The sequence below is a fragment of the Mobula birostris genome, chromosome 2, assembly GCF_030028105.1.
Source record: "Mobula birostris isolate sMobBir1 chromosome 2, sMobBir1.hap1, whole genome shotgun sequence".
Classification (NCBI taxonomy): Eukaryota; Metazoa; Chordata; class Chondrichthyes; order Myliobatiformes; family Myliobatidae; genus Mobula; species Mobula birostris.
This window is the reverse complement of record NC_092371.1, coordinates 137492672-137564760: the sequence shown is the minus strand read 5'-3', so window position 1 is coordinate 137564760 and position 72089 is coordinate 137492672. Positions and strand designations below refer to the sequence as shown.

General features: G+C 42.2%; 1 protein-coding gene across 1 annotated transcript; it reads right to left on the bottom strand.

Annotated features, from left to right (window-relative positions):
• Positions 1-34297: 34297 nt before the first annotated feature.
• Positions 34298-66108, bottom strand: LOC140191664 (interleukin-20 receptor subunit alpha-like). The gene is made up of 7 exons (XM_072249278.1): positions 65879-66108; positions 57144-57279; positions 51815-51993; positions 48629-48795; positions 48033-48177; positions 40459-40598; positions 34298-36538 (listed from the first exon to the last, which is right to left on the bottom strand). Exons 1-7 carry the CDS (start codon positions 65931-65933, stop codon positions 35465-35467), a joined length of 1896 nt encoding a protein of 631 aa, XP_072105379.1. The 5' UTR covers positions 65934-66108; the 3' UTR covers positions 34298-35464.
• Between the last annotated feature and the right edge of the window lie 5981 nt (positions 66109-72089).

The window sequence follows — 72089 nt, the reverse complement described above, 5'->3', positions numbered from 1 at the left end:
CAAACCCTTCATTAGGTCTGTTTTTCTCCACAGATGCTGCCTGACCTGCTTAGTTCCTTGGGATCTAGGATCTGTAATCTCCCGTGTCCACCAACCTCAGATCGTGTGTTACCTTCCAGCCATTGTTACTGATTTTACTCATCAAGGTATTGTTTCGACAGTAATCAATTGGTTGAGCACAACATCAAAAGATATCTGGCACATCAAACAAACCCAGTAGCACATCTGTAAGAATGAATACCAGAGTTTATCAAGTCATGGATGAACAGTAGCAATGCGTTTAGGTATAGTGACCATCTTTCTGAAATTATTGATGATGGCAGAGAATCTCCTGTTGTTGCAACTGTTGAGACTGTGAACAGAGTCACTGAAGCTAGTGATATAGAGGTCTTTATTCAGCACACATACTGGACACACTCTTAGAAGAGGCTCCCAGAGCCAATATTACCTGACATTGTTATATGCTAAAGATCAAAGGGTACAGCAGGACAATTCTATGGTTATCTAGAATGCTTCCTTTGAATTACACATAATCTTCAAACACGTCCATCTTCTCACCAACACTCCAGGCACCCAGAATGAATGTTAATCCCCAATGACTCCGGACTGCGTTCATGCAAGCATCTCAGATCAAGGGGGTGTTCCTTTGTTTGCAATCGACCCCTGTCTGCAGTTCGAAGAACAGTATTGTTCTGGGCTGCATTTTGAACTCAACCTACAAACCACATTCAGGTCTGAAGACTGGTTGCTGTTGAAATTAATATTTGCTATATACCATAACTCCAGAATACGTCCTAACAGCACCAGTTAGTGCTACTTTCCTGAAAGGCAGCATTCCAAAGCATAATTGCCTCTTTGAACATAGAACATAGAATAGTACAGCACAGTATAGGCCCTTCAGCCCACAATGTTGTGCCAACCCTCAAACCCTACCTCCCATATAAGCCCCCACCTTAAATTCCATATACCTGTCTAGTAGTCTCTTAAACTTCCCTAGTATATCTGCCTCCACCACTGACTCAGGCAGTGCATTCCACGCACCAACCACTCTCTGAGTAAAAAACCTTCCTCTAATATCCCCCTTGAACTTCCCACCCCTTACCTTAAAGCCATGTCCTCTTGTATTGAGCAGTGGTGCCCTGGGGAAGAGGCGCTGGCTATCCACTCTATCTATTCCTCTTATTATCTTGTACACCTCTATCATGTCTCCTCTCATCCTCCTTCTCTCCAAAGAGTAAAGCCCTCACTCCCTTAATCTCTGATCATAATGCATACTTTCTAAACCAGGCAGCATCCTGGTAAATCTCCTCTGTACCCTTTCCAATGCTTCCACATCCTTCCTATAGTGAGGTGACCGGAACTGGACACAGTACTCCAAGCGTGGCCTAACCAGAGTTTTATAGAGCTGCATCATTACATCGCGACTCTTAAACTCTATCCCTCAACTTATGAAAGCTAACACCCCATAAGCTTTCTTAATTACCCTATCCACCTGTGAGGCAACTTTCAGGGATCTGTGGACATGTACCCCAAGATCCCTCTGCTCCTCCACAATACCAGGTATCCTGCCATTTACTTTGTACTCTGCCTTGGAGTTTGCCCTTCCAAAGTGTACCACCTCACACTTCTCCGGGTTGAACTCCATCTGCCACTTCTCAGCCCACTTCTGCATCCTATCAATGTCCCTCTCCAATCTTTGACAATCCTCTACACTATCTACAACACCACCAACCTTTGTGTCGTCTGCAAACATGCCAGCCCACCCTTCTACCCCCACATCCAGGTCATTAATAAAAATCACGAAAAGTAGAGGTCCCAGAACAGATCACACCACTAGTCACAACCCTCTAATCTGAATGTACTCCCTCCACCACCACCCTCTGCCTTCTGCAGGCAAGCCAATTCTGAATCCACCTGGCCAAACTTCCCTGGATCCCATGCCTTCTAACTTTCTGAATAAGTCTACCATGTGGAACCTAAAAGGAATTGCATTGTTTGTTGACTAAAGATAGTGATAATGTATATCACAATGTAGTTCAACAAAGACAACTTCAGAAATATTCGCATATTGCAAGATTATAGTATTGGGCCCCAAGTCAATTGTGAAATGTTGAGCTTCATGTGAGCACCAAAGACGTCTATGCATGCTGACTGTCACAAAGGTAAATCATGAATGCAAGGACTTTATATGTTTATGCAGAACTGCAGAGAACATTGAATGAGGAGTTGGAAAAAGGAGCATTTGTGAAAAAATACCATTGATGAAACAGAAAAGGAATCCCAAGGAGCTGATAACCCTAGCTCTTCACAAACTATACTAATGATCAGAATGAGGGAATTAAATCTAATACAGTATGTTCAAGTTTGTTGATGATGAGAAGATGGGTTCTAGGTCTGATATGAAGAGGCATAGAAAGACTTCAAGGGAATATTGTCAGTTGAGAAAATGGGCAGTGAAAAGGTATAATATGGAAAAAGTGTGAGGTCATTAACCTTGGTAGAAAGAAAAGAGAAAACCAGAGTATGTTTCGCAAGAGTGAGACATTGAAGGGTGCTTTATTTCAACAAACCTGGGAATCACTGAATGTTAGCATGTAGGAACAGCAAAAAATTAGGAAATCAAATGGTATTTTGGCCCTTATTGCAAGAAAATTTATGTATAGGAGTTCATTTGCATTGCTTCGATATGGAACCGTGATGAAACAGCATCTGGAATATTGAGTAAAGGTCTGGTCACCCTGACTAAGTTAAGTACAATCACAAAAGATAATTTGCAGACTTGGTTCATCAGGTTGAATCCTGGGATGGTTGGTTTGTTGTATTCTGAGAGATTAGGCATACAGGATCGTAAAGCCTTCCCCACCACCAAGCACATCTACATGTTGTAGGAAAGTAGCATCTATTGTCAATGACCCCCATTATCCAGGCATGCTCTCTTCTCACTGCTGCCATCAGGAAAAAGCTACAGGAACCTCAGGACCTCATTTAGATGGGGAGAGAATTCAAAATGCAGAGATGCAAAGGGACTTGGGAGTCCGTGTGCCAGGATACCTTAAAGGTTAACCTCCAGGTTGAGTCAGTGGTAAAGAAGGTGAATGTAATGTTGGCATTAATTTATAGAGGTCTAGAATTATAAGAGCAGGGATGTGACCACACTTGGTGTATAAGGCACTCGTGAGACACACTTGGGAGTATTGTGTGCAGTTTTGGGCTCCTTATTTTAGAAAGGATATACTGACATTGGAGAGGGTTTAGAGAAGATTCACGAGAATGTTTCCAGGAATGAAGGGGTTATAGTATGAGGAACGTCTGGCAGCTCTTGGGCTGTATTCCCTGGAGTTCAGGAGAAAGAGGGGGGATCTCCTAGAAACATTCTGAATGTTAAAAGGCCTGAACAGATTAGGTATGACAAAGTTATAGCATGGTAGGGGATTCTAGAACAAAGGGGCACGACTTCAGGATTGAAGGACGTCCATTTAGAACAGAGTTGTGGAGAAATTACTTTAGTCAGAGGGTGGTAAATCTGTGGAATTTGTTGCCACGAGCAGCTGTGGAGGCCAAGTCATTGGGAGTATTTAAGGCAGAGATAGATAGGCTCTTGATTAGCCAGGGCATCAAAGGGTATGGGGAGAAAGCAGGGGAGTAGGGATGACTGGAAGAATTGGAGCAGCCCATGATTGAATGGCGGAGCAGACTCGATACTTCTGCTCCTATATCTTATGGTCTTATGGACCCACAACCCAGGTTCAGAAACAGTTATTACCCTTCAGTCATCAGGCTCTTGAACCAGAGAGGATAACTTCACTCAGCTTCACTTGCACCATCACTGAACTGTTCCAACAATCTATGGACTCACTTTCAAGGATTTTCATCTGATGTTCTCATTATTTATTTGTTTGTTTGTTTGCACATTTTGTTGTCTTTTGCATGTTGGTTGTTTGACTAATCTGTTGGGTGTGGTCTTTTATTCTTTCTGTTGTGTTTCTTTGATTACTGAGTATGCCCAAAAGAAAATGAATCTCGGCAGTATATGGTGACATGTATGTACTTTGATAATAAACTTACTTTTAACTTTTTTCTCTTGAGTTAGTAATTGGTTTATTAATATCACATATACAGTGAAAATCTTTTGTCTGCATCCCATCCAGGCAAATTATTCCAAACTCTGGTACATCAAGTTAGTACAAAAAGAAAGCAAAATCAGCCTATAGTGTTACTGTTAGGGAGAGTGTAGTGTGAGTAGACAAATTAAATGCAAGGACCATGATAATGTAGCTTCGTCTTTAGAGTTTAAGAGGTCCATTCCAGAATCAAGATGTCCTTGACCATGGCGATGTGTGTTCTCGAGCTTATGTGCCTCCTGCCCGATGCAGTGAGGGAGGGGTTGGGTGCCGGTGGGAAGAGGGAGTGACTGGTACATAGTGAGATATGATCTTATCGAAACATACAACAATTTCATAGGAGTTAACAGGCTGGGGGAAGGAGTTGCTGTTTCCCCAAGCTAGATTATCTACAATCAAGGATCACATCATGAAATAAGGGGTCAAACATTCAACAGAGCTGAAAAGAATTTTCTTATCCATTGAGCTTTGGAATCTTTGCCCAAGAGTGCTGTAGAATTTGTTAGATGTTGACTATGTTTAAGACAGAGACTAGTTGATTTTTGGATGTTAAGGGAATGAAGGGACATGAGGTTAGTGCAGCAAGATGGCACCGAGATGAAAGATCAGCCAAAGGATAAAATGACCTACTCCTGCTTCTCTTTCTTCAGTTCTTAATGCACCTGCACAATGAGCAAGTTACAAGACATATACCATTTTTACAGAATAGATGCAAGAACAAGCCAGTGGATGCCATTCAGCGTAGATTGTCAGTATTCAGGACAGAGATAAGAAGAAAGATCTTCACCACCCAAAGTGTGGTAAAACTTTTGCATCTGCAGTAAAGAGAGCTTTGGAAGCTTCGTCAACAAGTGAATTCAAGACAGTGATTGATTCCGTGCAACACCATATTCTGCATTCTGTTTCTCTTTTTACTACCTCAGTCTACTTATGTATAGCTTGATCTGACCAGATGACACACAAACAAAACCTCTTCATTGTATATCAGTGCATGCCACAGTAATAAACCAATACTCATACCAGTATTCATCAAAGTTGCTGGTGAACGCAGCAGGCCAGGCAGCATCTCTAGCAAGAGGTACAGTCGATGTTTCAGGCCGAGACCCTTCGTCAGGACTAATTGAAGGAAGAGTTAGTAAGAGATTTGAAAGTGGGAGGGGGAGGGGGAGATCCAAAATGATAGGAGGAGGGGGAGGGATGGAGCCAAGAGCTGGACAGGTGATGGCAAAAGGGATATGAGAGAATCATGTGACAGGAGGCCCAGGGAGAAGGAAAAGGGGGAGGGGGGGAACCCAGATGATGGGCAAGAGGTATAGTCAGAGGGACAGAGGGAGAAAAAGGAGAGTGAGAGAAAGAATGTGTGTTTAAAAATAAATAACGGATGGGGTACGAGGGGGAGGTGGGGCATTAGCGGAAGTTAGAGAAGTCGATGTTCATGCCATCAGGTTGGAGGCTACCCAGACGGAATATAAGGTGTTGTTCCTCTAACCTGAGTGTGGCCTCATCTTTACAGTAGAGGAGGCCGTGGATAGACACATCAGAATGGGAATGGGATGTGGAATTAAAATGTGTGGCCACTGGGAGATTCTGCTTTCTCTGGCGGACAGCGTAGGTGTTCAGCAAAGCGGTCTCCCAGTCTGCGTCGGGTCTCACCAATATATAGAAGGCCACATCGGGAGCACCGGACGCAGTATATCACCCCAGCCGACTCACAGGTGAAGTATCACCTCACCTGGAAGGACTGTCTGGGGCCCTGCATGGTAGTAAGGGAGGAAGTGTAAGGGCATGTGTAGCACTTGTTCCGCTTACAAGGATAAGTGCCAGGAGGGAGATCAGTGGGGAGGGATGGGGGGGAGGAATGGACAAGGGAGTCGCGTAGGGAGCGATCCCTGCGGAAAGCAGAAGGGGGGGGAGGGAAAGATGTGCTTAGTGGTGGGAACCCGTTGGAGGTGGCGGAAGTTACGGAGAATAATATGTTGGACTCGGAGGCTGGTGGGGTGGTAGGTGAGGACCGAGGAACCCTATTCCTAGTGGGGTGGCGGGAGGATGGAGTGAGAGCAGACGTGCGTGAAATGGGGGAGATGCGTTTGAGAGCAGAGTTGATAGTGGAGGAAGGGAAGCCCCTTTCTTTAAAAAAGGAGGACATTTCCCTCGTCCTGGAGTGAAAAGCCTCATCCTGAGAGTTCCCCTCTACCACCGCTCTGCTCCATCTAGCGGAATTAGTCCTTACTCTTAATAATTTCTCCTTTGGCTCCTCCCACTTCCTCCAAACTAAAGGTGTAGCTATGGGCACCCGTATGGGTCCTAGCTATGCCTACCTTTTTGTTGGCTTTGTGAAACAATCTATGTTCTGTGCCTATTCTGGTATCTGTCCCCCACTTTTCCTTCGCTACATCGACGACTGCATTGGCGCTGCTTCCTGCACGCATGCTGAGCTCGTTGACTTTATTAACTTTGCCTCCAACTTTCACCCTGCCCTCAAGTTTATCTGGTCCGTTTCCGACACCTCCCTCCCCTTTCTAGATCTTTCTGTCTCTGTCTCTGGAGTCAGCTTATCCACTGATGTCTACTATAAGCCAACTGACTCTCACAGCTATCTGGACTATTCCTCTTCTCACCCTGTCTCTTGCAAAAATGCCATCCCCTTCTCGCAATTCCTCCGTCTCCGCCGCATCTGCTCTCAGGATGAGGCTTTTCATTCCAGGACAAGGGAGATGTCCTCCTTTTTTAAAGAAAGGGGCTTCCCTTCCTCCACTATCAACTCTGCTCTTAAACGCATCTCCCCCATTTCACGTACATCTGCTCTCACTCCATCCTCCCGCCACCCCACTAGGAATAGGGTTCCCCTGGTCCTCACCTACCACCCCACCAGCCTCCGGGTCCAACATATTATTCTCCGTAACTTCTGCCACCTCCAACGGGATCCCACCACTAAGCAAATCTTTCCCTCCCCCCCCCTCTGCTTTCCGCAGGGATCGCTCCCTACGCGACTCCCTTGTCCATTCCTCCCCCCCATCCCTCCCCACTGATCTCCCTCCTGGCACTTATCCTTGTAAGCGGAACAAGTGCTACACATGTCCTTACACTTCTTCCCTTACCACCATTCAGGGCCCCAGACAGACTTCCAGCTGAGGCGGCACTTCACCTGTGAGTCGGCTGGGGTGATATACTGCGTCCGGTGCTCCTGATGTGGCCTTTTATATATTGGCGAGACCAGACGCAGACTGGGAGACCGCTTTGCTGAACACCTACGCTCTGTCCGCCAGAGAGAGCAGGATCTCCCAGTGGCCACACATTTTAATTCCACATCCCATTCCCATTCTGACATGTCTATCCACGGCCTCCTCTACTGTAAAGATGAAGCCACACTCAGGTTGGAGGAACAACACCTTATATTCCGTCTGGGTAGCCTCCAACCTGATGGCATGAACATCGACTTCTCTCACTTCCGCTAATGCCCCACCTCCCCCTCGTACCCCATCCGTTATTTATTTTTATACACACATTCTTTCTCTCACTCTCCTTTTTCTCCCTCTGTACATCTGACTATACCCCTTGCCATCCTCTGGTTCCCCCCCTTGTCTTTCTCCCCGGACCTCCTGTCCCATGATCCTCTCATATCCCTTTTGCCAATCACCTGTCCAGCACTTGGCTCCATCCCTCCCCCTCCTGTCTTCTCCTATTATTTTGGATCTCCCCCTCCCCCTCCCACTTTCAAATCTCTTACTAACTCTTCCTTCAATTAGTCCTGATGAAGGGTCTCGGCCTGAAACGTCTACTGTACCTCTTCCTATAGATGCTGCCTGGCCTGCTGCGTTCACCAGCAACTTTGATGTGTGTTGCTTGAATTTCCAGCATCTGCAGAATTCCTGTTGTTTGCGGTCATACCAGTATTACAACAATTAAAGGTTATGAGATTATTGCTGTCTAGAAAATTGCTCTAAGAGATCAGTCATAATTTTATGAAATGGTATAGCAGATGTCAGGTGCTGAATGGCCTACCTCTGTTGACATTTCTTACGTTCTCATTAGTACGCCCATTATCTTGTAAGTTGTACTGAATAAAATTACCATGTTCTTCCTGTAGCAGTAAGTTTATCGAATGATCTCAAATGGCTCCCTCAATATGATGCTTGTGTCACGAATGGACTTTTTAAATCGGATCTTTTAAAAATTCTGCCTGCTGATTCACACAACAATTTATTTTCCTTCTTTCACTGAAATTGAAGGTTCTTCAAATAAAAATATTAAGCATGAGTATGTTCATGTTCGCTGTGTCACTAATTATGTTTTCAGAAAACTTCAGGCAATTGCAGTCAAGAAGTCAGTAAGATTGATGAGGGGTAATGGTCACCAATGTTTTTGTCATTAATTGGTCAGATCAACGCTGTTAAGATGATTATTTTACCTAAGTTTCTATATTTATTTCAAGCTTTGCTGATTTTTATTCCGAAATCCTTTTTTGATAAGGTTGATTCAAAAATATGGCAGAATAAAAATCCTAGATTAGGTAAAAGACACTTACAGAAGCCCAAAACGGAGAGTGGCTTAGCATTGCCAAACTTTAGATTCTACTATTGGGCGATTAATATTCATCATTTAACATTTTGGACATGGAATTGGGATACAGTTTCAAGTCCACAATGGGTTAATCTTGAATGTAATTCTGTCTCAGGATTTTCGTTGGGTTCTATGTTAGGGACCCCACTTCCTTTTGACTTTTTCTAAACTGGACAAACAAATGGATAACCCAATAGTTAAATATACTCTTCGAATATGGTTTCAGTTTCGAAAATTTGTTGGACTGAATCAATTTATTCTAACTAGCCCTTATTATATCCAACTTTCTTTTTCAACCTTCTTTTTTAGATCAAGCATATTTGGTCTGGAAAACAAAGGGTATAATACGTTTTTCTGATTTATTTTCAGATAATTGTTTTATATCTTTTGAACAATTATCTAATAAATATAATTTACCTAGATCACATTTTTTAGATATTTACAGATTAGAAACTTTTAAAATACTGTTCTTACTACCTTTCCGATTTCATATTCCACTGATGTATTGGGAAAAATTTTGGATTTAAACCTTTTTTCAGAAAGGTTCAATAGCAATTATTTATAATATGATAAGGAAAATAAATTCAGATGTTTCCAATACAATTAAGAATGACTGGGAAAGGGCAAAAAAATTTTTCAATTAGTTAATTCTTCTTCTATTTGTGCTAAACATGCGTTGAAACAGTTTAAAGTTGTACACAGGGCTTATATGTCTAAGGATAAACTAGCTCGTTATTACTCTCATATAAACCCTATATGTGATAGATGTCATTCTGATATAGCTTCATTAACTCATATGTTTTTGTCTTGCCCTTTATTGAAGAAATATTGGGACGATATTTTTGGTATTATTTCCATTGTCTTGAATATTGATTTACAACCTCATCCTATTACTGCCATTTTTGGTTTACCAATGATAGAAAAACGTTATTTGACCTCTTCAGTTTGTCCGATGATTGCTTTTGTTACTTTAATGGCTAGAAGATCTATACTATTGAATTGGAAAGAGATTAATCCTCCTACTACATTTCATTGGTTTTCTCAAACTATGTCTTGTTTAAATCTTGAAAAAAATTAGAAGTGTCATTTTTGATCCATCTATTAAATTTGATGAGACTTGGAGACCATTTATTCAATACTTCCACATGAAGTAATTTGACCCTTGCCAAATCTATTTTGTGATTTCATTATATGGGGAGAGGAGCGGAAGTGGCAACACTATTGGTTCTATCTGAGATATCAAAATAGCCCTTTCTTCTGTTTTTCTTTAGTTTTCTTTAGTTTGGGTAGATTAGTTTTTTTTAGGAGATATTTTCTTTTTCTTTTTTACGATATTTTTATATTTTATGTATACTCCTTACATATTTTGTTACTAATCTGTGTGATTTTGGGATGTTTCTAACCATGTGTTACCTGACTGTAAATTCCAATAATTATTATCAATTAATATAATCCCAATTATCATGTACCTACTTTTTGTAATCTGTTTGATATTGAAACTAATAAAAAGATTGGAAAAGAAAGAAAGATTGATGAGAGGTAAGACAAGTGAGACACTGAAACCTCACAGTCATTTGGAAATAATTAGATTTGATGTGAATTTTAACGAGAATGTGGGATTCTTGAACAGTAACACTGAGCTATAATTGATGAAGAGCATCCTGATGTATACATCTTTGCTGTCTAGATGTTCCAGGGTTGTGTGAAGAGCCAACGAGACAGCATCTGCTGTAGACCTGTTGCTTCGTTAGGTGAAGTGGAGTGGATCCAAGTCTCCACTCAGACAGGAGCTGGTATGCTTCATCACCAGTCTCTCAAAACACTTCCTCACTGTGGATGTAAGTGTCACCGGGAAATAGTCATTTAGACAGGTTACCGTGCTCTTCTTGAACACCTGTATGATGGAAGCCTGCTTGAAGCAGGTCAGTACAACACACTGCCAGAGCGAGAGGTTGAAGATATCTGTGAATACACCAGCCAGCTGGTCAGCACAGGTCTGCAGTACTCAGCCAGGGACTCCGTCCAGACAGAATTCTTTCCTTGGATTCACTCTTCTGAAGGCAGACCACATGTCGTCTTCAGGTACTGAGACCAAAGAACCATTGGGAGATATGAGGGTGTGTGATGGTTCCTCCCTGTTCTGGCGGTCAAAGTGAGCATAGAAGATATTGAGCTCACCTGGAAGTGAATCTCTGCTATTCCCTACATTGCAAGATATAGCTTTGTAGGAGGTTATGGCACTCATACGCTGCCACAGCTGTCAAGCACCCCTCATTGATTCCAGCCTAGTCCAGAATCTCCATCGCCCAAGAGATGGCTTTTCGGAAATCATACCTGCAACTCTGGTAGCATTCTTAATCCCCAGACTTGAAGGCCTCTGATCTGACTCTCAGCAGATTCTGGATTTCATCGTTCATCCAGGGCTTCTGATTGGGGAAAACCCTCAACGATGTGTAGGGAACACAATGATCCACAGCTGTTTTAATGAAGTCTGTAATGATCCTGGTGGAGTCATTCAAGTCCTCAGATGAGTTCTTGAAAATGGCCCAGTCCACGGACTCAAGGCAATCCTGCAACTGTTCCCAAGCCCTTGGGGATTACACTTCACTCCGGTTGAGCTTCTAACCAGATACCTGCGCTATTATTAATACCACCTATTTCCACCTCTTGGACGTTACCTAATTGCCCCATATCTCAACGTTCTTGAAGTTTATTCAGTTGTCAGATTTTTTTTGCCCCATGTGCCTCCAAGGCCTCTCACCTGTCAACTTTTGTAACCTACTCCCACCCCAATTTACCATTGCTTCACTAATTCTGCCTAAGAATTTAAAACGTTTTTTAATCGGTCCTTAAAATTGAGGATGTTAACCAAGATTTTGTTCATGCAAATGACAGCTGGAATGTTTCACTCTGTGAGGGGCTTGGCAAATTGCAGGTTGTCACTGGTAACAGAAACCTTAAAGGACTTTCAACAATATTAATGAAAAATATCCAACACAGTAATGACAATTAATGTCATTAAGGCTATATAATATGAAGATGGGTAAACTATAATTCCAAATCATGGGGATCAGCATGCCATAACATGGGCTAGTTGGAGTGGGTGTCTAGAACCTGCTGAAGCCTGTAGTTACAAGCATGTGAAGGAAGGTGACAGTAGCTGTATGTGCATCTTCTTTCATCAGTTTTGCAAGATACAAGAAAGTTCCAGATCACTTTCCTGACAAGGTGTAATTGTGTTTGGGCAGTCCCTCACCTTCAGAAGGATCTGAGCCAGTGTCCAATCTGGCAGTGACTGCCCAGGTTCCCTGCCTACTTGCACTCCGTGGTTTGGATCCGGAGAGCAGTTAGTACGGCCATTGGTTTGGGATTGGTTTATTAATATCATACATTAAGAGCTACAGTGAAGAATTTAGTTTTGCAAGCCATCTGTACAGATCAGTTCAAAAACATAACTACTTTGAAATAGTATGTAGGGAAAAATAGTAACAGAATATAGATGATTGTGTTAAAGTCACAGAAAATTGCAATGCAGATAGACAATATGGTGCAAGGGCATGATGAGTTAAATTGCGAGGTGAAGAGTTTATCATCAACATACAAGCAACGTTCAGTAGTCTTGTTACAGCAGGATAGAAGATGTCCTAAAGCCTGGTAGCATGAGTTTTCAAGATTTGTGTCTTCTGCCGAATGGAAGGGAAACAAGAGAGAACGTCCAAAGGTGGGAGGGGTCTTTGGCGTTGAGTCCCAAGTCAATAGCTTGGAGATGCGTTTGTTTGGAATTATGCTATTGAAGGTGGATCTGTAGTCAGAAAGTAGGATTCTGATGTGGACGTCTTTGTTATCCAGATGCTTTAGAGAGAAGTGCAGAGCCAAGCTAACTGCTGTAGACCTGTTTCTGTAGTTGGCAAATTGCAGAGAGTCAAAGTTGTCTGGAGATGACTAGCCTCTCGAACCACTCCATGATAGTAGATGTCAGAGAAACTGTATGATAATCATTGAGGCACGTTACCTTTGTTTTATTTGGCATCAAGATGACTGTGGTCTTCTTAAAGCAGGTGGGAACCTCAGATTGCTGAAGGGAGAGGTTAAAAATCTGCAAATACACCTGCCAGCTGATCCATGCAGATTCTGAGATGCAGCCAGAAACACCATCTGGGATGAAGGCTTTCCACAGCTTCACTCACCAGAAAGCTGATCTGACGTCCCCAGTGGTGACTGAGGTTACAGTGCATTCAGGATGCTGTCAGGGATGTTGGTGTCATTTCATTCCCCTTCTGTTCAAAGCCTGCATAGCATGCATTGAGCTCATAGGGGAGGGATGCACTGTTGTCAATGATGCTTCATTTTGTAGCCTGTTATAGAGAGCAGGCCCTGTTACAACTGACTTCTTGTCAGGGACTCACTTTTGGACTGGTATCTTTGCATCCCAGGTGGGTTAATGAAAGTCATGCCTTGACCTCCTGTACAGGTAAGGGTCATTTGATTAGAATGCCACTGATATGGATTTCAGTAGGGAGTGGATCTCTCAAGTTACCCATGGTTTCCAGTTGGGAAATACTCTGATTGAACTCTTTGGTACACAGTCCTCTAACTCTTGCTGATGAAGTCTGTGATGTTGGTAACACGCTCATTCATGCTGTCCGTTGAGTTCCTGAATGTGGGCCAGTGCATTGACTCAAAGCAATTATGTAGACGCTCTTCTGTTTCCTCGGACCAGCACTGTAGGACTTTCTGTACCAGATCTTCCATTTCAGTTTCTGTTCCTACTCAGGGTAAAGGAGCACAGACTGGTGGACTGACTTACAAAGTGCAGGTGGGGGTAGATCAGAATCAGGTTTACTATCACTGACAAACATCATGAAATTTGCTGTTCTGTGGCAGCAGTACAGTCCAATACATAAAGGAAAGGAAAGTTACATCACATCCAGAGTGTCTCAGGTTAGTGGGCATTTTCTCTCCACACCTCTCTGACGTAGTAGGGAACGGTGTACGAGGCTAATTACAGCAGTGGTTTGCACTTGCCTTCTGCCGGGAGAGTTTCCAAAGACATCACCAGCTCGTAACCCTGCATGGACGGAAAGCGTCAGGGGAGCTGGCTGGATTCGAACTCGGGACTGTCATGGTATGGTCCATGAAGGCCGCGTTCCGGTTTACGGTCCGGTCCATGGACTCCGGACTCTGGGTCTTCTGGCTTGTTTCAGTTGGGCTTAATCATAGGCACCTGATGCTCATCTTGGGACTGGGAATATAAGTGGCCCTGGGTTCGTGTGTGGTTGCCGGTTTGTCTTGTCAGTATCTTGTCTTTGCTTCTGTGGGATAAGTCAGGTCGTCTTTGCTGTTACCCTGTGGTTGGATCTGTTCCTTCCTGTCCTTGCCTCTGTTGGGTAAGCCAGGCTGTCTTTGCTGTTACCCTGAGACTGGACTGTTCCCTTCCCTTCCCCTTTCTCCTGAAGCCTTGCCTGCAACCTTGTCAAGTTCAACCACCAGAGCGAGACTGGAGCCTTGCTGTGTATTGTTGTTTTGAACTGTCTCTGTGTCCACGCCTTTGCTAGGTAGGTCCAGCTATTTGCCGCTACCTTGTGTTGGGAACCGTCTCTGTGTCTGCACCTTCACTAGGTAGGTCCAGCCGTTTGCTGCTACCTAGTGTTAGGAACCATCTCTGTGTCCACGCCTTTGCTAGGTAGGTCCAGCTGTTTGCCACTACCTAATGCCGGGAACTGTCTCATTGTGTTCAGCATTCTGTGTAGCGCTTCGGCCCCAAGTCCTGTTCCCAAGGAGGGGTCCTGGCTCTGTGTTCCGTGTATGAGTCCTAGCCCTAAATCCTGTTCCCAAGGAGGGATCCTGGCTCTGTGCTCCATGTCCCTATGTTCCTGTCTCTCAAGTCCAAGGCTCAGTGTTCCCATGCTCTACATCAAGGCTCTGTGTTCCTGTCCTGTCTCCCAAGACCACGTCATGTCTTTGCCTAGTTCTGGAGTCCAAGCCCGAGTCAAGACCCAGGTTCTTGGTCCTTGTCCAGTCTCTGGCTCGGAGTCCAAGCCCAAGCTCCCAGTTCCCAGTTCCCAGTTCCTTGTCCTGGTCCCACTTGCCTAGCCAATGTCCTAGCCCATGTCTGTGTTCTTGTTCCAGCTCCTAGTCTGCATCCAGTCACATCCCTAACCCAGCTCTCTCAACAATTCCTGTTCCTGGTACTTCAGTGTCTGTGTCTTACATTTGGGTCCGCTCCCAGCACCCACTCTATGACAGGGACCTTTTGTCCCGAAGTCCAGCACTGACGCCACATGCCACCAGCCGGGTCGCAATACATAAAAGTTACTATTAATTACAATAAGAAAAATATAAAAAATAAATCAAGAGTGTAAAAAGAGCAAAATGGTGAGGCAGCGTTCATGGCTTCACGGTCATTTAGAAATCTGATGGCAGAGGGGAAGAAGATATTCCTAAAATGTTCAGCGTTTGTCCTCGGGCTCCTGTACCTCTCCCCTGATGGTAAATATGATGAGAAGAGGGCATGTCCTGGATGGCGAGAGTCCTTAGTGATGGATGCTGCTTTGTTAAGGCACTGCCTTTGAAGATGTCCTTGATGGTGGGGAGGTTAATGCCCATGATGGGGCTGGCTAAGTTTACAACCTTCTGCAGCTTCTATTAGAAACTCCATACCAGGTAGTGATGCAACCAGTTATAATACTCCCTACTGTACATCTGAATAAATTTACTACAGTATTTGGTGACATAACGAATCTCGTTAGACTCCCGAATGAAGTATCGTAGATGTCTCTGATGGTTGAGGGTTCTCTCTTTGATCTTCCCCATTCTGGAGTACCAAAATGTGGTCTAACCAGAGACTGGACTACAGGTGAAGTGGGGCAAGGTTCGGCCCTGAAGTTCCTCTGACACTCTTCTCCAGATGGACAAACTGGATTAACTTCTGATGCTAGAAATCAAGAACAGAACCAGAAAGTTCAGGAAACACTCAGCCTTGTTTGGTGGAGATAGAAGAGTAAACCAGCAAGTTATAGAGGAACTAGTCTCCCTGAAATATTGAAAAAGGATGGGAGAGCCAGGTGTATCTGGTGGTAGAACGCCCCGTCTCCACATTCGATGGATCATTCTTCAGTTATGGAGGATGCAGAATTGGAGGATGGTCTGTTGAGTGTGGATGCTGGTGGATGGAAGGGAATGACATGGGAAGCTGGTCGGACAGCATAAATTAACATGACCCTTTATCAGAACTCAAAAAGTGGGAAAATCATGCATCTTAAGTTGCAGAGAAGTGATTAAGTGGAGAGAGCAGAGGGGATGCTCATTATAACATGTTGTGATGGAGAAACTTGAAGAATTGAATAGAGACATCACAAGGATCAGGGTGTGAGGAGATGTAGTTGAACAGCTTTGGAAGTCAGTGGAATTATAATGGTTACTAACCTGCCCACTGAAATGGAGATGGAGATGGCACAAAAGGAAATAACCACGTGAATATGAAAATAGTGTAGAAACTTGTAGCAAAATTAATAACATTTTCATATTCTGTGTGAGTGCAAACAACACCAAAAAGTAACTAATGTTGAGAGAGGGATCCTGAAATTGTCTGAAGCAAGGACTGTTCCATGTATCTGATACAGAAACAAATATAGCCTGTGCCAATATATGTTTTTTATAGTTATACCTTTAACTTGGAGAAGTTAGTGGAGTTGAGGGTGAAGTTGTTCAATGTGACAAGGTCAAGGAAAGCAGAATGGTGATAAAAGGGGACTTGATAAACGTATCTGAGGGAGGAGTGTGGGCCCTCAGAGCATTCTGGTGTATATAGAAGGGTGAGATGTTAATGGTGAACATGACCTGGACGGAAGCAGGAAACTGGAAAATTATCCACAGGTTTGATGACTGTATTGGGATTGGTCCCCAGTGAACAAAGTGCCACAAGATCAGAGAGAGGTCGCTTAGAGTGAGTGGGGAAATAGTAAAATAGAGACAATGAATACCATATTGGTAACTGGCAATGAAGAGATCTGGAGAGGCTAAGAAGCTGCAAGAAGGGGTCCTTGCGGATTAAGAATTAATTTCTTGCCTTCCCTTCCCATTGTCTAGGGACTGGTAAAGCAGTGATTCACTTGTTTTTCATCCACATCAGTGCAACGGTTTTAATGTTAATGTTTGACAAACCAAACACAAATTGAGTGACCACACTGGAGAACACATCTGTTCAGTTTGCACAAGGGACTGGAAGTTCCCTGTTTCCTGTGTTTTTAATTTCCCAGCCCACTTCCTATCTGACCGCAGGTTCTTACGCTACTGCATGTGGCCAAAGAATTGCTTTTCCAACAAAGAATCAGTTTTCCTATCAGCACATTTTGGGACAATATTGAATTCAACAATTTTGGCTACAGTACTTGATGTTTAACTTTCATCTCTTGATAGATTTTTTTTCTGATTTCTGTCTCTAACTTTGGACTGTATCCTTTCACAGCCATTCCCTTTGTTTCCTCCACCATTCTCCCTCAGTGCTCCTCAAAACACACGAGATTCCTCACTGTTGCAGTTCTGATGAAGAACCCTTTGCCTGCAGTATCAATGTTTCTCTCCCACAGCAGCTGCTAGAGCTGCTTATTGCTTCCAGATTTTCCAATTTTTACACTGTCTGATCACAGCTCCTTATAAATGGGTGGGCCAATCAAGCAAGAATCTTCCCTTTGCAAAGCCTTCATGAGTGTTGATTAGTGTTGCTGTTGTACAGAAACACTTCAGCATTAACATTGTATTTCAATCCTTTTTATTGCAGTCAAAGGGAGATTAATAAATCTACATTGTCTTCTGTCCAATCATTCTTTTTGAATATATACACCACAATTGTGTTACCAAAGTGCTGATACCACCATAGTTTTTACTAAACCCTCATAATACTTGTAAGTGTCTCATACATCTATTCCCAGCCTCTCTGTAGCTGAAGTGATTGGTGTTTAGCACTGGCATCTGTCCTCACTGTCCAGTGGAAAAGCGTAGGTAAAATTGGACTCAATGAAAAATGAATTTAATTGGCTTTATCTGGTTCACAGAGAGTATCGTGCTTACAGAAACAACTACAGGGTAATGCAATAATCACAGAGGTAGCCAGGCAAACCAAGGAAGATGCAAGAGGAAGAACTGGATGTTAAAAGACCATAAGACATAGGAGTAGGATTAGGCCATTTGGCCCATCAAGTCTGCTCTGCCATTCCATCACAGCTGATTTATTATCCCTTTCAACTCCTTTCTCCTGCCTTCCTGTAGCTTATGATGCCCCAACCAATCAAGAACCTATCAACCTCTGCTTTAAATATACCCAATGATGGCCTCCACTGCTGTCTGTAGCAATGAATCCCACACAGTCGCCACCCTCTGGCTAAAGAAATTCCTCCTCATCTCTGTTCTAAATTGACATTCCTCTATTCTGAGGCTGCCCTCTGGACGTAGACACTCTAACAATAGGAAATGTCTTTTCCACATCCACTCTGTCCAGACCTTTCAATATTCTATAGGTTTCAATGAGTCATCCCTCATTTTTCTAAACTCCAGCGAGTATAGGCCCAGTGTCATGAAAAGCTCCTCATATGTTAACTCTTTCATTTCTGGAATCATTGTCATGAAACTCCTCTGGCCCTCTCCAATGCCAGTACCTCTTTTAGATAAAAAGCCCAAAACTCCTCAGAATATTCCAAGTGCGGTCTGACCAATGCCTTATAAAGTGTCAGCATTACGACCTTGCTTTTATACTCTTGTCCTCTTGAAATAAATACTAACATTGTATTTGCTTTCCTTACCATCGCCCCAACCTGGAAGTTACCATTTAGGGAATCCTGCACAAGAACCACCCCGCACCCCCCGCCCCCCCCAGTCCCTTTGTACATCTGATTTTTGAATTTTCTCCTGGTTTAGAAAATAGTCTATGCCTTTAATTCTTCTACCAAGTGTATACACTTGCCTGAGTTATATTCTGTCTGCCACTTCTTTGTCCATTTGGCCATTAAAAAAATTGGCACAGGAGCATCAGGACCCACAGCGCCAGGTTCACGATGTTATTATCCCTCAGCCATCAGGCTCTTGAACCACGGCACTTTTCACTCAACATCACTCACCCCATCACTGAACTGTTCCCACAATCTACGGACTCACTTTCAAGAACTCGTCGTCTCATGGTCTCGATATTTATTGTTTGTTTGTTTATTTATTTATTTTCTTTTGTATTTGCATAGCTTGTTGTCTTTTGCACATTGGTTGTTCGTCTGTCCTGCTGGGTCTGATCTTTCAATGATACTATTGTGACTCTTGGATTTACCGTGTATGCCCAAAAGAAAATGAATCTCAGGGTTGTGTATGGTGACATATATGTACTTTGATAATAAATTTACTTTGATCTTTTTGACCTAAATAAAGTTATGAGGGGCCATAGATAGTATAGACAATGCAAAATATTTATCGCAGCAGAGGGCAGAGGTTTAAATTAACGGATAGGAGATTCAGAGAGGATTTGAGGAAGAGTGATTGAAAGTACAGCTAGAGTGGGTACTGGAAGCATGTAGTTATAGTTTTTATAGTAAGAAGTACGCAGAAGCGCTCTTGAAAAAAGAAACATTTCATAGAGGCTTCAGGCCCAGTTTTGAGAAATAGGGTTAATTTGGAAAAGTACTTGACGGTCTTCACAGACACATTGGACAAAGGGCTTGCTTCCGTGTTGTATGACTCTGTGATTCTTCGGCCTGTCAGGTTGGCGTGGCTGGAGTGGGACCATGTTGCTCCTGGGAGTGGCCAGTGTCAGACGTCCTTGAGATAATACGGTCCAAGTTACTCTGCAATGCTCCATGTTATAGAGACGTACATGACAGCAGCTGGCACTTTTGTCCCCTGAGTCAGCACTGCCCATCAAGCTTCAATCTACAACAGAATCAGTTTAATACCACTGGCATATGTCATGAAACTTACAGCAGTACAGTACCTTGCCATACATAATAACAGAGAAAACTGTGAGCTACAGTAAGTATATAAAATAGTTACATAGTACCTGTAGTGCAAAAATAGAAAGTAAAAAATGTAGTGAGGTCGTGTTCATGGGTTTAATGTACATTTAGGAATCGGATGGCAGAGGGGAAGAAGCTGTTCCTGAATTGCTGAGTGTGTGCCTTCAGGCTTCTGTATCTCCCTCCTGATGGTAACAGTGAAAACAAGTCATGACCTGAGTGAGGGGGGTCCTTAATGTGGACTCTGCCTTTTTGAGGCATCACTCCTTGAAAATGTCCTGGATTCAACAGAGGCTAGTGCTCATGGTGGAGATGACTACGTTTACAACTCTCTGTGCAGTTCCCCCCCCCCCCATAATAGACAGTGAGTTAGATGCAGCAAGTTAGAAAGATCTCCACAGTACCACTGTAGAAATTTTCAAGTGTTTTTGGTGACAGAGCAAATCTTCTCAAATTTTTGATGAAATATAGCCACTGTAGTGCCAGGTTAGATGCCCAGAGATACTGACACCCAGGAACTTGGAATTGCTCACTCTCTCCACTTCTGATTCCTCTGTGAGGATTGGTTTGTGTTGCCTCATCCTACCCTTCCTGAAGTCCACAATCAGTTCTTTCGTCTTACTGATGTTGAGTGCCAGGTTGCTGCTGCAACATCACTCAACTAGGTGGTATATCTCACTCCCGGATGTCCTCTCATCACCATCTGAAATTCTGCTAACAATAGTCGTGTCATCAGCAAATTTATAAATGGCATTTGAGCTGCACCCAGCCATGCAGTTATGGATGCAGAGAGAGTAGAGCAGTGGGCTAAGCACACACTCCCGAGGTGCATCAGTGATTGTCACCAAGGTGGAGATGTTACTTCCGATCTGCACAGTTTGTAGTCTTCCGGTTAGGAAGTAGAGGATCCGGTTGTAGAGGGAGGTACAGAGGCCCAGGTTCTAGAGCTTTTCAATCAGAACTGTTAGAATGATTGTGTTAAACACTGAGCTGTATTTGATAAACGGCATCCTGACATGGGTATTGTTCAGGTGATCCAATGCCGTGTGAAGAGCCAATGAGATTGTATCTGCCGTAGACCTATTGTGGCGATAGACAAATTACAGTGGATCCAGGACCTTGCTGAGACAGGAATTAATTCTAGCCATAACCAACCTTTCAAAGCACTTCACCACCATAGATGTGAGTGCTACTGAACAATGGTGGTTAAGGCGTCTCACCCTGCTCTTGGGTACTGGTATAAGTGTTGTCCTTTTGAAACAGGTGGGAGCTTCTGACTGTAGCAATGAGGGATTGAAAATGTCTTTGAACGCACCCACCTGTTGGTTGGCACATGTTTTCAGAGACTTACCAGGTACTCCATTGGGGTCTGTCACCTTGTGAGGGTTCACCCTCTTGAAAGACAGTCTGACGTCGGCCTCTGAGACAGAGATCACAGAGTCACCACATGCTGCAGAGATCCTCCTAGCTGTAGTTTTATTCTCCCTTTCAAAGCAGGCATAGGGTGTTGAGCTCGGCTGGTAGTGAAGCATCACTGCCATTCATGCTATTGGGTTTCACTTTGTAGGAAGTAATGGCCTGCAAACCCTACCAAGTGTGGATGTTCATCTGATGTTGCCTCCAACCTCATTCAGATTCATTCCTTAGCTCTTGAAATAACCCTCTGCAAGTCATACCTGGTTTTCTTGTACAGACCTGGGTTGCCAGATTTGAATGCCACAGATCTAGCCCTTAGCAGACTATGGAACTCCTGGTTCATCCACGGCTTTTGGTTTGGGAATGTACAGTACGTTCTCATAGGCACACACTCATCCACACAGGCTTTAATGCAGTCAGTAACAATTGTAGCATACTCATTCAGACTCGAAGATGAATCCCTGAATACAGACCAGTCCACTGCTTAAAAGCAGTTCTGTAAGCACACCCCTTGTCCATACCTCCTTGGTCCTCACTACTGATGCTGCTGTCATCAGCCTCTGTCTATGCTCTAGGAGTAGAAATGCAGCCACGTGATCAGACTTTCCAAAGTGTGGGAGTGAGATAGCCCAGTAAGCGCTCTTGATAGTGGTGTAATAGTGGTCCAGTGTGTAGGTTCCTCTGCTGCTACAAGTGACTTGTTGATAAATAATTGTTCAGAGCATTTAAAAATTTACAATAATGTTACATTTTTTTTCAGAAATCACATCAGGCAGTGTCTAGCTGAACTTCCAGTGTGGTTTGAAATTATCCAAAAATGGTCACTGTGATGTTCTACTCTGGAAAAAGCAAATCAATTTTCAGCAAAAAGACAGAGAATTATGTAATTACATTTCTGAGTAATAATTTATAGACCACAGTCTTAAAATACTTACCAGGTGATTACTTGATGCTTGTTTTTCATAGTGAAAATGACATAGGAATTTCTCTTGACGGCATAGCATGACTCACTTTATGGAGGAATGAGCAGCAGACTGGTTTATCCAGTAATGCCCTCTCCTGCAGCCAGCAATTAATCCTGACACTTAAAACCATGGTTACAAAAATATTAGGGAAAATAACCTGTGTCAATTGAACTGCTTCAGGCAGCAAGGTGTGCCCATGGCTGGCTCTGAAGACAGATGTCCACAAACGTAGGAATGCAATTGTTGGCAAAGAGAAGATGTTGTACCCACAAGTGACATTGTACTGGGAATTTGATGCATTCTGTGCAATTGCACTGCTATGGAGAAGCACAGTGTTAAGGATAAAGTACAGAATGCTGACCAAGGAAAGTAGAAAAGTATTCATACTTGAAATGCAGCCTAGGTAATAGCTAGGTATATGTAAAATATGGCACTTGAATACTAAAGAAGGTTCAAAACTGCTGCAGTGTTCCAGGTCTAACCATCTTCAGCTGCATCATTAATGACCTTCCTCCAGAGAGAGTCCAAAGTAAGGATTCTCACTGACGGCAGAATATTCAGAGCATCACACACAAAATGCCAGACGAACTCAGCAGGTCAGGCAGCATCTACAGTCAACGTTTCAGGCCTAGACTCTTCATTAGGACTGGAAATTAAGGGGGAGGACACCAGAATAAAAAGGTGGGAGGGAGGGGATGGAGGACAAGATAGAAGGTGATAGATGAAGCCAGTTGGGTGGGAAAGGCAAAGGGCTGGAGAAGAAGGAACCTGATAGGAGAGGAGAGTGGACCATGGACGAAAGCAAAAGAGTAGGGGACACAGGAGGAGGTGATAGGCAGGTGAGGAGAAAAGGTAAGAGGCCAAAGTGGGGAAATAGAAGAAGAGGGGGAGGGAAAAAGAGGGAAAAAAATACCAGAAAGAGAAATCGAAGTTTATGTCATCAAAGTTCAAAGTAATTGTATTCTTAGAATACATTTACACCACCATATACAACCCTGAGATTCATTTTCTTGCAGGTATGCTCAATAAATGCATAATAGAATAATAACCATAATAAAATCGATGAAAGACCACACCAACCAGTGCTAACAAAAGACAGCAAACTGTGTAAATACAAGAAGTAAGACAGAATAATAACAATAAATGACTGAGCAATACATATTAAGGACATGAGATGAAAAGTCTTTGAAAGTGAGTCCATAGGTTGCAGGAAATTTCAGTGATGGGGCAAGTGAATTTGAGTGAAGTTATCCCCTCTGGTTCAAGAGCCTGATGGTTGAAGGACAATAACTGTTCCTGAACCTGCTGGTGTGGGTGCTAAGTCTCCCGTACCTTCTTGATGACGGCAGAGAGAAGAGAGCGCGACCTGGCTGGTGGTACACCTGTGCTGATGGAGATTATGGAGTAAATTTTACTGATTGGAGGCTACCTGAGATGTTGCTTCTCCACCCCCAGAGTGGCCTCATCGTGACAGAAGAGGAGGCCATGGACTGACATGTCAGAAAGGGAGAATATTCAGTTCTATTTGAAACTTCTCAGCAAGTGAAACTACCTGTGCCTAGCACAGCAAGACTTGGACAACTTTCGGCAGGAACTCATAAGTATAGGTAACATTCCTACCTCAAGTGTTCTAGCCAATGACCTTCCCCAACAAGAGACTCTATACATAGTCTATACCTCAGTGCACTATTATCAACACTGAGGGGGTGACTGTTGAACAAAAATTGAACTGGGCCTGGCTGACACATAAACACCTAACTCCTAGTGCAGATGAGATGCGACATATGCACATCCCTGACACCCCAAAGTCCTTCTAGCATCTTCGCAGCACAGGTCAGGAGTGTGGTGGAATACTTTCTTCTATGGGTGTAGACACAACTCTTAAGAAACATAGCACAGTCTAGGACAAAGTACCTGCTTGACTGGCATCCCACCATCAATCACTCCATCCACTCTCCAAGAGTCAAAGGCTGCGGTTTGTTCCATCTGCAAAATGATCCACAGTTATTCACCGAGGCTACCCACAACTTCTATAAGCAAGAAGGGCAAGGGAAGCAAGGCCATGGGATCTTCCTGCAGGTGCCCTTCAATTTCTGCCTACCTACACTTACAAATTTATCACTGCTCCTTTAAATCCTCAGGCTCACTACCTCAAAATACTGTGAGAGCATCTTCACCAGGAGTAACTGCAGTGCTCCTCACCACCTTCTCAAGGACAATCAGAGATTGTCAATAAATATTGACCAATTGGCAACAACCAGATTCAGGAACTGATTTTAAGGAATTGCTTCCTTGTTTAGCACTAACATCTAATTTTTCAGGCCAAGACTAACCCTGCAGGCAGAATCCTACCCAAATTCATAGATTTTGATCTGTGATGTACTTCATACAATTTTCATTATTCAAAAAGGTAAATATTTCCAACAGTGTAACCTGGATGTATTTAAGTGATTTTAAAGTGGAAATGGTAGCTCTGAAACTATCTCAAGTGAGAAACTACCATGTGAACAATCCCCTTTCTGGTACATGAAAGCCCGATGAGTCTACCCTTATCGGGCTGGCTGGATGACCCTTACGCAATGGGCACATAATGTCATTATTAACAAATACACTATTAAAAGGACAGGATGTGCACAAAAATGCATCTCAACAGTAAACAGGACAATCTGTAGAACATGCCATCCATTGTGCCTGTTTTGTGCCTTGCTTCTGAGATTTAGAAACACAGAAAACCTGCAGCACAATACAGGCCCTTCGGCCCACAAAACTGTGCCGAACATGTCCCTACCTTAGAACTGTTTAGGCTTTACCCATAGCCCTCTATTTTTCTAATCTCCATGTAGCCATCCAGGAATCTCTTAAAAGACCCTATCGTTTCTGCCTCCACCACCAACGCCAGCAGCCCATTCCACGCATTTACCACTCTCTACTTTTAAAAACTTACCCCTGACATCTCCTCTGTTCCTAATTCCAAGCACCTTAAAACTATGCCCTCTCATGCTGGCTATTTCAGCCCTGGAAAAAAACCTTTGACTATCCACATGATCAGTGCCTCTCATTATCTTTACACTTCTATCAGGTCACCTCTCATCCTCCGTCACTCCAAGGAAAAAAGGCTGAGTTCACTCAACCTATTCTCATAAGGCATGCTTCCCAATCCAGGCAACATCCTTGTAAATCTCCTCTGCACCCTGTCTATGGTTTCCATATCCTTCCTGTAGTGAGGCGACCAGAATTGAGCACAGTACTCCAAGTGAGGTCTGACCAGGGTCTTATGTAGCTGCAGCATTACCTCTCGGCTCTTAAACTTAATCCCACAATTGATGAAGGCCAATGCACCGTATGCCTCCTTAACCACAGAGTCAACCTGTGTAGCAGCTTTGAGTGTCCTATGGATTCGGACCCTAAGATCCCTCTGATAATCCACATAGCCAACAGTCTTACCATTAATGCTATGTTCTGCCATCATATTTGACCTACCAAAAGGAACCACCTCACACTTATCTGGATTGACCTCCATCTGCCACTTCTCAGCCCAGTTTTGCATCCTATCAATGTCCCATTGTAACCTCTGACAGCCCTCCACACGATCCACAACACCCCCAACCTTTGTGTCATCAGCAAGTTTACTAACCCATCCCTCCACTTCCTCATCCAGGTCATTTATGAAAATCACAAAGAGTAGGGGTCCCAGAACAGATCCCTGAGGCATACCACTGGTCACCATCCTCCATGCAGAATATGACCCGTCTACAACCACTCTTTGCCTTCTATGGGCAAGCCAGTTCTGGATCCACAAATCAATATCTCCTTGGATCCCATGCCTCCTTACCTTCTCAATAAGCCTTGCATGGGGTACCTTATCAAATGCCTTGCTAAAATCCATATACACTGCATCTACGGCTCCACCTTCATTAATGTGTTTAGTTACATCCTCAAAAAATTCAATCAGGCTCGTAAGGCACAACCTGACTTTGACAAAGCCATGCTGACTATTCCTAATCATATTATGCCTCTCCAAATGTTCATAAATCCTGCCTCTCAGGATCTTCTCCAACAACTTACCAACTACTGAAGTAAGACTCACTGGTCTATAATTTCCTGGGCTATCCCTACTCCCTTTCTTGAATAAGGAAACATCCGCGACCCTCCAATCCTCCGGAACCTCTCCCATCCCCATTGATGATGCAAAGATCATCGCCAGAGGCTCAGCAATCTCCTCCCTTGCCTCCCATAGTAGCCTGGGGTACATCTTGTCTGGTCCCAGTGACTTATCCAACTTGATGCTTTCCAAAAGCTCCAGCACATCCTCTTCCTTAATATCTACATGTTCAAGCTTTTCAGCCTGCTGCAAGTCATCCCTATAATCGCCAAGATCCTTTTCCATAGTGAATACTGAAGCAAAGTATTCATTAAGTACCTCCGCTATTTCCTCCAGTTCACACACACTTTTCCACTGTCACACTTGATTGGTCCTATTCTCTCATGTCTTATCCTCTTGTTCTTCACATACTTGTAGAATGCCTTGGGGTTTTCCTTAATCCTGTCTGCCAAGGCCTTCTCATGGCCACTTCTGGCTCTCCTAATTTCATTCTTAAGCTCCTTCCTGCTAGCCTTATAATCTTCTAGATTCCCATCATTACCTAGATTTTTGAACCTTTCATAAGCTCTTCTTTTCTTCTTGACTAGATTTACAACAGACTTTGTACACCATGGATCTTGTACCCTACCTTCCTTTCCCTGTCTCATTGGAACGTACCTACTCAGAACCTCACACAAATATCCCCTGAACATTTGCCACATTTCTTCCATACATTTCACTGAAAACATCTGTTTCCAATTTATGCTTCTAAGTTCCTGCCTGATAGCCTCATATTTCCCCTTACTCCAATTTAACGTTTCCCTAACTTGTCTGCTCCTAACCCACTCCGATGCTATGGAAAAGGAGATAGAATTGTGATCACTGTCTCCAAAATGCTCTCCCACTGAGAGACCTGACACCTGACCAGGTTCATTTCCCAATATCAGATCAAGTACAGCCTCTCCTCTTGTAGGCTTATCTACATATTGTGTCAAGAAACCTTCCTGAGCACACCTAACAAAGTCTACCCCATCTAAACTCCTCACTCTAGGGAGATTGCAATCTATATTTGGGAAGTTAAAGACTCCCACCACAAAAACCCTGCTATTATTACTCCTTTCCAGAATTTGTCTCCCTATCTGCTCCTCGATGTCCCTGTTACTATTGGGAGGTCTATAAAAAACACCTAGTAGAGTTATTGACCCCTTCCTATTCCTAATTTCTACCCACAGAAACTCCGTAGACAACCCCTCCATGACTTCTTCCTTTTCTGCAGCCGTGACACTATCTCTGATCAACAGTACCACGCCCCCACCTCTTTTGCCTCCCTCCCTGTCCTTTCTGAAAAGTCTAAAGCCTGGCACTTGAAGTAGCCATTCCTGTCCCTGCACCATCCGAGACTGTAATGGCCATAACATCATAGCTCCAAGTGCTGATCCACGCTCTAAGCTCATCCGCTTTATTCATAATGCTCTTCGCATTAAAATAGACACTTCTCAAACCAATGGTTTGAGCAGGTCCCTTCTCTATCACCTGCCTATCCTCCCTTTCGCACTGTCTCCAAGCTTTCTCTATTTGTGAGCCATCCTCCCTTTCCTCCGTCTCTTCAGTTCGATTCCCACCCCCAGCAATTCTCATTTAAACCCTCCCCAGTAGCCTTAGCCAATCCTCCCACCAGGATATTGGTCCCCCTCAGATTCAAGTGCAACCCGTCTTTTTTGTACAGGTCACACCTGCCCCAGAAGAGGTCTCAATGATCCAGAAATCTGAATCTCTGACCCCTGCTCCAATCCCTCAGCCATACATTTATCCTCCACCTCACTCTATTCCTATATTCACTGTCACGTGGCACAGGCAGTAATCCTGAAATTACTACCTTTGAGGTCCTGCTTCTCAACTTCCTTCCTAGCTCCCTGTAGTCTGTTTTCAGGACCTCTTCCCTTTTCCTACCTACGTCGTTGGTACCAATATGAACTACCTAGAGCAGAATATGGTTGGTGTGCTAACATAGTAGTCAGCACAACACTTTAGAGCCGCAGCGATCAGTGATTGAGCTTTAGTCTCTACCGCTGTGCGGAAGGAGTTTGTACGGGGTTCTCCCCGTGGGGTTCCTCCGGGAGCTCTGGTCTCCTCTCACATTTCAAAGGTGTACAGGTTAGGGTTAGGGTTAGTAAGTTGTGGGAGTACTATGTTAGACCATAAGACCATAAGACAAAGGAGCAGAAGTCAGCCATTCAGCCCATTGAGTCTGCTCCACCATTTTATCATGAGCTGATCCATTCTCCCATTTAGTCCCACTCCCCCGCCTTCTCACCATAACCTTTGATGCCCTGGCTACTCAGATACCTATCAATCTCTGCCTTAAATACACCCAATGACTTGGCCTCCACTGCTGCCCGTGGCAACAAATTCCATAGATTCACCGCCCTCTGGCTAAAAAAAAATTTCTTCGCATTTCTGTTCTGAAAGGGCGCCCCTCAATCCTTAAGTCATGCCCTCTCGTACTAGACTCCCCCATCATGGGAAACAACTTTGCCACACCCACTCTGTCCATGCCTTTCAACATTCGAAATGTTTCTATGAGGTCTCCCCTCATTCTTCTAAACTCCAAGGAATACAGTCCAAGAGCAGACAAACGTTCCTCATATGTTAACCCTCTCATTCCCAGAATCATTCTAGTGAATCTTCTCTGTACCCTCTCCAACGTCAGCACATCCTTTCTTAAATAAGGAGACCAAAACTGCCCACAGTACTCCAAGTGAGGTTTCACCAGCGCCTTATAGAGCCTCAACATCACATCCCTGCTCCTATACTCTATTCCTCTAGAAATGAATGCCAACATTGCATTCGCCTTCTTCACTACCGACTCAACCTGGAGGTTAACCTTAAGTGTATCCTGTACGAGGACTCCCAAGTCCCGTTGCATCTCAGAACTTTGAATTCTCTCCCCATTTAAATAATAGTCTGCCCGTTTATTTCTTCTGCCAAAGTGCATAACCATACACTTTCCAACATTGTATTTCATTTGCCACTTCTTTGCCCATTCTTCCAATCTATCCAAGTCTCTCTGCAGACTGTCTGTTTCCTCAGCGCTACCGGCCCCTCCACCTATCTTCGTATCATCAGCAAACTTAGTCACAAAGCCATCTATTCCATAATCCAAATTGTCGATGTACAATGTAAAAAGAAGCGGCCCCAACACGGACCCCTGTGGAACACCACTGGTAACCGGCAGCCAATCAGAATAGGATCCCTTTATTCCCACTCTCTGTTTCCTGCCAATCAGCCAACGCTCTATCCACGTATGTAACTTACCCGTAATTCATGGGCTCTTATCTTGTTAAGTAGCCTCATGTGTGGCACCTTGTCAAAGGCCTTCTGAAAATCCAAATATACAACATCTACTGCATCTCCCTTGTCTAGTCTACTGGTAGTTTCCTCAAAAAATTGTAATAGGTTTGTCAGGCAGGATTTTCCTTTAAGGAATCCATGCTGAGTTCTGCCTATCTTGTCATATGCCTCCAGGTACTCTGTAACCTCATCCTTGGCAATCGACTCCAACAACTTCCCAACCACGGATGTCAAGCTAACAGGTCTATAATTTCCTTTTTGCTTCCTTGCCCCCTTCTTAAATAGCGGAGTGACATTTGCAATCTTCCAGTCTTCCGGAACAATGCCAGAATCTATCGACTTTTGAAAGATCATCGCTAATGCCTCCACAATCTGCACAGCTATCTCCTTCAGAACACGAGGGTGCATTCCATCTGGTCCAGGAGATTTATTGACCTTTAGCCTATTCAGCTTCCTGAGTACCTTCTCTGTCGTAATTGTGACTGCGCACACTTCTCTTCCCTGCCACCCTTGAGTGTCCGGTATACTGCTGTCTTCCTCAGTGAAGACTGATGCAAAATACTTGTTCAGTTCCTCTGCCATCTCCTTATCTCCCATTACAATTTCTCCAGTATCATTTTCTATCGGTCCTATATCTACTCTCACCTGTCTTTTACTCTTTATATACTTGAAAAAGCTTTTAGTATCCTCTTTGATATTATTTGCTAGCTTTCTTTCATAGTTAATCTTTTCCCTCTTAACGACCTTCTTAGTTTCCGTTTGTAAGCTTTTAAAAACTTCCCAATCCTCTGTCTTCCCACTAATTTTTGTTTCCTTGTATGCCCTTTCATTTGCTTTAACTTTGGCTTTGACTTCTCTTGTCAGCCACGGTTGCATCCTTTTTCCATTCCAAAATTTCTTCCTTTGTTGAATATACCTGTCTTGCACCTTCCTCACTTCTCGCATAAACTCCAGCCACTGCTGCTCTGCTGTCTTTCCCGCCAGTGTCCCTTTCCAGTCAACTTTGGCCAGTTCCTCTCTCATGCCACTATAATTTCCTTTAGTGCTGGATACTTGCGAGCTATCCCCAGTACGTCCTTGGATTATATTGGTTGTTAGCACAAACGATGCATTCCTCTATGTTTGATGTTTTGATAGATGTGTGACAAATAAAGCTCATCTTTCTTTCTACCTATAGCAGGCACTTCGTGGCATGTTTCGAAATACCACCACCATCAGCTGCATTTATTGGCCCATCGCTGGCTTGGTAAGAATCCAAGATCAGCAACTTTTGCCAACACACCCAGCTTCAGACTGTAATTGTATTTCATGAGCTAAACACTTTGATACAGACTCCCTATCCGAATCTCTGTCATAGGACATGGTTATTAGCTGGAGAGAGGAAACAATTCAAGGATTTGTTCAAAGCCTCTTTAACTCCTAGGGATCCCTGATTATTGTCAGCTCGAAGAGGGAAGGAACATTTGAGAAGAAACTGAGAGATGGTGATCCTTGTATAGGAGTAAACAGAAACCCAGAGTAACTGCAGATGAAGCACATTCCCTCAATACTGCCCCACCAAACCCCACCTGCCTGCTGCAGGTCCCATCAGCACCTCAAAGTCCTCAAACCTGGAGCTGAAGCAAGTCATTCTCAAACTCAAGGCACTGCCTAAACAGTAGGGGTCCACTCGGGTTTCATTTGTGATTTTGCTCTCCAAAATATGTTAGTTTCAAAATTTTCCTCACTGGTTTTGATTCTATAACCAATATGTCATTTCTTTCTTTTTCAAAGTGCAGAAAACCTACAGCACAATATAGGCCCTTCGGCCCACAAGTGTCAAATATATCACAAAAATAATTGTGATGTTTGAGACTGACATCACTAACGTCAGAACATTTGTACATAACAATTAACTCGCATTGAATTGCATGCTTCGATATATTATCAAATTTTCATTCTGACTCAAAGGTTTGCTAGAAAGGACACAATACAGTTCATTGTGTCTGCACCTGTCAAGAAAAACACACATTACCAGCCACCTCAAACACTGAACAAATGCTTAAGATATAAAAATGTTTCACGTACTTCTAGCCTTAGGCAAATATAAAGTGGAATACACAAGAATAAAGCAAAATAAAAGCAGTTCACACAAAATTCTGGAGGAACACAGCAGGTCAGGCACATGTATGGGAGGGGAATAAACAGTCAGCAATTCAGGCTGAGACACTTCACCAGGACGTGATGAGGGGTCTCGACCCAAAACATTGACTTTCACTCCCCTCCATCAACGTGCCTGTCCTCCAGCATTTTGTATGTGTTGCTCAAGACTTCCAGCATCTGCTGACTTATGTGTTTATAAAAGCAGTTTTCCTGATCAAAGTTCATTTTTTTTTATCAGTTCCAATGAATTCATCAAAGTGGCTCCAGAGGAATTCAGTTCAGTACAGGTTCTGCTTTAAACATTTTACTCTGTTAATTATTACTAAACATTGCTGTTCTGATGAAGGGCTTTCTCTCTGATTGCCATATCCACTTCAGACATTAAATGATTATCAGATTTTATTTTTAAATTCCAATTTTGCTAAATGTGGTCTATTATGTTAGTAACTTATTTTTTGTTGTTTACCTTTCTGTTAAATGGTATTTCTGCAAATGGATTTGCAGCACTTCCCACAGACTCTGGCTTTCAGTGGGTAACTATTGCTTTCTGTGACATGTTGAATGCAGATCTCATTTAACCAAGGTTCTCCCTTCAGTACAGGACCAAGGGAGTGCTTATTGTTCAAGATGCTGCCTTTCAGATTATTATTTTGGTTTGCCCTTTCTGGTGTACTTTAAATATCCAAAGGCTCAAAACGGAAGAGAGGACTCCGGCATCCTAGCCATATATCACTCCATTACTAGTGTTGTGAAATGCAACAGGCAAATGCTGTTATTAGTGGTTTTAGAAGTTGAATATTTATATTATTTATATGACGTTCCTCCTTTCAGAACTTATTCAAAACAGAATCTATTTAAAATGGAAAGGTTAAGTGCTTCTTTCATATATAATAGTAAATGTCTAACATTCAATGTACTCAACACTTATTTTTAACCTGAAAACAATCTTAGTTGTACCTTGGAATTCCTTGCGCCCAGGAAAAATTCTGGACTGTTGTTTTTCTCTTTTCAGTATTTTTGTTATTAATTTTACATATAAGAATACAGAGTACAAGAAAAAAATATATATCAATACATTATACTAAACCGCATATAAAGACTCCTTACCCTATATTCATATAGATTAATTAATTTGTAATATTTGAATATAGTATTTTTATTATATTAAAAAATCTAACCCACTACCAAGACTGAAGCTGAGTAGTAAAGAAAAAAAGGAATGGGACCCGAAAGAGAAAATCTCAATAAGCCAAAATATTTTCGGAATTGTATCCAAATCCTCACAGTGTGTTTAACTACCAGATTATCAGTTAACTTACTCAGAGACAAAGGAAGTGAGGATCCAAGAAGAGAAATAATAGAAAATTTATTAGCAGAATTAGCTTCTAAAAAAACCCACGTCAGGCAATCCTCATGATTAATGTAATATAACCAAAATGTAAGATTTCTTACATTAACTGCCCAATAATAAATTCTAAAGTTTGGTAAGGCTAATCCTTCATTCTTTTTATCTTTCTGAAGATGAATTTTATTTAATCTAGAATGCTTATTCTTCCATATACAAGAAGATATAATAGAGTCAAGAGAATCAAAGAAAGATTTGAGAATAAAAACAGGCAATGCCTGAAAAAGATATATAAATTTAGGTAATATATTCATTATGATAGAGTTAATTCGGCCAATCAGCGGTAACAAAAGAGGCGACCAATTTGATAGTATCCTTTTTGCGTGATTCGATAGGGTAAGAAAATTTTCTTTAAATTGACGCTTATAGTTTTTAGTAATATTTACACCTAAGTAGGTAAATTGGTTTCTTACAATTTTAAAAGGAACGTTAGAATTTGTTGGTATCAAATTACAAAGGGAAAAGTTCACTTTTATGTAAGTTTAATTTATAACCTGAGAACTGGCTAAAACAGGAGAGTAAAGAAAGCGCATGGGGTAACAAAGTCTCAACATTAGAAATAAATAGCAGCAGATCATCAGCGTACAGTAGGACTTTGCCAATAGTGTCTCCCCTTAAAATACCGGTGATATCATTAGATTCTCAAAAGGCAAAGGCTAAAGGTTCTAAGGCCAGATCAAAAAGCAAAGAGCTCAACGGACAGCCTTGTCTAGTGCCACGTTGAATCTTAAATGGTTTGGAATTATGAGAATTAGTGATAACCCTAGCGGAAGGAGCTAAATAAAGTAATTCAATCCATTGAATGAAAACGGGTCCAAAGTTGAATTTTTCTAAAGTTTTAAATAAATAATTCCATTCAACTCTGTCGAAAGCTTTCTCAGCATCGAGGGATACCATACATTCTGATATCATGTTAGAAGGAGAATAAGTAACATTTAATAACTGACAAATATTAAAGTGAGAATATCGATTTTTGATAAATCCAGTTTGGTTATCAGAAATGACAGATGGTAAAATATTTTCAATCCTATGGGCCAAAACTTTAGATAGGATCTTAGTATCAACATTAAGTAAAGAAATTGGTCTATAAGAAGAGCATTGAGTTGGATCCTTATTCTTTTTAAGGATAAGCGAAATGGAAGGACTGTTGTTTTAAGAGCTGTACCAATGTAGTTTGTGCTGAACATTAAGTGTTTTGCTATGTGTGGTGAACCATTCAATTGTGACACAGAGATTTGTTTAAAATTTAACACACATCATAAGTAGCATCATTTTTTAATAAATGTTTTTACGATTGAATCAATTTCAAGAACAGCTTACAAAATATAAAACCTAAAATATTCTGCACATATAAAAATACTTTTCAATAGCTTTAATGTGATGCATTGTTAATATTGACACTGTCCATTTGTGTGACATATTGGTCTAACTCCGTATTATAACGTATGATTGATTTTCAAGATTGAAAACGAAACATATTCTCTCCTTCATAAAGGCAGTAAGCAAAAACTCCTTGGATGCTGTTTCCCAGTGCAAGTGTACGAAGGTTAAACTCCAGTCCTCTACAGCTTAACCCGACTCCCTTCCAACATCTTATAATTAGAGGTTGTTCAAGTTAAAGGAGGAGGGGCACTAGCATCTAGAGCATCTTACAGTGGCACATTTCCATCAATTTTACTTTTGTCCTGTTTCCCTGTTTTCTTACATTGGAACTACTTTAATGCTTTCTTATTTCTGAAGCCATTTATTCTGCTCTATGGATCATGCCCTATTTAAAATAACTTGACACTGGAAGGAGTGTATTGCCTGATCTCCTTCCATATTCTGCTTCCAGTGAACTTCATGATATTTCTATGCCGAAGTGTTTCCTCCAAGGCTCTCATTTTGGCTTTGCCTGATGTTGGCAGTGCTGCTAATTGACAACTAAACATTTCCATTTTAATGGATTGTGGTTATCTTTCTGTTGCTTTGCATTTATGTTTGGGTAAGATGTTAGTTACTGGTGATGATGGTGATTCAGCTTATGTATTCCAATATCAAAGCTCCCGTCTTGGACAGTGTATCAAGGAGGGAGGTAACGGCTATACACATTTCCATTATGTTTGGGTTAGCATTGACATTAAAAACACCAGGAATGAAATGTAATAGGGAAAAAAAGCTCAAATTCACATACTTCATCTTTGCTTTCCAGCAGTTGTGACAATTTACATTGCATCTTCTTTCCCATGAGCCACCAGGTTCCTGACTTCTGGTGTCTCACGTGTCCCAGGACTCACCTAAGGGGAGAAAGAGGCTAAGGAGAAAACTGCTTGGGTACTCTTTCGGCCAAAGAAGTTAGATAAAGCAGTGAATGACAAACAACGGGACATAGAGGAAGTATAGAGCAATGCCATATGTTGCAGGAAATACACGTGGCTTTTGTGTACACATAACTATACTTGTATGCACAGTCCCCAGTGTTCCTGGAAACTTGATAAACAGGTTTCTTCTTCAGTTATTAAAGACACATCTGGAAAAGCTTCTGCACAGACAGAGGACAGAAGATCACTCTGTTGCTCTATAGTTTCTGACAGGGAACCACTTTCCTCCGAGTCTCTCCTAACACATAATGCAGATAAGGTCAGTTTGCAATTATTGAGGCTCCAGTCCAATGCTGTCAAATCTGACTCCTCCACCTCTTTCTGGTGTTTTTGATTCAGTCTGTTTGTATCTAATACAATGGGACAATGCTCACCAACATCCACTGGAGGCTTTCCAGCTGGCTGTCGTTGAAACTGCGACTGAAAGTCACAGTGTTCTTGATCCAGTGGCATTTTTGACAGACAAATTCTTCCATGCTGAGCTTTGTAAGATCCAACTTTAGCCCAGTCAATGTCATTCCCTGTGGTCCTCATGTTCAGGTGATGGACAAGAGGTTGTGACAGGTAATTCATCTCCTGTGGGCTCTCAGCCTCCCCACTTGGTGAATGGAGGGTTGTTTCATATTTTGGGTTCAGACGTGTATCTATTGTGAGAAACCCATACTCAACATGGTCCTGAGCCTCCTCGTTGATTAGAAGCGGTGATGGCATTTGAGATTTGTACCCTGATTGTAGGGATTCACTTAGCTGATCAATGTTCTGCAGCTGCTGAGAACAACTGATGTTCTCCATTGCAATGTCTCCTTGCGAGATTTTCTTTTCATTTGAGAGACCGCTTTGCTTGGACTGATCAGACATGGGCACAACACTCTCTTTGCCACCTGGATGGTTTTCTGTTGTTGAAGATCCAATAATTTGGGACCTGTAAACATCTTTTTCATCTTCGGTTGCCAAGGGAGTGATTTTCCATTTGTTAGCAGACTCATTGCTAAACTGCTTTGTTAGAGGAATTCTGCAGTCATCAGCATCCCGACAACTGTGCAGCGATGCTCTGTTGCCACCATTTTCCAGAACCATAACATTAATGGTCAATGATTCAGGCAATAAAAACAGGAAAGCCTTTGTCGATGGGCAATCTCGTTGTAGCTGGGGAAAAAAGCATAAAAGCATTAGTGGCTTCAAATGAAGCACTTAGTGTTCAATTATTTATTTTTTGTATCATTAGCAGTCACAATCTATACAAAAATATATTGTGCATTGCTTCATGAACATTGTTCATCATCAATTAAATGAAATTGTGTTGTCAGTTCTCTCAAGTCATCGAGTCATAGTTATACAAGCTCTCTGGGATTTAAAACACCTGCTGGAAGTTCTTCTGAGGAAAAACATCTGCAAGTCCATATTAATAAATAATTCTTAAACAGAAATAGAAGAATAGAACTTTTATGACTGAACAATGGCCACATTTTTTTTCTTTGTGTCCTTCCATACAAGTTTCATTCACCTAGTCAACAGATCAAATATTAATGGGTGTGCAGCCCACAGTGTCCCATAGATGGAGGTATTGATAGAAAAATGTGGGCTATTTCCAAAGTGACCCCAAGCATTTGAATCTTTTAAATCAAGATTGTGAAGAAGAAAATACAAGATTTGCTGCATGAACCAAAATTTTGATAATAGTCATAAAATTTTATAGAGGTCTAAAATATTGTTTCATATTCCTTTGATGGCAAATGTATTCTGATGAAGAAATTTTGATCTGAAACATTCACTCTGATTCACTTTCCACAGTTGCTATCTGATCTGCTCCATTTTCTGCTTTTATTTCAGATTTCCAGCACTTGTGGCCTTTTAGTTTTTTTTCACACTGTGTCAGGTCCAGACTGGCACAGGAATGCTTCCTCATTTACTTAGAAAGAGGAGAATGACCACAGGGAACTACCGTAAGAATAAGTTACTTTTTTTTTTAATTGCAAGAGCATTTCAAGTACTTTATTTTGCAATACATGTTCATTGTTTTTGGAAAAAGAACTTATAGATATGAATAATTAGAAATGCATTTTGACGGTTGTTCAAGTGTTAAGATCCTCCTCCATTTGTTCCTAACTGTTCAAAATAGAACTCCCTTTTCCCCTCACCCATAGTTCGTGCTGTGGTTTCTACCGTTACTTCATAAATTCCTGCCATGACTCTCCTTCACCACAACAATTTATTCCTCATTCACATTTGTTGCAGCTTTAGGCAAGAACTCCCAATTCCATACAACTGCTGAGAGAATTCCCATGCATTAAATCCTAAATTGTATTCAACAAGACTGGGAAGTTTGATGTGGAGTGTGGAGAAATTAAAGTGCATGAGTGCATACATTGACAGGAATTGATTGGTTTCCACTGCTGATAGTGAGAACAAAAGCACTGTGTGCAGACATATATGCTGATATAGCCGTCTTCTGCAGCTCTTCATCTATACCATCTTCCTTGGAAGGAGGATAATATGGTTACACTATCAGGTGGAGATGAAACTGCTCATGTTAGTCTTTGGCTTAACTAACAGGTTAAATTTGACCCATCCAACACCATCATTCCATTCTTTGCCGGAAGGACTGTTTAGGGCCTTGAATGGTAGTGAAGGAGGATGTGCAGGGGTGAGTGTAGCACTTGTTCTGCTTGCAAGGGTAAGTGCCAGGACCGAGATCACTGGGGAGGGACAAATGGGCAAGGGAGTTGCATAGGGAGTGATTCCATCACCATTCCCCATCCCCTTTTCCCTCTCACCTTATGTCTGCCTGCCCATCGCCTCCCTCTGGTCCTCCTCCCCCTTTTTCTTTCTTCCATGGCCTTCTGTCCTCTCCTTTCAGATTCCCCCTTCTCCAGCCCTGTATCTCTTTCACCAATCAACTTCCCAGCTCTTTACTTCACCCCTCCCCCTCCCAGTTTCACCTGTCACCTGGTGTTTCTCTCTCCCCTGCCCCCACCTTTTGAATCTACTCCTCATCCTTTTTTTCTCCAGTCCTGCTGAAAGGTTTTGGGCCAAAATGTCGACTGTGCTCTTTTCCACAGATGCTGCCTGGCCTGCTGTGTGTGCTGCTTGGATTTCTAGCATCTGCAGATTTTCTCTTGTTTGTGAACGGCAATTGTTCACAGAGTTTAATGTAATCCAGAAATGTGAATGAATGATTTAGAGGCAATTTCAAATCCCTACAAGGTAACAGGGGAATTTTAATTAACATCAATAGTACTGACCATGAATCACTAATATCCTCTAGGAATCTGCTAATCTTATCACGTCTGCCTTGACCATAATTCCAAAATCACAGCAGCATGGCTGACTCTTAACTGTTCCCTCAGAAGGGCTGGTGAGGCATTCGGGGTGCCGTGAGCCCCGCTCGGTGGGATGCCGCGAGTCCCGCTCGGTGGAGTACTGTGAGTGCTTGCCTCATCATGTTGAGCCAGAGAATCAAACTAATTTGGGAAACCCATTCTCCTGCTACTTCAGTTGCACTTCTGGCCACCTTCATTGTGAGACTGCAGTGGTGGATGTGGATTGAATAGCAGTTAAGCAGATCACTTTGTCCTGGACGGTATTGAGCTCCCTGAGTGTTGTTGCAGCCTCACTTAATTCATGCAAGGGGCAAGCATTCCAACGTGCTCCTAACTTCTGCCTTGTAAACAGTGGAAAGATTTGGCGTCATCAAGAGAAGAGCCACTTGCCACAGGATGTCTAGCCTCTCACCTGCTCCTGTCGCCACTCTACCTGTGAGTCTGGTTCACCTGCGTTTCCAGTAGATCATGAACCTCAGGGTATTAATGCTGGGGGACTTGAGGATGATAATGGCATCGAATATCAAAAGTAGATGGTTAAACTCTCTCTTATTGGAGATGATCATCGTCTGGCACACATCATGTGTACTATATTACTTGCCAGTTACTAGGCCATATCTGAGTACTATCTAGTTGCTGAAGAACCATGAATGGAAATGAATATTGTCCAACCATCAGAGAGTATCACACCTTCATCAGAGGGTATCACACCTTCATCATTGAATACCACATCTTCATCAGTGAATACCACGTCTTCATCAGTGAATATCACATCTTCATCAGTGAATATCACGCTTTCATCAGTGAATATCACGCCTTCATCAGTGAATATCACGTCTTCATCAGTGAATATCATGCCTTCATCAGTGAATATCACGCCTTAAGGAAGCTAACTGAAGGAAGCAACTGACAATATTTGACAAAGTGCCTGCAATGTGGTGAGCTTCTTTGCTGCTTTAAACTGTTTTTTTTTTGGCATGCTGCTGAAAAAAATGACTCAAGGTTCTCGTACCTTTTCAGATGCTCCTTCTCTATTTTGGATTAATCAAGAGCCAGGGGTTCTTATGAGCTGATGGAGAATCCCAGCACAAGGGACCTTGGGCAAGGTCTCATAAAAGCTCTATCCAAATTCCACAGTGCTTTCTTACGTTTGCATTCTCATTCCCTTGCAATAAAGTGCAACCTAACATCTCTACCCCAATTTGCGTGCTGCACCTGTTACTTCCTAGAACTTCCTGTACCACCACACCCAGATCTCTCTGCACGCAAAATATTTACTAGTTCCTCATCATTTCAAAAAATGTTGTTTCTGCCACTCTTCCCTTGAAAATGAATAACCTAGCATTTTCCACATTGTACTTGAAATGCCACAGTGTTTCCCTTTTAAACACTGTGCTCTACATGTTTTTCTTCCTACCTTTGAAAAAAAATTTCTGAATGTCTAATTCTAATCTACCGTTTACATAATATACAGTTGTTGCACATCCCCTTGTCTGTAAATGTCATTGTCAAATAGGTAAAATATTATATACTTAATTGGATTAAGAGCACTGTAAATAAATGCAGCATTAACTGTTCTGTTAAATCTGTGGCGAACAGGTTACTTATATGCTTGTTGCTACACGTAAACTGTTACACAAAACATACACAAAAACAATGCAACTGTTGTTATGAGCCCTACAAAGACGGTTCATTTTTATAGGACTCGTAACAACAGTTGTGTTGCAACTGTCAGAAACTCCTTACCAGGTTTATGGGTTGCTTCTGATCACTGGCATTTATGTAGTTGTACATAAAACAGCACACTGAAGTGAACAAAAGAATAAAGAAGAAGATCGGCAAAACACATCCTAGCAGAATAATTTTTACCATTTGTTTTGATGGATCTGTCAAATAAAGAAAAGAAAGATATAATGAAAATGCACAATTAAATTCATAAAAAGTATAAATGCTCAGTGGGTCATGCAGGTGAAAAGGACAGATTTATTATTTACAAATGAGGCTTTATACCTGAACTGGGAAAGATTGGATATAAAACCCCAGAAAGGGAAAAATGAGAGGCTGAACAAGTGGGAAGGTCCAAGTCAATAAAGATTAAATAACAATAGGGACGATGATGCAAAGTGAAACAGGTACAGAAATGAACAATTGATCGAATGAAAGTAAGAACACGAGCAATATCTGAAATGGTTGAGCTGAATGCTGAGTCTTGAAGGCTTATGTGCCTTGTCAGGAAATAAAGAGCTGTTGCTCCACTGACATTGAGTTATTGAAAGTGGTAACAGGCGGAAAGTTAGCGGTCGATGTGAAATTGAGAATTAAAGTTTTTTTGGTGACAAAGTGACAGATAATTGGAAACTTAGAATCTTGCACGTAAACTGAATAGAAGTTTCACAAAGCAGATATTTTATCTGTTTCTGTTCCTGGGAAGGGGAGGCCACGTCCCAAGACTTAGCAATTCTATCATGTAATATTTCTCCAGGTATGTCATTGAAATTTGATTTTACCCGAAATGAAACATAACAATGAAAAAATACGAAAATCCATGGGGCAGAAGTTTAGAGGCAAGATTGAAAAGATTCCAAAATGAGACAGAGTTCTTTATAACATAATAATGAACAATTAATTTGTGCAAACCATATCTGGAAGCAGACCAATGGAAAAGATATTGTGATAACTCACTTGAATGACTCTAAAGAATATGAGTTGCAGGGTTGGTGCAGAAATAGATAAAATCAATATATGATTAAAAGCTTTTCATAATTGCTTAAAAATGTAATATTTGATAGAAATATAGAAAACCTACAGCACAATACAGGCCCTTTGACCCATAATGCTGTGCCAAACATGTACTTACTTTAGAAATTACCTAGGGTTACCCATAGCCCTCTATTTTTCTAAGCTCCATGTACCTATCCAGGAGTCTCTTAAAAGACCCTATCACATCTGCCTCCACCACCGTTGCCGGCAGCCCATTCCATGCACTCACTACTCTCTGCGTAAAAAACTTACCCTCTGTACCCACCTCCAAGCGCCTTAAAATTGTGCCGCCTTGTGTTAGCCATTTCAGCCCTGACAAAAAGCCTCTGACCATCCACATGATCAATGCCTCTCATCACTCTCTCAACTACCTCAATCCCTCAGCTACCCCAGTGCAATAGAACTCTGTGCATAACCCTTGCTGGACTCCTTTTGTTATCAACATCTTCTGGGCAATGAGTGGAACAAATTGGCAGTGGCAGTAACAAAGAAGCAAAGCCTCAGCATTACTGAAGAATAAGGCAAACTTGAAAAATATGTACATGCAGTAGATTAGTAGAATACAGAATGATTTAATGTAAAAGACAGTTCGTCCCTTTAAAGTAAATCTATTTACTTTAAAGTAAATTTTGATTCGGAGCAAGAAGGCTGCGAGTGAACAGCTGATTTTTCAGAGCGAAGGGAGTTTTCTTCTACTCAGGGTAAAAGAGAGGCGCGACTGCGCAGGCGTGTGACGTCAGCCAGTAGTGCGCGAAAGGTTTAAAAAATAAGACCGCCATATCCAGCGGGCAGCAGAGTGATAGGGCTTTGGCTCAATGGGCTTAGGCAGTAACGGGAAGTGGCAAGGTAGGTTTACCTGTGTTAATTGCGGGAAGGAAGTAATATGAGTATGAGGCCAGTTTTCTGTGCTCGGTGTCAGATGTGGGAGGTCCTGGAGTCTTCCAGCCTCCTGGACGGCCATATCTGCACCAGGTGTGTCGAGCTGCAGCTCCTAAGAGACCGAGTTAGGGAACTGGAGATGCAGCTCGATGACCTTCGCTTGGTCAGGGAGAGCGAGGAGGTGATAGAAGGAGTTATAGGTGGCTGGTTATACTGGGGACACGGGAGACAGACAAGTGGATCACAGTCAGGAGGAGGAAGGGGAAAATTCAGGTACTAGAGAGTACCCCAGTGGCTGTACCCCTTCACAATAAGTACTCCCGTTTGAGTATTTTTGGGGGAGGGAACAGCCCACCTGGTGGAAGCAACAGTGGCTGTGCCTCTGGCACAGAGTCTGGCCCTGTGGCTCAGAAGGGTAGGGAAAGGAAGAGGATGGCAGCAGTGATAGGGAACTCTATAGTTAGGGGGTCAGACAGGCGATTCTGTGGACTCAGGAAAGAAACTCGGATGGTAGTTTGCATCCCAGGTGCCAGGGTCCGGGATGTTTCAGATCACATCCAAGATATCCTGCAGTGGGATGGAGAACAGCCAGAGGTCATGGTACATATTGGTACCAATGACATAGGTAGGAAAAGGGAAGAGGTCCTGAAAAAAGTCTATAGGGAGTTAGGAAGGAAGTTGAGAAACAAGACAGCAAAGGTAGTAATCTTGGGATTACTGCCTGTGCCACGCAACAGTGAGAATAGGAATAGAATGAGGTGGAGGATAAATGTATGGCTGAGGGATTGGAGCAGGGGGCAGGGATTCAGATTTCTGGATCATTGGGACCTCTTTTGGGGCAGGTGTGACCTGTACAAAAAGGATGGGTTGCACTTGAAACCCAGGGGGACCAATATCCTGGCAGGAAGATTTGCTAAGGCTACTGGGGAGAGTTTAAACTAGAACTGTTGGGGGGTGGGAACCGAATTGAAGAGACTGGGAAAGAGGAGGCTGGCTCACAAATAAAGAAATCTTGTAGACAGTATGAGAGGGAAGATAGGCAGGTGATAGAGAAGGGACGTGCTCAGACTGAAGGTTTGAGATGTGTCTATTTTAACTCAAGGAGTGTTGTGAACAAAGTGGATGAGCTTAGAGCGTAGATCAGTACTTGGAGATATGATGCGGTGGCCATTATAGAGACTTGGATGGCTCAGGGACAGGAATGCTTAATTCAAGTGCCAGGTTTTAGATGTTTCAGAAAGGACAGGGAGGGAGGCAAAAGAGGTGGGGGCGTGGCACTGTTGATCAGAAATAGTGTCACGGCTGCAGAAAAGGAGGAAGTCATGGAGGGATTGTCTATGGAGTCTCTGTGGGTGGAGGTTAGGAACAGGAAGGGGTCAATAACTCTACTGGGTGTTTTTTATAGGCTGCCCAATAGTAACAGAGTTATCGAGGAGCAGATTGGGAAACAGATCCTGGAAAGGTGTAATAATAACAGAGTTGTCGTGATGGGAGATTTTAATTTCCCAAATATCAATCTGCATCTCCCTAGGGCAAGGGGTTTAGATGGGGTGGAGTTTGTTAGGTGTGTTCAGGAAGGTTTCTTGACCCAATATGTAGATAAGCCTACAAGAGGAGAGGCTGTACTTGATTTGGTATTGGGAAGTGAACCTGGTCAGGTGTTAGATCTCTCAATGGGAGAGCATTTTGGAGATAGCAATCACCTACCTCCTTTACAATAACATCGGAGAGAGATAGGAACAGAAAAGCATTTAATTGGAGTAAGGGGAATTATGAGCCTATCAGGCAGGAAATTGGAGGCTTAAATTGGAAACAGATGTTCTCAGGGAAAAGTACGGGAGAGATGTGGCAAATATTTAGGGGATATTTGTGTGGAGTTCTGCATAGGTACATTCCAATGAGACAGGGAAGTTATGGTAGGATACAGGAACCGAGGTGTACAAAGGCTGCAATAAATCTAGTCAAGAAGAAAAGAAAAGCTCAAAAGATTCAGAGAGCTAGGTAATGTTGGAGATCTAGAACATTATAAGGTCAGCAGGAAGGAGCTTAAGAATGAAATTGGGAGAGCCAGAAGGGGCCATGAGAAGGCCTTGCCGGGCAGGATTAAGGAAAACCTCAAGGCATTCTACAAGTATGTGAAGAGCAAGAGGATAAGATGTGAAAGAATAGGACCTATCAAGTGTGACAGTGGGAAAGTATGTATGGAACTGGAGGAAATAGCAGAGGCACTTAATGAATACTTTACGTAAGTATCCACTATGGAAAAGAATCTTGATGATTGTAGGGATGACTTGCAGCAGACTGAAAAGCTTGAACATGTAGATATTAAGAAAGAGGATGTGCTGGAGCTTTTGGAAAGCATCAAGTTTGATAAATTGCTGGGACCGGATGAGATGTACCCCAGGCCACTGTGGGAGGTGAGGAAGGAGATTGCTGAGCCTCTGGCGATGATCTTTGTATCATCAATGGGGACGGGAGAGGTTCCAGAGGATTGGAGAGTTGTGGATGTTGTTCCTTTATTCAAGAAAGGGTGTAGAGATAGCCCAGGAAATTATAGACCAGTGAGTCTTACTTCAGTGGTTGGTAAGTTTTGATGGAGAAGTTCCTGAGAGGCAGGATTTATGAACATTAGGAGAGGTATAATATGATTAGGAATAGTCAGCATGGCTTTGTCAAGGGCAGGTCATGCCTTACGAGCCTGACTGAATTTTTTGAGGATGTGACTAAACACTTTGATGAAGGTAGAGCAGTAGATATAGTGTATATGAATTTCAGCAAAGCACTTGATAAGGTACCCCATGCAACGCTTATTGAGAAAGTAAGGAGGCATGGGATCCAAGGGGACATTGCTTTGTGGATCCAGAACTGGCTTGCCCACAGAAGGCAAAGAGTGGTTGAAGATGGGTCATATTCTGCATGGAGGTCGGTGACCAGTGGTGTGCCTCGGGGATCTGTTCTAGGACCCTTACTCTTCGTGATTTTTATAAATGAACTGGATGGATGGGTTAGTAAGTTTGCAATGACACAAAGGTTGGAGGTGTTGTGGATCATGTGGAGGGCTGTCAGAAGTTACAGTGGGACATTGATAGGATGCAAAACTGGGCTGAGAAGTGGCAGATGGACGTCAACTCAGATAAGTTTGATGTGGTTCATTTTGGTAGGTCAAATATGATGGCAGAATATAGTATTACAGGTGTCCCCCGCTTTTCGAACATTCGCTTTACGAAACCTCACTGTTATGAAAGACCTATATTAGTTCCCCGCTTTCGCTAACAGAAGGTGTTTTCACTGTTGTGAAGAAAGGCAGCACGCGGAAAAAGCGGCGTGTGAAAAAAAAAGCAGTGCACGATAAAAAAAAGCAGGGCGCGATAAAAAGCGGCGTGCTGCACACCCCATGCAGCCGCTCTCCCCCGGATTCGGAACTACATTCTAGCCGGCATTGCACGTGCCTGTGAGCAGCCATTTGCAAGATGAGTTCTAAGGTATCAGAAAAGCCTAAAAGAGCTCGTAAGGGTTTTACACTTAGCGTAAAACTAGGCATAATTAAGCGTTTTGATCGTGGTGAACGAAGTAAGGACAAGGTGAGTTTGGCTTGTGGAAGTTGATGAAGATGATGTTGAAGAGGTTTTGGCATCCCATGACCAAGAACTGATAGATGAAGAGCTGATGCAATTGGAAGAGGAAAGGATAACAATCGAAACCGAATTCAGTAGCGAAAGTGAAGTCATCCAGGAACTGAATGTGAAGCAACTGCGTGAGATTTTCGCTACAGTGATAAAGTATGGCTTTAATTTTGGAAGAGTACGTCGGTTGAGGGCATATTTGCAGGATGGTTTGAGTGCTTACAAAGAACTGTATGATCTAAAAAATGCGTGAGGCTCAGCAGTCAAGCAAGCCTTCCACATCAGCCACAGCAGACAACAAACCTCGACCTTCGACATCGAGGCAGGCAGAGATAGAAGATGAGCTTCCTGCCCTAATGGAAACAGACGACGATGAGATGACACCCCAGTGTCCCACCACCCCAACCCCCAGGCCGCGGACAGATACCGATTCGTGGAGAATGCAGCGGTAGCCGGGAGGTACACAGCACATCTTTAAGAAAAAAAACGAAATAAACATGCTAATTAATTACATGCCCGGTGGCACCTAATTAATTAGCATGTTTATTTCGGCTTTTTTCTTAAAGATGTGCTGTGTGCCTCCTGGCTACCGCTGCACCCCTGCATTCTTCGTGGATCAGTATATGTTCACTGCCCCCAGGGTGGGGGCCACTGCACCACCCCAACCTGTGACAACTCAGCCTAACACACCATCATCAGTGTGCTCTGCGCTGTCCGAATTCCGGTAAGTGATACTACACTGTACATACATTATTTCTACTTTATATAGGCTGTGTATTTTTATGTGTTATTTGGTATGATTTGGCAGCTTCATAGCTTAAAGGTTAATGGAGAGAGTGTTTCTGCCAACAGCGCTTGCGTGAGATTTTCTGCCGAGAGCACTTGCGTGAGATTTTCGCTACGGAGAACAGTGCCGGCAATGATTGTGGAAAAGTATTTCTACTTTATATAGGCTGTGTATTTATCATATCATCCCTGCTTTTACTGAATGTTACTGTTATTTTAGGTTTTGTGTGTTATTTGGCATGATTTGGTAGGTTATTTTTGGGTCTGCGAACGCTCACAAAATTTTCCCATATAAATAAATAAATGGTAATTGCTTCTTCGCTTTATGACATTCCAGTTTATGAACCATTTCATAGAAACGCTCTACCTTCAGATGGCAGGGGAAACCTGTAATGGTAAGACTCTTGGCAGTGTGGAGGATCAGAAGGATCTTGGGGTCCGAGTCCATAGGACACTCAAAACAGCTGCGCAGGTTGACTGTGTGGTTAAGAAGGTGTACGGTGTATTGGCCTTCATCAATTGTGGAATTGAATTTAGGAGCCAAGAGTTAATGTTGCAGCTACGTAGAACCCTGGTCAGACCACACTTGGAGTACTGTGCTCAGTTCTGGTCGCCTCACTATAGGAAGGATGTGGAAGCCATATAAAGGGTGCAGAGGAGCTTTACAAGGATGTTGCCTGGATTTGGGAGCATGCCTTATGGGAATAGGTTGAGTGAACTCGGCCTTTTCTCCTTGGAGTGACAGAGGATGAGAGGTGACCTGATAGAGGTGTATAAGATGATGAGAGGCATTGATCATGTGGATAGTCAGAGGCTTTTTCCAAGGGTTGAAATGGTTGCCACAAGAAGACACAGGTTTAAGGTGCTGGGGAGTAGGTACAGAGGAGATGTCAGGGTAAGTTTTTTACGCAGAGTGGTGAGTGCGTGGAATGGGCTACTGGCAACGGTGGTGGAGGCGGATACGATAGGGTCTTTTAAGACACTTTTGGATAGGTACATGGAGCTTAGAAAAATAGAGAGCTATAGGTAAGCCTAGTAATTTCTAAGGTAGGGACATGTTTGGCACAACTCTGTGGGCCGAAGGGCCTGTATTGTGCTGTAGGTTTTCTATGTTTTCTATGTTTCTTAAAGGAAAGAATGGAAAAGGCAGGGTTAGACAGTTAGAAGAGTTAGGCACAATGAACTATTATTTCTGTGATTGAATATGTAACAATTTTACATGATATAGTATAATAAATAATCTTGAGCTGGTTGATTTGTATAGTTTCTCACCTTTAGGTGTTGTTGTACATTGAATTTCAGAAGGACCACTTTTTCTACTGGTGGAATGTTCCACTGACCAGGCAATTACACAATATGTAGTGTCATGTTCCAATCCATCTACTGTCTTAATCCTATCGTTTTCGAAGAAAGTACTCTAAAAGAAGCATCAGATGTATAATAATTGTTTTAAAAATGGTAAATATTTCTACACAAACTTAATTATACAGATTACCCAAAGAAACAATGATTTTTTCTTTAAAGTTTGTATACTAATTATTTACATGTGCATGTGGCTACCCCTGAGCAATAGAACTCTGTATATAATCCCTGTTGGATTCCTATTGTTATCAACACCTTCTACGGGATGAGTGGAACAAATTGGCTGTCTCTCATGGTTAGCACATTGTTCTTGATCTCACAGTGTTAACCAGATTTTATACGATTTCTCAAACAGGAGAAAATCTGCAGATGCTGGAAATCCAAACAACACACGCAAAATGCTGGAGGAACTCAGTAGGCCAGGCAGCAGTAATACAATTTCTGTCCAATATTCAGATCCATTAAAATACCATTATCATAAAACATAAAATAAAAATTTCTCTTACCGACTTATTGGTCTTATTGTCGATAACAAGCACTTCATATTTTAAATCATGGAAAGTCTGGGTGAGTGGAATAGAGTGAACATCTTGCCATTTTTTGGGGGGTGTCAATGTGATTGAGATGGAACAAACCCCAGCTTCCAGATTTACTTTTGGGGAAGTGAAGTTTGCTGAAAGTCAAACAAAAGTTAAATCTAAGCACACATTTGCAATTTAGACATAACTCAGTTACAGATGCTTGAAGTAAGAATCTAAGAAAAGTATTAGTCCTGTTGGTTTATTTCCTGATTTGTGAAATAGATTGATAGTCTGGATTTTTATCCTCAGAACTATGAATTTGGCAAGAAGTTGTCAGAGGAAACCAGCATATTATTTCCATTTTCTGCTTTCTGTTTTACTGTGTTTAAAGCACAAAAAAAGGATTGGCTGAGATATGACTAAAATTAAACTCCAAACATGAAAAATCATCATTAAGGTTAACATAGGATTAGTATGTGTGTGGTTGGTGGTTGGTGCAGGCTCAATGTGCCAAAGGGCCTGTTTCTGGGCTGTTTGACTCTGACTCTGTCAGAAATAAATCAAAATCAAAAAAATGTTAAAATTAATGACTGATCTTGTGGAGCCAGAAAAGACAATATGCTTCCTTTGCAAAGACTCAAATTTTATGTAATGATGAATTTTCATTCGTTAATGCTTTGATTTTTCTAACATTTAGTTTCCTATTAAAACCCTATAAATAAAATGGGTTAGAAATCTATCCTTTGTTGTTTGTACTCAGTGGTTAATATGGAATAACACGTTGTGCTCAACTTCCAAATTTGAATCAAACTTCTCACCGAGGGAACTCTGTGAACCTAGCACTCTAAGCACAGGCTTAGAGTAACTGACCAAAGATAAAATGACAGCTTTGAAGCTGCAGAGCAATTTGTTAAGAACTCTTGAGGTCCACATGTTTGCCTTTCGTTAGTAGGCAGCCGTCGATCCCAGGGGATCATGGGTTTGTGCCTCTGGTGGACTGTGTCCTGTGGGTGGGAAGATTTGAAGAACTGGCTGTTGCCCATGCAGCAGGTTCCCCTCTCCACGTCACTGATGTAGTCCAAGGGAAGGGCAAGCATCGATACAGCTTGGCACCAGTGTCATCACAGAGGTTACCAGAGTGAAGTTGTAAACAACATCAAACTGACTTAGGGATTCCGACTCCGGATTTCTTCCTTGGGGTTTACTCCTGAAGCCTTTCCCATGGGTGGGTACAGCTGCAAGGCAGTGGGTGTTTCAAATCAGAGTTTTCCTTCTCCTAGGTGGGCTGCTGTCCAAGGCTGATGAGCCCCACCTACCCAAAGCAACTGGTTTTGAGGTGCCAGTGGTCCACCTTTGCCCCTTCTCTTGTCAGTGGAAACAATTCCGCCGCCACACGTGAAGAGCAAGAGTTGGACTTGGTTGTCAGAGGCTGTTAAAGAAGCACACCATTTGGAGCACTTTATAGGTAGTGGGAACTTATCCCCACTACCACCCCACCCACCCCCCCCCCCCCGGATATGACAACCTTAGGAAGCCTTCGTTAATTATTTCCAATACACATGCACTATTTACGTATAGTACTCAAGTAGAAACACTGAGACGAATAACTATTCCCTCTGTGTGATGGTGTTGACTCAGGGAGGAAACTATTTGGACAGGAGAACTCACAGCAGTTTTGACATCAAAGTAGCATTTGCCTCATCACAAGCATTCATCTGTAAATCAGTGCTCATTGAATCAAGCTTAAAGAAAGTGGCGAGTATCAAATCATTAATGCTTTTTGGAGTTAAACAGATTTATGAAGATTTCTACTGAACGTAGACACTAGATGTGACCTTAGCAGCAGTTCCCTCATGAGCCAAATATAATGCCGTTGAATTTTAAGGAAACTATGCAATAGACATCCCTAGTACTGTATTTCTACGGTTAATTGATTACTTCATCAATATTGGGCATGGATTTATTACCCTTTATTCAGTTGTAACCAAATCCTCAGTGGGATGTGCAAAAACCTCTGCCAGTAATCATGCAACTGTATCTACGCAGAAGAGTTATCCAAGGTAGCCAAGGTGATCGGGATTGCAGGATTGATGGCTTTGTGGCCAAATTTGAGGATGATTCAAAGATTGGTGGAGGTGCAAGTAGTGTTGAGGAGGTAGGTTGCCTGCGGAAGGACGTGGACTGATTGGGAGAATGGGTAAGGAAGCGGCAAAAGGAATACAGCTCAGGAAAGTGTATGGCCATGCACTTTGTAGATGGAATATTTCCTGAATGGAGAGAGAATTCAGAAATTGGATGTGCAAAGGGTCTTGGGAATCTCAGTGCATGATTCCCTATAAGTTAACTTGCAGATTGAATCAGTAGCAAGGAAGGCAAATGCAATGTTAGCATTTATTTCAAGAAGACTAGAATATAAAAGCAAGGATGTGCTGCAGAACTTATAAGGCATTGGTCAAACCACCTATGGAGTTTTGTGAGCAGTTTTGAGCCCCATATCTAAGAAAGGACGTTCGGGCATTGGAGAGGCCCCAGAGGAGGTTCACGAGAATGATCCGGGAATGAAATGGTTAACAAATGAGGAGCATTTGATGGCTCTGTGCCTGTGCTTGCCCTTAAAATTAATGTGACTATATTATTATAATGGCCTTGGAACCTTAAAGACAAAGAGCTTGGAATGTGATATTGACCGTTGAGGAGAGTGCAGTACAGGAACTTAGCCTCTGGCTTATGTCTGTGCTGACCATGACGACCATCCAAACTAATTCCATCGCCTGCACATACCCATCACTCTCTGTGAAACAAAAACCAGGCTCATAAATCTCTTAAACTTTACTTGTCTGGCCTTAAACCTATGCTCTGACCCAAAGGTTTGACCCTTTTCCATTCTGGGAAAATGACTCTGACTATCTAACCCTCTCACAGTTTTATACATGACTGAAACCCGCAGCTTCTGATGCTACAGAGAAAGCAATTTAAGTTTATCCATCATCTCCTTACACAGTATTTAATACTCTCTCATCCAGGCAATATCCTGGTGAACCTCTTCTCTGGGCTCAAGGAACAATTTCAAAGTCTATACAAATATTTCTCTAATATAAACAAACATAAAACCATCACATCAGTTTTTCATGATTTGTATTCATTGGGGCAGGGGTGAAATGATACACTTACTTTCCATTTCCGGATTGAATCTTCCACTTCTGATCCAATTTGAAAAGCCAGCTTCTGAAACAGACCTTACCCTGGCATAATAATGTTCTTTGTAGTCATCTGTTTCATTTGAAAGGTCACAGTATGTTTTTGTAATATTCCGGCATTCGGTTTTGATCTTCCAATCTCTTTCTCCATACCTGATTTTAAAAAATGCATAATTAAAGCTCTTAGCAAACACTAACTTTGCAAAGTCTTGCCCTGTAAAAGGAGATCTATGAATATTCTTGTCATCTGCAAATGAAATTACTATACATACAACCTATAACATCTTTACACAGGCTCATTGTCGTGGCTGTCTTCACTTAATTGCTCTAGATTTGATGGGGGCTGGATCAAGTGGTAGGTAAGGATAGAGTCATTACGATGGACATTGCTTGTTAGAAGTATGCATGGGGATGCCTGATAGACAAGGGCTGAGTCAGGATCAGGACAACAGTAGTCCAAAGTTTAAACGTCTAAGGAATCATGTTCTTTTCACACTTCAAAAAAGCCTTCACTTTCAATGAATTCCCAACATAAAAAGATAGTGAATCCTAGAAGTACTTTGAAAAGAAAGCATGCCACTTGATAAATTCTCTTTTAAGTGGTCAAGTTCAAAGTTGAAAGTAATTTTTTCAAGAGTAGTGTACATTACCATATACAACCTTGAGGTTAAACTTCTTGCAGGTATCCGGAGAAACAATACAGTAGAATCCAAGGAAAACCACACACAACAAAGACAAGCAAGCATCCAATATGCAAATGAGGACAAATCATGCAAATAGTAAAAAAAAGTAAACAAATAATATATAGAATATGAGTGGCAGAGTCCTGGTGATGAGTGTCTTAAAGAAAATGTAAAGTGCAAGATTAACGAATGAAATCAAACTGTTATCATATGTTGGAGCAGGCAATGAATCGACCAATATTCCTTTCAAATGAATCCAGCTGCTCTTCACCTCCCCACCCCCACCCCAGTGCACCCTTTCCTTCCCTTTCTCCCATGGTCCACTGTCCTCTCTATCAGATTCCTTCTTCTCCATCCCCTTACCTTCATCTCCTTTCCCTCACCCACCTGACTTCACCTATCACCTTCTAACTAGTCTGCCCTCCCCTTCCCCTGCCTTCCTATCCTGGCATCTTCCCCCTTCCTTTCCAGTCCTGATGAAGGGTCTCGGCCTGAAATGTCAACTGTTGATTCCTTTCCATAGATGCTGTCTGACCTGCTGAGTTCTTCCAGCACTTTACGCATATTAGTCTGTATCCTGCAATTTCTGTTTCAAATACACACTCAGGAAAAAAATTATCAGCATAAGGGGTTTTCCCTTGATTTTTTATATTATAATCGAGAAATAAAAAATCTTGAAATAGTTCCAGAAACAAAAGAGGGAATTGTGACAAATGCAGTCACTGAACATTGTCATTAATCCAAGATCATAAACAAAATTTATAATCTACACAAGTATATCAATTGTAAACTGTATAGTTAGTTACTCTATGCTCAATTGTACACTACATGTTGAACAGGGCTCCAGAGGAGGATTACAAGAATGATTCTGGGAAAGGAAGGGTTAACATATGAGGAGAGTTCAATAGCTCTGGGCCTGTACTCACTGGAGTTTTGAAGAATGAGGGGAGATCTCATTGAAGCCCATCAAATACTGAAAAGCCTAAATAGAGTGGATGTGGAGAGGATGTTTCCAAAAGTGGGAGAGTCTAGGCCCAGAGGGCACAACCTCAGAATAGAGGAAATCCCCTTAGAATAGAGATGAGGGGGAACTTCACTAGCCAGACGTTGCCACAGACAGCCATGGAGGCCATATCATTGAGTGTATTTAAAGCAGAGCTCAATAGGTTCTTGATTAGTCAGGGTGTCAAAGGTTACGGGGAGAAGGCAGAAGAATGGGGTTGAGAGGGCTAGTAAATCAGCCATGATGGAATGGTGGAGCAGAGTCAATGGGCCAAATGGCCTAATTGTGCTCCTATATCTTATGGTCTTATCTCCTTATAAAGTAGAAAATAATGAAGGCACTCAGCGGTTTCCTTCCTGTAGTCACAGCCCGATCTACTGGTGTCTCTGGCATTTCTCTTTCTGTTTCTGATCTTCAGTGAAAACAAATCTTGGATTTTCTTTGGCTGCAAATCTAACTTCAAATAGTTTTAAAATCTTGATTCTTCCAGTACAGTAATGTGTTTTATTTCTCACTGTCGAATACAGCTGACAGCTGGTTCTGGGGCAAACGCAATCAAAGATAATGATGAGTTAATACTGATATGCACTGTAAGATATTGGAATATTTGTTATACATGCAGGACAATGTAGTTGAACTCATATAACTAATAATAAACACGAGAAAGTCTGCAGATGCTGGAAATCCAAAGCAACACACTGTATCTCTAAATAACTAGGTTGCCACACATTGTGGGCTGTAGGGCCTGTACTGTGCTGTAGATACCTATGTTCTATGAAGTATTAATTTCTGGAATATGAAAATGGCAGAGGTAATATATTGTCAGTGTGAAATGAAACAAGCTTAAAATCCACAGCAGCATGCATCAAAGATGAATGTAAGGAAGCCTTGTAACAAAATTTTAATCTAATATATAAATTATATGAGGATTAATGAATTACAGTTTCTACCAGGTAAATTATAGACTATATCTCACTCCTTCTCGTTAGATATTCAAACTATGCCACAGATGTGTCATGAAGACCAGGTCTATGGAACCCTCCCCTTTTCACAGCTTTTCAATGATTTGATTCCTATAATACTTTTCAAACTCCAGCTTGCTGCTCGAAGTACATACTCTGCCTCACCATGGCTTGCTTTTATTGCCCCCACAGAACACTGAACTACAGCTTTCTAGAAGGCATTTTAATTTCACCCTCAATACTGACTTGCTCATGTCATCACTTCGAGAGCCAATTTCTTTCACAGCAATTCTGCCTACACTGTGATGTCATCTGGGAATTCATAAATATTTTGGAGTGAAACTGAACGGTTGTGGTTTGATATTTTCAAATACTTATCTGTTCTAATTGTATATAGAAATCTACAGCACATTACAGGCTCTTCAGCCCACAATGTTATGCCGACCATGTAACCTACTCTAAAGACTGCCTAGAATTTCTCTAGCACATACCCCTCTATTTTTCAAAGCTCCAAGTACCTATCTAAGAGTCTCTTAAAAGACTCTATTGTATCCACCTCCACCACCATCGCCGGCAGTGCATTCCACGCACTCATCACTCTCTGTGTGAAAAACTTACCCCTGACATCCCCCTTGTATCTACTTCCAAGCACCTTAAAACTATGCCTCCTTGTGTTAGCCATTTCAGCCTTGGGTAAAAGCCTCCGGCTATCCGCACAATCAATGCCTCTCATCATTTCATACACCTCTATCAGGTCACCTCTCATCCTCTGTCGCTCCAAGGAGAAAAGGCCAAGTTCACTCAACCTCATAAGGCATGCTCTCCAATCCAGGCAACGTCCTTGTAAGCAATATTTATATCATATATTTTTCAGACACAATCTAAGTATTTTCTTTTGTATTGAATATAAATCTGTTGCATGCTTTATTTTGTGAAATAACTGTTTATATTTGCCTCTCTAAAAGTTAACATGCACAGGATGAGTTGGTTGGGAGATTAAGAAACCTATTTAAACAATAATTCAGATTAAGCCAGAAGAAATAATTCAGCTTTGCATACAAATTGATGCACAGATAGGTAACAAATCTATGTAAAGTGGAACATGTCTTTGTGCTACTTCAGTGTGGAAAATGTGGTCAGTAAGGTGAAAATGTTATGAGAAGCTGCATCTGCAAATATGTGGTTTACCTTTCTATATTGTTTTCACATTGCCCTATTGCACTACTCTAAATATTAATTTTAATTCCAATCACATCTTTCTAATTCTAATTCTTACCAAGAACACAATAAAAAAGGAATAACACAATTAAAATTAATACTACTGATTAAGACAAGTTTCCTACCTTATAGGGGTTAAAAAGTACATGATTCAGAGATTAACTGACTACTACAACACAGTAGTTTAAGGCTGTTTAATATAGACCACTAGATGTCGAAACAGCCATTGTATAGTATTTTGAATATCACATAATAAGTAAGAATTCTGTTTGCAAAGAGCACGTATTGTGGTTAGCAAAACATTTACATTTCTGAATGGGGTTGCTGAATTGAATTTTATGGAAGGGGACAGTAACTCTCACTTTTCTAGTGATATGTTCTAGTATGTTGTTAAATCATGGCACATATTAAAATTTAAAAAATTAAGAGTTGGTCACATGTTACAGCAGCTTTCCTTCTAACAGTGCATATAAATCAGTCCCCAATCATGAGACAAATATTTCTTCCTGATCCCTGTGACTAATCCAGCTATTTCAAATTGATCTGGAGAATTCCAAATAGTCACAAGGTGGTGAATAAACTGTAGTTTAGTAGGCAGAAAAAGAGGTCACTAAAATACCTAATTTGGTAGGCTACCACACGTGTGTCTTGATGACTGAGAGGAATATAATGGATAGACCAGTGGTGGAATTGTAGTCAAATTGTTACATGGAAATGAGGAAATATTATTTCCAAAAATACATATATTTTTCATTTCTGATTAGCATAACAGCAAAATTATTTTTTTAAAATATCACTTCCTACCTGCTCTTTATTGTTATTGGGCCAATTATTAGAATTGCCAGGAATTTTTCCCTACAATACTTCAGTGGGAAATGAAATCAGAAATGCTGGAATAATCATTAGATTGGACAGGAGGGAGAGGGAGAGGGGGAGGGGGAGGGGGAGGGGGAGGGGGAGGGGGAGAGAGAGAGAGAGATATCCAGGTTGATTGTCTATTATCAGAACTTCAAACAATTAAAAGGCAGAGAATGGCTTGAGGTGCAGAGAAGGGGAAATCATGGAGAAAACAAAGGATTAGGGTGCAGACCAAGAGAAAATGGATGACACAGATTACTGTTGCTTGAGAGGGAGAAGTCTTGCTGACGGCAATGAACCTGTCTCAAGAAGGTCCAAGTGGAGAGAACACAGAGAAGGGAAAAAATCTCTCAGAATGAAAATTGGACCAGATCTGTGAGCTACAATGTGCCTGGGTTGAAAGTAAATCTGAAATCAAAGAGAGTGCTAGAAAAGTCCAACAGGCCAGGCATCATCTGTGGAGACAGAAAAACTGAGCTCCATCAAAATAGGCAAAGGGTTAACAAGCCAAAAATGAAGTTGCTGGAAAATTAAATTTTAAAAAGCAATGTAAAGAGAGAGAATGAGAATAGAAATTACATTTTATAATGCACGCTGAACAGTTGCTTCCCATTCTCTCTCCTGGTAGGCCGTTCCCAGTGTAGGACATTCTGCAAGTTTACTGACAGGAAATGCACGTTTCTAGGTGCAGGAAGAGTGCTTTCCTTAGAATTCTCTGAAAAATAAACCAAAAGGAGCAATGTTAGACTGTATACAGCAGTCAAATAAAATTGCACAAGGATGGTCAACATGCAAAATAACCTGAGCATGTTGGTACCTATACTCCATAAAATCATCTCTACTTTGGAAAGGTCAGGGAGGCTCTCCAGATACCAACTGACCTGCTCAGTTCTTCTAGCAGCTTGGTTTTGCTCCAGATTTCAGCATCTGCATGTCTTGAACCTGTTTAACTTCCCAGCTCCACACTTCTATTGACGAAGCTCAAGTAGTGTTTCCCTTATTAATCACTTTCTCAACCTGCACAGCTACTGTAATGCCGCTTTCTTCTGCTGCTGACCTCACTCTAGAATAGTATCTTTTTGGTGATCAGATAAAACCAACATATCAATAGGTTGGTGTGCAGGTTCCTGTCACCAGCAGTAGAGTTTCGGATCCCGAGGGGGGGGGTCAGGGAGGCGGCATGTTCCCAAACCAATCTGTGACCTGTTCATTTCAATCTCCTTTAAGTAATGTTGAAGTAAGACACACGAGCATTGCTAGCCATGCATGTGTGGATGAGAACTGACGAATTGCCAGTCCTGACATGTACATAAGATCAGTGGAATTATGTGGTCAATGCACAGAAAGTCCCTGTCAGGCACCACTCAGTCTCCACCCAACCAGCAGGAGTCACCTGGCACTCGTTTCCAACTTATCAGCTGCAGCCTATTTAAACCAGGCTCTCATCCCCAATCCTTGCCCCACTGCTCTGCATTTGGGTTAGCAGACCATCATTGAAGTTGGATGAAATACTGGGGAAAAGCAGAACCTCCTGTATGAAACTAACAGCTTTTGAAAAAAGTGGGGAATATTGAAAGAAAATAGTAAAAATATTCAAAAATATGGGATAATAAATTTAATTTTGGTTCGTTCTGACAATTCAATGTTGAGGCCCTGACTGTGTTTCACTAGACTTGCTGTTAATGCACTTTCAGCAACAAAGAGCTCTGCTGTGGAGTGAATAACGGCATCTGCTGCAGCAGGCAATGCAAGGAGTACAGTCAGGGTCACTTTCACCATCCTGCTAATGAATAAAACATGAGATTTCCTTTACAAACAGGAAATATGGAAAGCATCAACCCATATTGTCTTGTCCATAATACCAGTTTCAGGTGCAAACTGTAAATTAAAATTGAACTCCAATATGTTTTGAATTGTTAGGTAGGTTGCAGGATAGAATGGCGATTGATAGTGACTTAGAATTAGGCAACATAAGTACTTCCTCAGCTATGGATAGTATTGTAAAGAGGAATAAAATTAAGAGTGATGAAAATCTATCCACAAAAGACTGGACTTGAAGTTCCTTCCCCCTACGTTGTATGTATGTTGCTCAGTAAAAGCATGTCGATGCTCACATCCTCACGAATATATCTCCGAACATATTACTGACTATCCTTTGAAATATGTTAATAAATGGATACAAGTTCATCTGCATTCCTCCTGCACCTCCTGGGGCTTCATGTCAAACCTTAAACTTCAAAGTGATAGCTAATGATTACTCCAAGATGATTTATAGACCCATTGTGGAGTCAGAGAGTGAAACAGCAGAGAAGCAGGTTCTCTGACCACCATGTCCATGGTGACTATGGAGTACCGGCTGTTCTAATCCCATATTTCAGTTTCTGGATCATAGCCTTCTGTGCCCCGCTGTTTCAGGAGCTTGTCTAGACATTCCTTTACTGCTGTGAGAATCTCTGCCTGCAGCACCCACTCAGGTGATGTGTTCCAGGAGCCAACCATTCTCCCGATGACTGGAGATTAAATCTTTACAGAATAGCCAGCATGGTACTCAGCATTAGAGTGAACTTGATCTGGAATTTCAGACAATGGTGTACTTTGAAAATTAAACGTGGGGAAGTTTCTGTGACAGTGCTTTGAATTACTGGCTCTGGGTGTATAGGATTAACTACATACGTACAGTACGTGCCTGTCAGTGGAGCTATTGGGGGGTGGGGGTTGCTAGTTGTGAATAGTAGTCGTTGTGTGTGGGGGGGCGGGATGAAGAACTGTGCAGAAATAATGGGGCCAGTCTGAATTGGACAAATAGACTAAAATTTAGGGGCCGTCTATGTAACAGTGTATGAGATTCATCCGATTTTCTAAAGTGATCACACTCAAGCATAACAAGGAGAATACCTGCTTCAATGCAATGACATTTTACATCAAGTCAAAAGCATTTAATTTAAAACTTGGTGATTTCCAGAAGGATAAGCAGCGTTGAAAGAAGAGGTCCTTAGCTAGCAATGACATGTTTTTAAAATGCATAATACAATGCCTTTAGTGCCCCCCAGGTACTTCAAAGCTAACAAACAAACATAACTTTACAACACTCTTTCACAACACTTCAATGGCTTTTTCTCAGCCATTTAAAGTGTTGTCAAAAGGGAAACATTGCAGAAAAAGTGTTCATCCGGGGTGTCATAATGCAATCAATCATGTGGTATTACGCTGTGATCTGTTTTTTATTAAATCGTGAGATAACTGTTAATCCTGATATCAGAAAAATACATCAGATCTTCAGTAAGGAGTAGCATCTATCACTGAGGCACTTAGAGAAACAAGTACATTAACATGTAATATCTGGGAAATCCAATGGTTTCTGCTTTGTTTGAAATACCTTGACTCCTGTAACTATCTGACTATTTTTCTATGTTCAGACATTCCCTGCTCAGCACAAAGATTTAAATTTGTGCTGGATGAATCAGAAAGTTTGTGATAGGTTTTACTGATGACAGAACTGAAACTGGTGGTAATCCTCAGAGGTCCCTGCAGCATCTGCAGAATGAGGGACTGGGTTAGCTTTTCTGGCTGACCTTTCTTTGGAACTGCAAGCTCTAATTGTGGTGGTAGGGTGGGGGAAGCAGGTTGGAAAGGTCAGAGAGGATATTCGTGACAAGGTGGAGTCGGAGGTTGTCCAGGTGATAGATGTGCTATTGGTGCCATCTGATGAATGTTTGTGACTGACAGATGATCTGCCAGAGGGAAGACTAACTGGGAGAAGATGAATGAGCGCAACAGAGAGGGAAAACAAAGCTGGAAATGAGAGAAATAGAACACTATAGATGCTGGACAAAAGAGAATACCGAGAATACCCAGCAGATCAGGCCACATCTGTGGCAACATTAAAAATGGAGTTAATTCCATTGATAGGTGACTTTACTTCAGAACCAGAGAGCAGCCAATATCCAATATCCATTCCAAGCTCACAGACTCCAACAACACCTTGTCCACATCTCTTCCAACTCACAGATGCCCTACTATTACTCTAGTTTCTCAGGCTCCATAATAGTTGACCATATGACTTTCCTCAGCAGTGCTTCCAAAATGTTTTGGAAATAGAACTAGGGGACATTACCTCAAAACTCTGGTGAGTAGATTTAGATTGGAAATTAGGAAAAGCTGCTTTTCAAGAGGGTAGTGATCTGTGGAATTCTTTGCTTAGGAAAGCATTAAATATACAATATTTAAGATAGAATTAGATATACATTTGCATAGCAGGGGAATTAAGGGGTATAGGGAAAAGACAGGTAGGAGGAGCTGAGTCCATGGCCAAATCAACCAGGAGTTTATTGAATGACCGACTGCTGCTCTTATTTATTATGTTCTTACGATTTTTGTTTTTCTTATGTCTTTCTTTTCTCCTTAACAATGGCATCCCCTCTACAATAGTTGACAGGACTATCAAATGCACCTGCTCTCTTTCCTGTGTTTCAGCTGTCACCACTCTTCTCCAGCCAAACCTAAGACAGGGCAGCACATACAAAATGCTGGAGGAACTCAGCAGGCGAGGCAGCCTCTATGGAGGGGAGTATACAGTCATCGTTTCAGGGTTCCTTTCACCATTCCATCAGCTTCCGAATTCAATAGCACATTGGAACACAAAGGGAAATGGGCATAATACAGGCAAATTGGAATAACACAGATAGGCACCCTAGTTGCATGGATGAGCTTTTCAGGTTGAAATTGGACTGCAGCAATGTTGTTGGCTGTTAAATATGAACCAAAGTAACAGCAAGCCAAAGACAAAGATAAATAAAACTGTTGGATCACACTTCACCTGTAACCCAACCAATATTCCAAAGTCCTCCTCATAAACACCCAGGGATTGTTATTTAAATTGCAATGAAGTTATATTTCACAGCAATCTGTAAAGTTAGCGCCTGACAGATTGTTCCAACTGCCAATAAGGAGATTTGTTGATTCATGATGTGCTATACCATATGACGAAGGTGATCATGGTCTTTCCATGACCGTGACTGTCCTTGGCAGATTTTTTTACAGAAGTGGTTTGCTATTACCCTCACCTGGACAGTGTCTTTACAAGACAGGTCACCCCAGCCATTATCAATACTCTTCAGAGATTGTCAGTCGTCACATAAACAGAATTTGTGATATGCACTAGCTGTTTATACGACCTGCTCTCATCGCTTCAAGTGACCCTGATCTGGGGTGGGGGGACTAAGTAGGTGCTAAATCTTGCCCAATGGTGACCTGCAAGCCAGCAGAGGGACGCAGCACCTCACACCTCCTTTGGTAGAGACATATCTCCACCCCACCACCCAAGTAAGGAAGTAAGGGGAGCAATCGCAGTGCAGTGATGAGTGGAGGAGGATATGGCTGGAGCAATACCAGGTGTACCTATAAACAGGTGATGATTGGGTAAAACTGCAAATGAACAGCAGGTGTAGCTAAGCAATGGATCAGATCAGAGCTCTGTATTCCTGCATCTATCTGTGAGTAAACGAAAGATAACAGGCTTCAAGTGCATTCATAACCTGAGTGAACACACCAACCCCAAGGATGAGGCTGAATTTGCAACCATCCTCAGCAGGAGTGCTAGGTGGATAATCCTCTCAAAGTTCTCATCAACACAGGTGTCAGTTGTCAGCCAATTAGATTCACTCCAGAGCACTGGACATAGCAAAGGCTACAAAACCTGCGTAGGGACAACAGAATGTCATGTGGTCTCTCTTCACATCTGGGATGAGTGCTTGCTTCCTCAGGACAATATAAACTATCTACAGGCCAGGGGTGAAACAGAAGAGTGGGAACCTGTTGCAGAGGTGTGATACCTGCTGATGTCTAGAAATTCTTTACCTTGTTATTCCACATTTTTATAATATTCACCTTTCAGTTAAAGGCTCAATTTGAATTCCATTCATTGCTCCACCACGACTGCATTGACTTTAGTAAACTAGTTCATCTCCATTCTTTAAAGGTGCATCATCAATCAGGGCTTGGTTTAGCTTTTGCTTTATGAGTACAAAAACTAAACAGCTTATTGATCAAGTGTTAAGCATGAAATGTCAATTAAGCTAAACAGGATCCTTACGTTTAGAATGCAAAATATCAACAATACTGAAAGTCTACAATCTAAAAGCAGAAAAATACTACAAATATTCAGCCAGCCATTCAGAGCTGGTTCTGAAAAATTATCAACCTTAAATGCTATCCACTTATTCCTTCACAAATGTTATCTGGACTTGCTGAGAAAGAATTACTTTCTATAAGTGCGATATAAAACAGGACATCTTTCACGAGCTCAAAACATGGGTGCATAATATCACATGCAAACAAGCATTATTTTAATGTGATTTGTCTCTTCCAATGGCATTATTTATTTTACAACCTTGATAAAATTTAACCCTTCTGAATCTCTACTGCCCATGCCTTACCCCAGATATCCAGTTCACAACAGTTCACCCACTGTTCACAAAACAAATGGTCTGGAGCAGAGGTGAGCCACACCGTGCAGTGAACCTTCCACATCAGTTAATGAGGCCATGGATGATCCATTCCTGACAGCCAGCCCAACTTCCCTGTCTGGTTTCTTCACCTTTAATTCCAAAAATCATCTGTCTCAATTATACTTACTGTACATACCCATGACCTACAGATTTTTTTGGGCAGTGAATTCCAGAGATTTAGGAAACTGAGAAAAGAAGTTGCTCAAAGGTCTTAAGCTTGTGACCTTTAACCTTTCAGCAGGAGGAGCATCCTCACCGTCTCTGCCTATCATTCCCTCTGAATGTTCCTCTTTATCTGAACTCCAGACCGTAGAAGCTCACTCCACTGAACCTTTCCTAAAATGGCACCCAGGAATTAGTATAGTGAAACCTTTGCTGTATCACATCCAAAACAAGTGTACCCATCCCCAAATATACAGTGACTTTCCTCACAGTATCCCAGGCTTGGGCCCACAAAGACGTCACATTTTTGTATTCCTCTCTCTCTCTCTATTATATTCCACTTGCCTCTTTAACTATTTGCTGGGTTAGGAAGCCAACTCTGATTGAACACCAACAATTAAGGATCTGCTTCATTAAACTTCTTTGGCTTTTTGCCCGGTTATTTAACATGTCAGCATTCTTTTGCAAAAACCTTGTCATCCTTAGAATTAATTTTGCCTCCTTTATTTATAAACTTGGATATATTACACACTGGCCCTCCATCTATTCCTTTCCCTTCCATTGATGTAAAAGAGGCATCAGGCCTGATCAATGAGGATAGACAGAATGGCTCAGGCTTCACAGATTACTTGAGTGAAGAAATCGAGATTCACAACCCTGGGAGAAGAGATTTCTCAATCGCACTAACCTTCGGCTTGTGCCTTGGGGAGTGTTTTAATACAAAATAGTAGCTTAGATCTCACTGATGATGACCTTCATTACACCATGGTCAACACTGGCTGTCTACGATAGAAAGTTAAGAGCTCAGAATCTGTACAAAGCTAACAGTCCAGCAGGCAATAACGATCACTGTTTTCCTGCATGCCTTTATGTTGTGAATGCAAGGACAGAATTCCCAGCACCTGGGCCCTAATGACACTTTGTTAACTCCAATCAGCAGTCCTCATTCTTTGTCGGGCTGCAAGGCAGACACTTTAGTCCATGGTCTGCCATTGCAATAGTTCATCAGGTAGAGAGAGGTGACAATCCAAAGCCTCCCTGAAAAGTATGATATTCTCACCAACTCCTGAAAATCCCTGATCCATTATCACTCTAAGTGGAGAAAGAGCACTCAAAGACAGCACTGAAAATCCATCTGTTAGAAGTATGTAAACTTGCAGCGTAAAATAACATAGTAACAAACCGTCTTGCAAACTACCCATCTGCCACAATGGCCTTGCTAGCCAAAGATTCTGCCAAAGGCAGAGAGGAAGCAACTCCAGCTTGTGAGTCTCCCAAAGTAGAAAAGAGGAATATTCATAAGAAATGAGAGCAAATGTTACAGAACAAAAAAAAACTGATATACAGTACTTCATACAAAAACAGTAGCAATAAGAACACAAAAGTGAAAAAGTAATAGTAGATTGAAAGTAAATGTGAAGCAGACTCGATGGGCAAATAGCCTAATACTGCTCCTATATCGTATGGTCTTATGAGCATAATGCACTGATGATCAGCAACAAAAGGGGTGAGAAAAACTTATAAAAGTTTATCAGTGAGGGAACTCAGAGTAGAATGCTGATAGTCTAAGTAATAAAAGGTCGAAAAATGCAATTACAGGCAAATAAGGGCAGTGAAGTGGTAAGTATTGCACAGTAAACATGATTAGGAAATAAATATTTCTGTGCACCTGTATAAGGTTTTCTAAAGGCAAAAGAAGTGGGAATACAGGAGTAACCACAACATTGATAAAGGAAGCACAGAAATCAGGGGAAAAGCAATTCCAGGGAAACTGTGCAGCAGAAGTATTAGAGGAGCCAAACTTCTGGCAAGAGTCATGATCTGAACTTCTTTTGGTAATGCTGCAGTGATAGAATAAGTAACTGCAGAAAACAGTGGTTAAAACTGGAGATTTTAATGTTCAAATGGATTAAGAAAACATAAAAATAGTTTGAAATTCTTTTACATTACACAGTGTTTCTGCCCACAGCATAAGGGAATACAATCGAAAACATGATTTCTGAGCTGATGATGAAGGAGGCATAGTTTCAGACACAGTGCAAGTGTGTGGCGTTGCTGCCACTGTCCTGAATGGAGGTGTCAGCAGCAAGCGAGTCGATCAAGATGCTGCCTCTGCAATCAGCGATAAGCGACACAAGAAGGGACGGCGACGTCCTTCCTTGAGACCATTACTGAATCCAGATGAAGCTTTACGACCGTCTAATGGTTTTGTAATTATCATTACCGATTTAAACCCAGATTTATTTAACACTGAATTTAAATTTCCTAATTCATGTGTTATTATCAATGCAAAAGAAAAAACCTAATCCAGTTCTCTGATTTCAAACATTAACCCGGTTTCTCTTCCACAGATAGTGTCTTCCCTTTTCCAGTTTCTGTAGTTTGTCCATTTTCATCCTATTGAGCAAACCGGTCTACCCTCTCCCTGCGATTATTGTGTCCAAACACCAGTAATAATACAGAACAAGTGGCATTATTCTATTATAGTCGCTGTAGGCAGCCACGACAGAACAACATGACAACAGAAATATGCTTTTACAACCAAACGGGGTTTAACGAACGGCGGATCTGAATTATTCCCCGAGTGAGTTCTAGAACAAACATGGGTAAAATTAAAGAGTAGGGGGAGTGACATGTCAGTCTTACCTGCTTCAGCCTGAAGAATGAGTAAGGCCACGAGGAAAAGCCCCGTGAGGAACATTATTTATATGTGTCCGCAGCTACACCGGGCATCCGATGAATGTTACAATAATCCGCGGCGGTGGCTGCTACCGCCACGCACCCAGCCAGACAGAGAGACAGACAAACAAACAGCGACAGAGTGAGAGAACGCACTCGTGGTTGTCTCAGCAGATGAAGAAAATGAAACTTAGAGCCCTTTGCTCTGCTCGCGGGGGTGAGGTGTAACCGCGGTACATCCACGTACACTCACAAGGCTTGCACCTCAGGGCACAGAAACAACGTGCCTTCCTGATCTGGGAACAGGGAGCGCGCACAAGGGTAAATTAGCCATTTGTGGCTTTACATTTAAAGGTACAATTAGTAAATACAAATAAAATTAACGAGGATACCACAGGGCAGGTGATGTTTTGCAGCTAATTTCGATATACCCAAACCCAGTACAGTGAAAGTCTATGCTCCTACCCTTGTGGAATGACAAGTTCTCGAGTACTGGCAACTAAACACTTGACGCTACAAATCTGAAACGAAAATAGAACATGTTGGAAAAACTTCAGGCGGCATTGATGGAAAGTGAAAAGATAAATATTTCTATACTGCTTCTATTTCTTTCTTTTATTGGCTGTATCATCATCTACATGGACAGTGCTCCTAGCTGGTTACACAAGACATGGGCAGCTTTCGGAAACTCTAAGGGTGGTTTCTTTATTGTGGGATTTCTCTTCCTAAAAAGATCACCTTGGCACTCTGCACTTCATCACTTGACAAAAAGAACAGCAATCCCGAAACAAACTATTACTGGGAGTATGCACATAGGCAAAAGAGTAGTTGGATCATATCTTATGCAGTGTCAATACTAGTAGTTTCATGCCAAGGATCCTTGGGGACCTGAATCACCCCAACCACAATCTGTTTCAGCTGCTACCATCCGGGAAATGGTACCACAGCATAAAAGCCAGGACCAACAGGCTCTGGGACAGCTTCTTCCAAAAGGCCATCAGACTGATTAATTCATGCTGACACAACTGTATTTCTATGTTATATTGACTATCCTGTTGTACATAATATTTATTATAAATTACTATAATTGCACATTTGAACAGAGATGTAACATAGAGATTTTTACTTGTCATGTATTTGAAGGATGAGTCAATTTAATTCAATTCATGATGGAGTGAGGAATATGACAGGCATTAAACTCTGATTGCATTTTCCTGCCAGGTTATTTCAATAACTTCTATGTCTAACCACTTCACTCTATTGTAAGAGAGTCAGCAAGAAGCCAAAAATGTGAGTAGATGAAGCTCAAGGAATCTGAGATTTGCCGACAAACTGAATTTAAAATTGACCTGGTGATAAGAATGAAAGGGTAGTGATGGATGGATGTTTTTGTCACAGTGGGGTGCTGGGAACAGACCCAAATGCAAGACACAGACAGTGAAGTACAAGGAACAGGACTTGACTAGAGTCAGGACATGACAGGATTCAGACCAGGAGCAGGGACAAGAACACAGAGTAGGGCTGGGGAAAGCAGGACCAGGACTAGGAACCATGGACTAGGAGACAAGGCTTGGACTCTGAACCCAAGACTGGACAAGGACCCAGAACTTGGGTCTTGCCTCAAGCTCAGACCCCAGAACCAGGCAAGGACATGACATGGCTTCAGGACAGGACATGGCTGGGGTCTAGAGGCCTGAGCTTGGAGACAGGCCAGGGTCTTGAGCTTGGCTGCAGGCTGGGGTCTGGGGCCTGGGGCCTTGGGTTCTTGAGCTTGGCTTGTGATCTTCAAGGCTTGTGTTCTTGAAGGATCTCCTGGAGCAGGGCACAGATCTCCTGGGGCAGGGCGGGACAGACCCAACTACAGGGTAACAGCAAATAGCCTGCTTACCCGACAGAGGCAAGAGACAGAACAAACCTCAGGGTAATGGTAATCACAACCTGGCTTACCCAACAGAGGCAAGGACAGGAAAGGAGCTCAATCCAGGCTGGCTCTGTCTCAGGGCAGCCAGCAACCTTGGCTAGCTACAGAAACAGCTGAATCCAAACCACAATGACTGCTCCAACAAGTGCCAACAAGGCTCCATGAAGCACTGGTCCTCCAACCAGGCCTAGAGATCACAAATGGTTTCCCTAGCCTTCCATCAGCAGGTTGCTCCAAGGAGGACTAACAAGACAACCCAGCAGCTCACACTCAACCCCAAGGCTACTTATATTCCAAGCCCCACGATGGGAATCAGGTGCCTATGCTTAACTCAAACAAAACAAGGGACAGCTGGAAGAACCGGAGTCCTGAGTCCACGGACCAGACTGTGAACCGGAATGTGAACCGGAATGCAGACTTTACGGACTGGACCATGACAGCTTTACTAACAGAAACTTTGTAAAATATAGTGTACTTTCTAACTCTGAATCCTCGTCTCTTTTTCTCCAGTCCTGCTGGAGGGTCTCGGTCAGAAACGTCGACTATACTCTTTTCTATAGATGCTGCCCAGGCTGCTAAGTTCTTCCAGCATTTTGTGTGTTTTACTTGGATTTCCAGCATCAGCAGATTCTCTCTTGTTTGTGTACCATAGGGATCAGTGCTGGGGACTTTACTGCTGGTAACGTATACATACCTATAAACCACTAGAATGACAATATAGGTGGTGTGGTGAGTTTGCAGACAGCACAAAAATTTGTTCAATCATAGATAGCAAAGAACATTGTCTCAGTATACAGCTGCAAAGTTAGATGGTGTAGTGGCAGATAGAGTTTAATCTAGGGAAGTGTAAATGGCAGGGAGACATCAGGAGAATTGATATTCAGAGACCTGGGGTACAAGTCCATAGCTCGCTGAAAGTGTGGATGTAGTTGGAGAGGATAATGAAACCAGATTTAGTACTGTGTGTATGCCTGTCTTCATAGGCCAAAGCAATACATATAAAAGTTATCACATTGCAGTTGTACAAAGCATTAGTTACATCACACTTAAAAGTATTATGTACAGCATAAAAGTGGAGAAAAGTTTCAAAAGGATTCTGCCTGAACTTAAAACATAGAAATCTACAGCACACTACAGGCCCCTCGGCCCACAATGTTGTACCGACCATGTAACCAACTCTGGAAACTGCCTAGAATCTCCCTACCGCGTAGCCCTCTATTGTTCTAAGCTCCATGTACCTATCAAAGAGACTTTTAAAAGACTCTATGTATCTGCCTCCACCACTGTCGCTGGCAGTGCATTCCACACACCCACCACACTCTGTGTGAAAAACTTACCTCTGACATCCCCCTTGAACCTACTTCGAAGCACCTTAAAACTATGCCCCCTCGTGCTAGCCATTTCAGCCCTGGGAAAAAGCCTCCGGCTATCCACATGATCAATGCCTCTCATCATCTTATACACCTCTATCAGGTCACCTCTCATCTTCCATCGCTCCAAAGAGAAAAGGCCAAGTTCACTCAACCTATTCTCATAAGGCATGCTCCCCAATCCAGGCAACATCCTTGTAAACCTCCTCTGCACCCTCTCTATAGTATCCACATCCTTCCCGTAGTGAGGTGACCAGAACGGAACACAGTACTCCAAATGGGGTCTATCTAAGGTCTTATATAGCTGTAACATTACCTCAGGGTTCTCGAACTCAATCCTGTGGTTGATGAAGGCCATCACACCATACGCCTTCTTGACAACATTGTCGACCTGCACAGCAGCTTTCAATGTCCTGTGGACACGAACCCCAAAATCTCATCAATCCGCCACACTGCCAAGAGTCTTACCATTAATATTATATTCTGTCTTCAAAGTTGACCTACCAAAATGAACCACTTCACACTTATCTGCCACTTCTCAGCCCAGTTCCGCATCCTATTGATGTCCCAGTGTAACCTCTGACAACCTTCCAGACCATCCACACCACCCCCAAGCTTTGTGTCATCGGCAAACTTACTAACCCATCCTTCTACTTCCTTATCCATGTCATTTATAAAAATCACAAACAGAAGGGGACCCAGAACAGATCCCTGCGGAACACCACTGGTCACCGTCCTCCATGCAGAATACAAACCATCTGCAACCACCTTTTGCCTTCTGTGGACAAGTCAATTCTTGATCCACAAAGCAAGGTCTCTTTGGATCCCATGCCTCATTACTTTCAGAATGCACCTTGCATGGGGAACCTTATCAAATGCCTTACTGAAATCTATATACACTACATCCACTGCTCTGCCTTCATTCATGCATTTTGTTACATCGTCAAAGAATTCGATCAGTCTCATAAGGCACAATCTGCCTTTGACAAAGCCATGCTGACTATTTCTAATCAGATTATGTTTCTTCAAATGCTCATAAATCTTGCCTCTCAGGATCTTCTCCAACAACTTGCCCACCATTGAAGTAAGACTCATTGCTCTATAATTTCCTGGGTTATCTCTACTTCCCTTTCTTGAACAAGGGAACAACGTTTGCAACCCTCCAATCCTTTGGTACTTCTCCCGTCCCTATTGATGATGCAAAGGTCATTGCCCAAGGCTCAGCAATCTCCTCCCCTGCTTCCCACAGTAGCCTGGGATATATCTTATCTGGTCCCAGTGACTTATCCAACTTAATGCTTTTCAAAAGCTCCAGCACATCCTCTTTCTTGATGTCTATATGCTCAAGCGTTTCAATCCACTGTAAGTCATCCCCACAAATGCCAAGGTCTTTTTCCCTGGTGAATACTGTAGCAAAGTATTCATTAAGTACCTCCGCTACCTCCTCCAACTCCATGCACACGTTTCCACTATCGCTCCTGATTGGTCCTATTCTCACATGGCTCATCCTCTTGCTCTTCACGTACTTGTAGAATGCCTTGGGGTTTTCTTTAATCCTGCTCACCAAGGCCTTCTCATGGTCCCTTCGATCTCTCCTAATTTCATCCCTGAGCTCCTCCCTGGCACCCTTGTAGTTTTCTAGAGCTCAAATAGTACCTAGTTTCTTGAACCTTTCATAAGTTTTTCTTTTAATTAGATTTTCTACATCCTTTGTACACCATGGTTCTTTTACCCTACCATCCTTTCCCTGCCTCAGTGGAACACACCCATGCAGAATACCATGCAAATGTTCCCTGAATATTTGTCACGTTTCCCTGAGAACATCTGCTCCCAGCTTATGTTCCCAAGTTCCTGCCTGGTAGCATCATAATTCCACCTACCCAATTAAATGCTTTTGCAAATTGTCCGCTCCTATCCCTCTCCAGCTCTATGGTGAAGGAGATAGAGCTGCGATCGCTACCTCCGAAATGCTCTCCCAACAAGAGATTTGACACCTGACCAGGAATTGAGGGTTGCAGATATAAGGAGAGATGGGATAGTGTGGGTTTATTCTCATGGAATTGCAGGAGGCTGAGGGCTTTATGGACATTTATAAAATTATGATGGACACATACTGGCTAGATAAGTCTTTTTTCCTAGGCAGGGTTCCAGTGTAAACTAGAGGGAATGTGATTAAGGTGAGAAGGGTGGCACTTAAAGGAGATCTGAGAGGTAAATTGTATAACAGGGTATAAATGATTCTGTTGAGAAGAGTTGAGTCACGATCAGCAATTCTGCGAACAGCAGTGGCAACAGCATTGAACAATAAGCAGAAAAGTGTGCCTGTAATTCTTGCTCAGATGATATCAACGCCCAGAAGCATGATCAGCTAATCACAACATTAAGGAATTGCATTTTCTGCATTCTTCTTTGATTTTAGTTTGCTTCCAACGTACACCAGCCTAGACATTCTACCATTGTGTAACTTGCCTGTGGGCATGATGGAGAAACATTCGCACGGTCCTCATTGTGATCTCGCACTTTATTGTTTACTTGCATTGCACTTTTTTTTGGAATATTTTACAATTTATTCTGCACTGTTGTCGTTTTAGTTTATTTTAGGGTAAAGATATGCTCTGCATAAACACTTTGCAAGACAAGCTTTTCACTGTACCTGGGTACAGGTGACAATAAAAAACCAATACCAATAACACAAGATTTAAGAAGAATGTAGAACATTTAAACTGCCAAGCCGTACAAGGCTACAAACCAAGCGCTGGTAAATGGGGTTAATATAGTGACAAGAGACCTAGACAAGGATGGTTAGGACTCAAGTGTTGGAGTATCCAAGACTAGGAGCGGGACATGATATGAGACTGAAACGAGGACAGGTTCTAAACTAGCTGCT

Bases quoted from the DNA above. Each gene is read 5' to 3' on its own strand.
- LOC140191664 (XM_072249278.1), bottom strand. From the start codon at position 65,933: ATGTTCCTCACGGGGCTTTTCCTCGTGGCCTTACTCATTCTTCAGGCT. The intron at 57,280-65,878 runs GTAAGACTGACA...TTTATTTTTCAG, and splicing joins CATTCTTCAGGCTGAAGCAG to AGAATTCTAAGGAAAGCACT. The intron at 51,994-57,143 runs GTAATTTCTATT...TTTTAAAATCAG, and splicing joins TTCAGCGTGCATTATAAAAT to GTATGGAGAAAGAGATTGGA.